The sequence below is a fragment of the Nycticebus coucang genome, chromosome X (genome assembly GCF_027406575.1).
Source record: "Nycticebus coucang isolate mNycCou1 chromosome X, mNycCou1.pri, whole genome shotgun sequence".
NCBI lineage: Eukaryota > Metazoa > Chordata > Mammalia > Primates > Lorisidae > Nycticebus > Nycticebus coucang.
The window spans coordinates 25,753,483-25,825,571 of NC_069804.1; the positions used below are offsets into that span (position 1 = coordinate 25,753,483).

The 72,089-nt window shown below is 38.5% G+C and overlaps 1 protein-coding gene across 1 annotated transcript; it reads right to left on the minus strand.

Moving 5' to 3' along the window:
• Window positions 1-27,270: 27,270 nt before the first annotated feature.
• Window positions 27,271-28,470, minus strand: LOC128576729 (melanoma-associated antigen B5-like). Its single transcript, XM_053578974.1, has one exon. It carries the CDS (start codon window positions 28,468-28,470, stop codon window positions 27,271-27,273), a length of 1,200 nt encoding a protein of 399 aa, XP_053434949.1.
• Window positions 28,471-72,089: the final 43,619 nt, after the last annotated feature.

Sequence of the window (72,089 nt, forward strand, 5' to 3'; positions counted from 1 at the left end):
GAAAATAAGAAAGTAGCTGTCATGGCCAGGTGAGGTCGCTTAGATCTGTAATCCTAGCATTCTGGGAGGCCAAGGCAGGTGGATTGGTTGAGCTCACAAGTTCGAGACCAGCCTGAGCAAGAGCAAGACCCTGTCTCTAGTAAAAATAAAAAAAACTGAGGCAAGAGGATCACTAGAGCCGAAGAGTTGGAGGTAGCTGTGAGCTATGATACCATAGCACTTTACCCAGGGTGACAGCTGAGACACTGTCTAAAAAAAAAAGAAAAAAAGAAAAGTAACTGGCTGGCAACTAGGAAGGAAAGATTTATTGTAGAGAAAAATAATGGTGAAAATCATGAGTGCTGGTTGTTTTTACATGGTATTCAGTTTGTGCCAGGGTCCCACCCTGGGAGCAGGGTCATTTAATCTGGTGGTGATCCACTAAAGAAAAGTAAAGTTAAAAGCAGTGAGAGGTAAAGAGACAGGACACACATTTTCATATGTGGGAAGCACAGGTGCCCACCACTAGCTTATGGGGTTCCAGCAAGTGGCTCTGAGTGTTTGTTACACTCAGCTTTTATTGAAGGCTATTATCTCATTTAGCCCAGAGAGTAAGCTGAGGAAGGGAATAAAAACATTAGCAGTTTCTCTGAATAAGCATGTCAGTCCTTATTCTATCAATAATTCTTAACTTTAAGTGTCTGAGCAGCCTTGAGAAATCTGAAACCCGAGCCTTGTGTGGGGGCAGCCTCCTGTCTCAGGTTACACACACATATTCCTTGGGGCAGGTGTCAGTCTCCTCTGAAGAATGGAGTGGAACAGAGGAATTTTCCTCTGATCAACAACCCAGAAATGTCTTCCTCTGTGATAACAGTACAAACTCTCCTGGCCATATTTCAGGGCTCGAGCTGTGTCCTTGATCTCTGCCCTGCCATAATCCAAATCCCCGCAATGGGTATTTGCTTTGACTGTTGACTGGGCAGGGGAAAGCCTGGTTGATGTTCCTCCCTAGGCCTAGCACACAGCCTGCTCTATGGCAATTACTTCTTCAGAGTGTTTACAGACCCAGCAGGGGTGTTTGCAAGCTGTATCCCTTACAGGCCAGGCTTCTAGTAAAAGCAGGAACTGCTCAGATAAGTAATTTAGCTGCTGGTTTAAAAGTAAACTAGATAAACAGTTTTTATTTTGCCTTGCTCAGCTTATTTCTCTGTTTTGCCCTTTTTCTGGAGGTGTTTTACCTTGCCAAGAAAGGAGTCTTCGGTCCCCATTCTGCCTGCATCTTTGTGAAAGATACTCACATATTAACTCACAAAACATTGTGTTGAATAATGGCTTAATAAAAAAATTAATTTACTTTGCACTATTCTTGTGAACATCAATGAGTTTAAAAAGTGCGTGTTTAGTCTCTAATAAATGTATATAAAATATATATGATATATATGACATATCTCATATGTATCATATATATGTAAAATCCATTGGTTCAGTTTCTCAGGAGAACTCTGATGAATACAGGTACTATATCATAGTTCACATATATATATAGTATTTTAATATCATAAAGTCAGTGCATATGTGTTTTATCAGTGCTGGAAATTTTTAAAGAATAAATGATGAGTCACAAATTTCTGCAAGAAGACGAAAATTGTTGATACTTTTATACTGTCCTATTTATATGTTTATTTGGTTATATACATGCACATGTACATATATATTTTTGTGTGTATATGCTATAGTTTTTCCATCTGAATTTTCTTTAAGTTTTTGACCTTTATTTCTGATCTTTTCCATTTTACAGGAAAGGTAGGTAACAAAACACCTGGGCATTCACCTGACCTGACCTCAATGGGGAAAATATCTAGGATCTCTGCACTACCCCCAGCGCCTCTCCACTGGGCATTGAGATTCATTCAGCCCTGTCATATCAGAGGACAGATTTGTCTTCCATGGAGTAGCTCCAAAGAAAAAGAAGTTATAGGGCCAGGCGCAGTGTCTCTCACCTATGTTCCTAGCATTCTGGGAGACCGAGGCAGATGGATTCCTTGAGCTGAGGAGTTTAGAGACCAGAGATGACCAGCCTGAGCAAAAGCAAGACCCTTCCCCTTTTTCTCTTCCTACCCTCCTCCCCGGTAGTACCAGCTACTCGGGAGACTGAGGCAAGAGGATCACTGGAGCTCAAGAGTTCGAAGTTGCTGTGAGGTGTGATGACACCACAGCACTCTTCCAGGGAGATGGAGTAAGACTTGTCACTGGTTGTGTAGGTATTAATTATTTTTTTTAAATAAAAAGATTCCCATGAGCTCTACTAGTTACACAGGCAAGCAGTGCTTGTTTTCAGAGCAAATGGTTTTTGAAAAAATAGAAAAGAAAGAAAGAAGAAAAGAAGGGAAGGAGGGAGGGAGGGAGGAAGGAAAGGAAGAGAAAGGAGAGGTGAGAGAGAGAAGAGAAGTGGGGAAGGTGGGGTGAGGAGAGGACAGGATCCACCCAAGTTTTTATTCTAATGTTTCAAATGTTGATTGTTTTACAGTTTGAAGAATAATAATTTAAGGTTTAAATTTGTATTATACTACTTACACTTCTGGAGAAGGTAAAGTAACAGGAAATATATTTAACCACCTATTTTAAACAATTAAAATGGCAAACAGACAAAAGTGGCAAAATATATATGGCAGCTGTTAATTTGCCAGCAACAAAACACAGTGATTCCTGAGAGTCTGAACTATCAAGCTGAGAACATAACTGCCCCTGTTTGCTGCCTTGAGCCTACGGCCCACTGAGGGGTAGCTTATGTAAACCTGGACAACTTCCCTTGTGGAGGACACTAACCTGAGGGTCAGAGGAGGACCAGGTGGCTAGAGTTCACAGGAAAAAGTACCTACAGCAAAGACATGCACAGACAGAGAATTGTGGCCTACATAGGGAACTTCCTGTTCCCACCAGAGTGTAAACAGTGTCATGACCAGAACATCAGAGGGAGAGAGGGAATGATAAACTCAAAAGGGCTTAATCTCTGGAGTGAGTTAAGATTAGTCCTCGATTTATGCTGTTCTGGTCACAAACAAAAAATCTTAAATGCAAGAATCGCAAGGATGATGGTGTTTTAAGAAACTTAACTGAATCACAGAACAAAGTTCAAAAATATGAACGTATTGAAATATAAGTATCCTGAACTTGTTGTGTGTACAAATGTGAATAAGGCTGAATTCACAATGTTTGGCATCCCATCAATTTTTTAACGTGTGCAAAGAAGCAGGAGAATAAGTCCAATAGGGAGGAAATTTTTGTATCCCATAGTATACTCAATTATTACTTGTCAATTAAAATAAATACATTTTTTAAAATCAGTGGATCAAAATTGATCTAGAGATGATATAGATGATAAAATAAGCTGACAATGCCATCAAAGTTATTGTAACTATGTCCCATATGTTCAAACATGAGAAAAAATAAAACGTTATGTAGAGACATGTAAGAAAAAGAAAAGTAAATGAACTTCAAGTGGTACAAACAATGTCCTAAATAAAAATATACACCAGTTTGGTCAAAGAGCAGATTAGATATGGCAAAAGAAAAGATTAGCAAACTCTCGTGTTGAAAAAAATTACAATATTTTTTTATAATACATCAATGTATGAAAAAGCCTAGAATCAGCCTTAAAACAATAGTCACCATATGCTGATTTTATCAACCATGGAGAATGCTTGCTAAATTTACTAGGAATTCACTAAAATGGGCAATTGTAATTTCTCTGCATGGTCAGAATTATTTTGCCATGAGAATATGCGCATCATCATATTTGTAATTAAACTATTTAAATGCACCTAACAGCAGAAATAGCAGCTGAGTATTAGATAAAGTAACTGCTTGCTGATGCAATAAACAAAATCTGAAATAGAAACAACATAACACAATAAAAGTTTATTTCTCAATGAAGGACAGCAGGGGCTCTCTGCCGTCAGGCGACGCACAGAACCAGGCTGCTTCCAACCCATGGTTCCATCATTTAAGCATGGAATCTCTGTTTACTCCAGAATAGAAGAAGAAAACATAAAGCTGGCAGACTGGCTCTCAAGTGCCTGTGTCTGGAAATGACAAATGTTGCTTCTACTCATACTTCAGAGGCGAGGGAACAGGAGAGCAAGACACCATGTGGACGAGAACTTGTAGTCTCTCCCATAAGCTGTTACATACTAGGTGCTCAATAAAAGAACAACTATTAGAATTTGCCATGAAGACAACTCCATCCATCCCTACTAGACTTTCTCAGAGGGCAAAATTTGCTTGAAATTCCCTGTTTCTTGACAGCCTACTGTGTAATAGGTGCTTTCTAACACAGGATCAATTTTCCAAATTTTCCAAAGGACTCTAAACTCTCAGCAGGAGATGGTACAACCTCACTGAGTATCACTTTTCTGCACTGATTTTGAAGTAAATTCTAGAGTCTCGATAGGATGAGAATGTGCTCCTTTCTGCTTGTGGATGATCAAAATCTTAACTTGTGAATTCTGCTAGTGAATGTGCAGGAGACTTTTACAGGTGCTGTTAGCCACAAGGAAAAGGGAAAGAATTTTCCTCTGGGGAAAGTACTGAAATGAGAGGCAGCAGAAGGTTGGTGAATTATTTGTATCTTTTCTGAAAAAGATAGAATGTTTGCTAAGAAGTTGTGTTTTTTTTTTTTTTTTTTTCTCCTGAGAAAGAGTGGAGAGGTGGAGTGGGGATTTGAAGACGTCAGCTTTAGCAAATGTTAATACACAAAAAAAGTTCATGTTTTTTTTTTTTTCATACCCAACTTATGAAGGTGGCTGTATTAGTCTGTTTTCTGTTAGTTGTAACTGCATACCTGATATTGGATAAGTTATAAAGAAACATCTTACAGTTATGGTGACTGAGAAGTCCCAAGCTGAGAGGCTGTATCTGCTGAGAGCCGTCTTACAGGTGGGAACTCTCTGAAGCCTGATGAGTTGCAGCAAGGCATCACATGCCAAGGGAGCCGAGCCTGCTGATGTGCTAGCTCAGACCTCTCTTTTTCTTATTACAATCCACCAGTTCCCCTCCTATGACAATCCATTAATTCACACATGTATGAATGGATGTACCCATTCATGAAGGCCAAGCCCTCTTGATGCAACCACTTCTTAAAGGCCCTACCTTCCAATACTGCCACACTGGGGATCAAATTTCAACATGAGTTTTGGACAGGGAAATATTCAAATGATAGCAGTGGCTTTGAACACTCACCACACAGGTAATCTTACCCATCAGTATATTTGTTCAGAGATATATCTGAAATAAGGCCTACCATGAAAATTCTACTGCCTATATCAGAATGATTCCAAAAACTTTCTGTACTTAACAGAATAATATCCCAAGAACCATTAGCTTATATGCCAAAGCAATCTACTCACTAGCACATTTGGAAAATACTTTGAGGAGGTAGTGGAGACACTCCGGTGGTCTATACTGCATGTTCAAATTGACTTTTTACACGGAAGTATCTAAGCCTAACTCTCTAAACTTCAAGAGTCTGTAGTTATCACAGAGGCTTCACATGAAGGAAGTGACCACCAGAGAGCTAGGATGCTCTGTGTCAGGGTAGGGAAGGTGAATTTTTCAGAAGAAAGGTCTTTTCACTGTCAGCATCGTACATCCTACATCCCTTCAGCAGAGAAGGCAATGAAGAGCTGGCCAGCAGGTCAGATTCCAGAGTTGGAAGGTGGTTACACTAGGAAAGACCCAGGGTAAGGGTTCTGTAATGGGAGAAAGTGCCAGAGCTAAGCAAAACCTGATCCCTGGACACAGTCAGCAGTCAACTATGTGGCCAGGGGCAGTAGGACCCCAGTCCTGTGAGGCCAAGAAAATAGAATGTGGTTATTCTCATGTTAACCTTCTTTAATTGGGAGTGCTTATAGTACTCTGGCTGTAAAGTCTCTCCTTTTATCATCTGAACTATATGTTGGAGTCGTGAGAAGTAAAGTGAATAAAGAGACACAAGGTCTGCCCCAGGCTGGGAGGAGTGGAACTGGAGGGACTTTACAGAATTCGGACCAGAGTCTAGTCCTGACTTTGTCACTTAGCAGCCATGTGACTGTGGGGAAATTGTATGTTCTTCATCTTCAAATGAGCTTCATAATGTCTGTTCTATAGAAATGTTGCAATAATATATGTAATATTTATAAAGTGCCTGAAACTGTGGTCTTTAAGAATGACATTTATTCTTTATTATTATAACCCCAGACAATGCTACCAACCACTTTGAGATTTTACTTATTATTTTTTTTTTGAATCCTTAAGATGTCAGATAATATGCAACATCGTTCCAAAAAAAAAAAATTAATGCTTAGCAAGTAAAACTGTGTTAACTTCCTCCATTTGAGAATACATCATCTATTTAGAGTGAGGGAGTCTCCCCCTACATGAATGTAAGTAGAGGTCCTAGAATTTGTACCAAGGACCAAAATCCACTCTCCCAGATGCCTTTCCATCTAAACCACCCCTATTTTCATTCATTTCATTAGCACTAAAAACAAAGCCCTCTCTATAGTTCAACAAAGTACACTAAAAATAATTAATTATTAAAATGTTCCCTCTTTTTAATGGCATGGTCTCTGGCATGGTCTCTGGCCTTCACAGCCCAGTTCAAAGAGTGTCAGTACAGTGTCTTCTGAATATGTTATCTCAAGGAAGTAACTATCACCCTTACTTTTCAGAAACACCTTGGAGATAATATTCAAGAAACACCTAGTTTGTATACTGTGTTCACCTGGGCTGGGACAGGGGCACGGGACACATTCCAGTCCTGTCCTAGGGGGAGATTCCTTCTGGATTGCTGAAAAGGTTCTGAGTCAAGTAAACATTTAAAAGAAAAATTACTAGGCAAGAAATCAGTAGTTGTCTTTGAAACTTCATACATATAAAGTTTGTATATATATGTTTATGTGTGTGTGTGTGTATCTCTGTATCTATCCTTATATATATATATATATATATATATATACACACACACATACACATACATACATATATACTCACATTATTATGTTGAAGGATGGGAGGAGAAATGTGTCAACAGTTTGTATTTGAAGCACGAGTGACTTCAGGTTATCTGATTTCCATCCAAGTTTTCAAAAATTTCAGTTGTCATTCTTGTGTGTGTGTGTGTGCGTGTGTGTATGCCTGTCCATAAAGGTCATGTACAATTTAAAATAGTTGGCTAAGGGTCCTTTCAATTCTGACCAACTTTGGGCTCCCTCAGAAGCAGTCTCTGAGACCAAAATATGAAATTGCTTATTTGGGAGGAAACACAGTGGAGTGAAGAAGAGCAAGCCCCCAGGAAGGCATTGGCATGCCTACTTTGCAAGTAAAGCTATCAGGGCCTGCCTGAACCTCCATGAGAGCTGCGCCACCTGGACCTTCATAATAACTGTGCCTTGGCTGAGATCAGCACCCACCTGGACCTTCGTAAGAATTGCACTGTGACTGTGATCAGCGCCAACCCAGACCTCCGTAAGAGCTGTGCTGTGACCCCTGACCCGGGACCTGTGCCTGCCTGGCTTCCACATGCCCTGACCAGGAACTGCGGGAGCCGCACAACCCCATGTCCTCCCTCCTGTACCCTCCCGGCCTCCACACCTGCCCACTTCCCTGGCCAGTGACTCTGGTAGCCACGTGCCCTTCAGAGCCCTCCCTGCCTCTCTGAGGAAGGCTTCTCCTGGCCAGAGACTGCTGGAGCCTTGGGCTCTCTTTGCCAAAATCACTGGTCACAAGTTACTCCCAGAAAAGTGTACACCACCACCACCCCCTGCCCTGTTGCTGGTTCTGGGTGTGTTACACTCTGGAGCTGCTTCCAGAACCAGAACTCCCTGGCTTGGGAAGCCCCAGAGGAACTATAAAGGGTCACTCCCTACAAAGATCCAGCAACAATAGAGTGATCCCACTGGGACTAATCTTGGAGAGACACCTACCCAACTCTGAGGATGGCCAGAGGCAATGGTGAAAAACAGTCAGGAGGTGAAATCAACAGAAAAACTCCATTAATATGAATAATTAGAGTAGATCAACTACCCCAAGGATCAATGGGCCAGACATAGCACAAGATCCCATGCACAAACAAATAGCTGAGATGTCAGAAATCGAATTCAGAATCCGGAAAGCAAATAAGATGGAATTAGAATTCCAAGCAGTAACACAAAAGATGTCTCAAGAATTCAATGAATTCAAAGACCAAATGTCCAAAGATTTTGACACATTGAGACAAGAAGTTGCAGCCCTCAAAGATCTGAGAAACACAGTAGAATCCCTCAGTAACAGAATGGAGCAAGCAGAAGAAAGGATTTCTGAAATTGAACACAAAGCTTTTGAATGCTCCAAAACTCTCAAAGAGGAAGAGAAATAGAGGGCAAAACCAGATCACTCTCTCAGAGAGCTCTGGGATAATTCGAAGAAAACCAATATTCGTCTTATAGGGATCCCTGAAAGCAATGAAGTGGCTTCACAAGGCACAGAGTCTCTTCTCCATGAGGGTATGAAGAAGAACTTTCCAGACATGCCAAGAGATTTTGAAATTCAGATAGCAGACAGTTTTAGAACTCCAGCATGAGTCAACCGAATAAGATATCCCCCAGACACATCATATCAAGGTCACTTAAGTTAATATGAAGGATAAAATTCTGAAAGCAGCCAGATGAAAGAAAACCATCACCTATAAGGGGAAGAATATTCGAATCACTGCAGATCTCTCTGCTGAAAACTTTCAAGCTAGAAGAGGATGGTCATCGACTTTTAATCTCCTAAAACAAGATAAGTTTCGACCCAGGATCCTGTACCAAGCTAAACTGAGTTTCATTTATGACGGAGAAATTAAATAGTTTAATGTGGTTCACAAGTTGAAGAAATTTGTTGTAACTAAACCAGCTCTCCAGGATATTCTCAGACCCATCCTCCATAAAGACCAGCGTAATTCTCCACCACAAAAGTAAACCCACCCAGAAAATTTTGATCGAATTCCAACTTCCACAGTTGCAAAAGGATTATAAATGTCCATCACACTCTCGAAAGGCTTATCAATATTCTCAATTAATGTGAATGGTTCAAATTGTCCTCTAAAGAGGCACAGGTTGGCGGACTGGATACAAAAACTCAAGCCAGATATCTGCTGCATACAAGAATCTCATCTTACATTAAAAGACAAATATAGACTCAAGATGAAGGGATGGTCATCTATACTCCAGGCAAATGGAAAGCAGAAAAAAGCAGGAGTTGCAATCAATCCTCTTTGCAGATGCAATAGGCTTTAACCAACCAAAATAAGGAAGGATAAGGATGGACACTTCAAATTTGTTAAAGGTAATACTCAGTATGATAAGATTTCAATTATTAATATTTATGCACCCAACCAGAATGCACCTCAATTTATAAGAGAAACTCTAACAGACATGAGCAACTTGATTTCCTCCAGTTCCATAGTAATTGGAGATTTTAACACCCCTTTAGCAGTGCTGGATAGATCATCCAAAAAGAAGCTAAGCAAAGAAATTTTAGATTTAAACTCAACCATTCAACATCTGGAATTAACAGACATCTACAGAACATTTCATCCCAACAATATTGAATACACATTCTTCTCATCAGCCCACGGAACACACTCCAAAACTGACCACATCCTAGGCCACAAATATAACCTCAGCAAATTTAAAAAAATAGAAATTATTCCTTGCATCTTCTCCGACCATCATGGAATAAAAGTTGAACTCAATAACAAGAGGAATCTGCATACCCATACAAAAACATGGAAGATAAACAACCTTATGCTGAAGGATAGATGGGTTATAGACGAGACTAAAAAGGAAATCACCAAGTTTTGGGAAAAAAACAACAATGAACACACCAATTATCAGAACCTCTGGGATACTGCGAAGGCAGTCCTAAGAGGGAAATTTTTAGCACTGCAAGCCTTCCTCAAGAGAACGGAAAGAGAGGAAGTTAATAACTTAATGGGACTCTCAAGCAACTGGAGAAGGAAGAACATTCCAACCCCAAACACAGCAGAGGAAAAGAAATAACCAAAATCAGAGTGGAATTAAATTAAATTGAAAGCAAAAGAATTATACAACAGATCAACAAATCCAAAAGTTGGTTTTTGAAAAGATCAATGAAATAGATAAACCTTTGGCCAACCTAACCAGAAAAAAAAATCAGTAAAATCTCTAATTTCATCAATCAGAAATGGTAAAGATGAAATAACCACTGACCCCTCAGAAATTCAAAAAAATCCCTTATGAATACTAAAGAAACTCTACTCTCAGAAATATGAAAATCTGAAAGAAATCAACCAATACCTGGAAGCACGCCACCTACCAAGACTTAGCCAGAACGAAGTGAAAATGTTGAACAGGCCTATATCAAGTTCTGAAATAGTATCAACTATACAAAATCTCCCTAAAAAGAAAAGCCCAGGACCAGATGGCTTTACGTCAGAATTCTACCAAACATTTAAAGAAGAACTAGTACCTATACTACTAAACCTCTTCCAAAATATAGAAAAAGAAGGAGTATTACCCAGCATATTCTATGAAGCAAACATCACCTTGATCCCCAAACCAGGGAAAGACCCAATAAGAAAAGAAAATTATAGACCAATATCACTAATGAATATAGATGCTAAAATACTCAATAAGATCCTAACAAACAGAATCCAACAACACATCAAAAAAATTATACATCCTGACCAAGTCGGATTTATCCCAGGATGTCAAGGCTGGTTCAATATACGTAAATCTATAAGTGGAATTCAACACATAAACAAACTTAAAAATAAAGACCATATGATTCTTTCAATTGATGCAGAAAAGCTGTTGATAATATCCAGCATCCCTTCATGATCAGAACACTTAAGAAAATTGGTATAGAAGGGACATTTCTTAAACTAATAGAGGCCATCTACAGTAAACCCACAGCCAATATCATTTTGAATGGAGTTAAATTGAAATCATTTTCACTTAGATCAGGAAGCAGGCAAGGTTGTCCATTGTCTCCATTGCTCTTTAACATTGTAATGGAAGTTTTAGCCATTGCAATTAGGGAAGAAAAGGTAATCAAGGGTATCCACATAAGGTCAGAAGAGATCAAACTTTCACTCATCGCAGATGATATGATCGTCTATCTGGAAAACACTAGGGATTCTACTATAAAACTTTTAGAAGTGATCAAGGAATACAGCAATGTCTCATGCTACAAAATCAACACCCATAAATCTGTAGCCTTTATATGCACCAACAATAACCAAGTCAAAAAAACAGTCAAGGACACTATTCCTTTCACATTAGTGCAAAGAAGATGAAATATTTGGGAGTATACCTAACAAAGGACGGGAAAGATCTCTACAAAGAGAACTATGAAACTTTAAGAAAAGAAATAGCTGAAGATGTTAACAAATGGAAAAACATGCCATGCTCATGGCTGGGAAGTATCAACATTGTTAAAAAGTCTATACTACCCAAAGCAATATATATTTTCAATGCAATTCCTATTAAACCTCCATTGTCATATTTTAAAGATCTTGAAAAAACAGTAGTTCATTTTATATGGACTCAGGAAAAAACTCAAATAGCCAAAACATTACTCAGAAATAAAAGCAAAGCAGGAGGAATCATGCTACCAGACCTGAGACTGAATTCGATAGTGATCAAAACAGCATGGCACAGTATTGGCACAAAAACAGAGAATTAGATGTCTGGAACAGAATAGAGAACCAAGAGATGAATCCAGCTACTTACCATTATTTGATCTTTGACGATCCAATTAAAAACATTCAGTGGGGAAAAAGATTCCCTATTTAACAAATGGTGCTGGGTGAACTGGCTGGTGATCTGTAAAAGTCTGGAACTGGACCCACACCTTTAACCATTAACTAAGATAGACTCTCACTGGATAAAAGATTTAAACTTAAGACATGAAACTATAAAAATACTTGCAGAAAGTGCAGGGAAAACTCTTGAAGGAATCGGCCTGGGTGAATATTTTATGAGGAGGACTCCGCTAGGCAATCGAAGCAGTATCAAAAATACACTACTGGGACCTGATCAAACTAAAAAGCTTCTGCACAGCCAAGAACACAGTAAGTAAAGCAAGCAGACAGCCCTCAGAATGGGAGAAAATATTTGCAGGTTATACCTCCAATAAAGGTCTAATAACCAGAATCCACAGAGAACTCAAACGTATTAGCAAGAAAAGAACACGAGATCCCATCTCAGGGCGGGACTTGAAGAGAAACTTCTCTAAAGAAGACAGATGCATGATCTACAAACACATGAAAAAAAGCTCATCATCCTTAATCATCAGAGAAATGCAAATCAAAACTACTTTGAGATATCACCTAACCTCAGTCACAGTAGCCCACATAACAAAATCCCCAAACCAGAGATGTTGGCGTGGATGTGGAGAAAAGGGCACACTTCTACACTGCTGGTGGGAATGCACACTAATATGTTCATTCTGGAAGGATGTTTGGAGAATACTTAGAGACCTAAAAGTAGACCTGCGATTCGATCCTTTAATACCTTTATGAGGTTTATACCAAGAGGACTAAAAATCACAATATGACAAAGACATCTGTACCAGAATGTTTATTGCAGGCCAATTCATAATTGCTAAGTCATTGAAGAAGCCCAAGTGCCCATCGACCCACGAATGGACTAGCAAATTGTGGTACATGCATACCATGGAATACTATGCAGCCTTAAAGAAAGATGGAGACTTTACCTCTTTCATGTTTACATGGATGGAGCTGGAACATATTCTTCTTAGCAAAGTATCTCAAGAATGAAAGAAAAAGTATCCAATGTACTCAGCCCTACTATGAAGCTAAATTATAGCTTTCACATAAAGGCTATAACCCAACTATAGCACAAGACTATGGGGAAAGGGCCAAGGTAGGGGAAGGGAGGGGGGAGGTTAGGGTGGAGGGAGGGTAATGGGTGGGGCCACAACTATGGTGCATCTTAAAATGGGTACAGGCGAAACTTACTAAAGTCAGAATACAAATGTTTACATACAATAACTAAGAAAATGCCATGAAGGCTACGTTGAACAGTTTGATGAGAATATTTCAGATTGTATATGAAACCAGCACATTGTACCTTTTGATTTCACTAATGTACACAGCTATGATTTCAAAATTAAAATAAAATAAAATAAAGGCAATTTATCTCATTTTGCACATAATTTTCATATGTTATGTATTTTCCTTTGTATGTTTATAGAATTATTGACTAGACATAAATAAAAAATTCAGTGTAAAAACATCTGAAAATAATTAAACAAATTGACTTTGACATTGATGGAGAAAGTATATTATATGTATGAATATAAATATGTATACATAAAAAATTATATGATTCAGCAGGGTTTAGACAGCCCTTACATAGAATGGCCATGATTATGTGCATTTAGGGTTTTTTCCTCTTGATAAAATATAAATAATACAAAATTTACTATTTTAACTATGTTCATGTACACAGTTCAGCGGCAGTAAATCATCGAAGAAATTATTGATTAATGGAGCTGAAACCATTAATTTTATGAATGGAAGAAAAGTTATATTTCTACCTCACATAATATACAAAACTAAATTTTACATGATTTAATGGCCCAAATGCAAAAAAAGAAAGTCTTTTACATTGTTAATGGGAAGAAATATATAATAGCTTATGACTTCAAAATACGACAGTATTTTCTAAACAAGATACAAAAAAGCACAAACTTTAAGTCAAAATGTAGATCAATTTGACTACCATACAAAAAAGAAAATTCTCTGTATCAAAGACACCACCAACTGGAAAACCAACAAAACGATAATCTAGGACAATGTGTTTGCTATATGACTAGTTGCAAAAGAGTACACTATAGTATTTTTCAATAACTGAAAATCAATGTGACAACCATTTGATAAAAAGTGTGTAGAAAATATTAAGAAATCACTGTTTTGGATGACTGGCATATGGGTCTTCATTAATTTATTCTCTGAACATTCCGTTCTTTCTTAGATAACTTCACAAGGAAATTTACCTAGGAGGTAGTCTAATGATAGTGATGGACAACGAGAAAGAAAATAAGAAGATAAATAAACAAATTACAAACATTTTTAGGAAAGAAAATATCTAACCAAATTAGGGAAATTTATATTAGAAAATGAACAAAAGAGAGATTGGAAGATAGGGGAGGGGAAGAAAGGAATAACGAAATACAATTCATGCTATTAATATCACACATTCAGTTGGATATTTTCTTAGGAGAATGAGATACAGTAAATAATTAATAAACTTTGAAAAGCATATAAATGTTTCAGATGTAAAAATAGAGATTTGTGAAGGAAGCACTTAACAATAAAACTTAAGGCTCAGCACCTGTGGCTCAAGCAGCTAAGGCGCTAGCCACATACACCTGAGCTGGCGGGTTCGAATCCAACCCGGTCTGCCAAACAACAATGACGGCTGCAACCGAAAAATAGCCGGTCGTTGTGGCTTGTGCCTGTAGTCCCAGCTACTTGTGAGGTGGAGGCAGGAGAATCACTTGAGCCCAGGAGTTGGAGTTTGCTGTGAGCTGTGATGCCACAGTACTCCACCCAGGTCTACCCAGGGGGACAGCTTGAGGCTCTGTCTCAAAATAAAATAAAATAAAAATAAATAAATAAATAAATAAAAATCTAAATTTCATCCTTTTTCCCCTCTATGGCCATGATACTGGGTGATAGAATTTACAGGCAATCAGGAATAAGAAAAGATTGGATCCTACTGGGATGCAAATCAAGAAAATAAGAAAATGATCTAGCCTTTCACCCTCATCCTTACACCTTTGGTTTGAATGTACATCGGGAGAACCAGGAGCAAAAGAGCATGATAATTTCCTCATACAGAAGAATAAATGTCAGAAAATAGACCTGAAAATTATGATAAAGAAGAGTTAGGAGGAACTCGTCATTACAGACATCAACGGGACATTATCTAAAGTCAATGATTTCAAGTCAATCTGGCATTTCTTATACAAAAGTAAATATCCAAAAGTATCCAGCCAGCTGAGTTGTGTCCCTTTTCATCGGAAGAAAAAAAAAGGGGAGATTTTCCAAAAGTGCCAAAGAGAAGATGTCGTTTTATGCTATTTGATTAGACCCAAGGTATAATATAGCCACTGGTAAAAGATTGCTATTATCAGTTTATACATGTATAATTTTCTACTGTGTTTAGGACAGACGTTTCTTCTTCCTGAGCTTGAGGACCTTCTCTATTTACTTAGCAACTGGGTATCTCTTAACAGGAATCGAGATAGGCATTCATTAGATAATGTTTTCACAGTGCTGACAAGACAGAGCAGAACAAGATAGAGAACATAGAAATCTACCCTGTTATTACTTAAGAAGATATGTAACACACTAGTAGTTAAATTAGGTGTTCAAAAACATGGATATTCACAACTAGTGGAGACATAATCTACAATACATCTGGAAGAAAATAAAAGTGTGCTTCCTTCTCACATCATAAATGAATATGGATTCCAGAGGGATGATAAATTTAAGTGTGAAAATAAAACAAACCTTAAAAAAATCTTGAATATCTCATCTGAAAAGCAGTAACAGAGAAAGTTTTCATCAATTTTAACCACGACTGAAAGCAAAAATCTTTTTATCTTTTTATCTTTTATTTTTTATCAAAAATCTTTTATCGAAAAGATAAAAATGTTTTTAAAAAATCAAGTGCATCAAAATATTTCATATGTCAAGGTGATTCACAAGTATTAGAACTAAAAAGAAAATGTAATGCAATTAACAACTGGTTAATTTCTATAAAATAGCAAATGCTACAACAAATTGAGCAGAAAAAGGCATGCAATCTAATGGAAAAATATAAAAATAGACATTTCACCAAGACGCAATTCCAAAAAGCCAACAGACATATGAAAAAATACTGAAATTCACCAATAGTCAGGAAAGTGCCAATTAAAGTAACAATGAAATTCCACTCTACCTATTAGCATGGTTAAAATTAAAAACATCAATACTCACTATTGTTGATGGTGGCTGAGGAAAGACGTACGCTCATAATTGGTAGTAAAACTGTGAGGTATTAAAGCCCTTTGAAAACAACTTGCTAGCATACATTAAAATGAAAAATACACATGCCCACTCCTCGAAATCCAACCCGTAGAAATAAAAGTATCTGAAGACAAAGGCATGCAAATGTTTATTGCTGCAACATTTTTATGGAAAAACAAAACAAAAACTAGAAACAAAGGAAACCTATGTCATTAGGAAAATATCAGGATTAAGTATGGCACATCCATACCATTAGTCATTATATTGCTATTTAAAAGAATGAATTAGCACTTAATTGAGTTGGGCGCATTTTTTTTTTTTCAGTTTTATTTTTTGCCAAGGCTGGGTTTGAACCTGCTTTGAGTCAAGGCGCTGCCCTGAGTTGTGCGCTTTTCATGAGGTATTATTGAGTGAGAAAATCATGTTGTAGGGCGGCGCCTGTGGCTCAGTGAGTAGGGCGCCGGCCCCATATGCCGAGGGTGGCGGGTTCAAACCCAGCCCCGGCCAAACTGCAACCAAAAAATAGCCGGGCGTTGTGGCGGGCGCCTGTAGTCCCAGCTACTCCGGAGGCCGAGGCAAGAGAATCGCTTAAGCCCAGGAGTTGGAGGTTGCTGTGAGCCCTGTGATGCCTCGGCACTCTACCCAAGGGCGGTACAGTGAGACTCTGTCTCTACAAAAAAAAAAAAAAAAAAGAAAATCATGTTGTAGGCACATGTGTACAGTGTGACACCATCTCTATAAGACCAAGAGTGACAAAAATAAATCATCCCTATATACATAGGTACGTTTATCTCTGTATATTGGACATGTAAGGATGTAGATTGCATGTAGATTGTCATTTTTTCTTTCTTCCTTCCTTCCGTCCTTCCTTTTTTCCCTCCTTCCTTCCTTACTTCCCTCCCTCCCTCCTTCCTTCCCTCCTTCCTTACTTCCTTTTTTCCCTCCTTCCTTCCTTCCTTCCTTCTCTCCCTCCCTCCCTCCCTCCTTCCTTCCTTCCTTTGTTCCTTTCTTCAGAGACAGAGTCTAACTTTGTCACCCTCGGTAGAGTGCTACAACATCACAGCTCACAGCAACCTCCAGCTCTTGGGCTTAGGCGATTCTCTTGCCTCAGCCTCCCAAGTAGCTGTGACCACAGGTGTCCACCACAACGCCCCACTGTTTTTTTGTTGCAGTTTGGCCGGGGCCGGGTTTGAATCCGCCACCTTCGGTATATGGGGCCACAGGCGCCACCCATATATTAGTCATTTTCAAGGCAGAGAAGTGGGTATGTACTGATTTGGAGGGAGGGAGAAGAATAAAAGTGGAGGAGAGCCAAGCAAAAGAGGAAATGTAACAAAGAGGCCTTTGCACTAAAAATAAAGCATCTATATCTATTTTAAGTACTTATTTAAAATCATACACCTACTTCCATATGATATCTATTTAATAAAATAAAAATACCAAATTACAGGGATATGTGAATATCAATAACAAAAAGCAAGTGAATTCTAAGCTCATTCTAGTTTGATCCTAGGTGCACAACCTCCAAATTGTCGATTTATGTATTCCAGTATTGAATGGCATATTTGGTTACGTAAAACCACTCACTGCCAAAAATGAACTTATCACTTAGCTATGTAAGAGTCATATTCAAACCTAGCTTAGGTTGGCATAGGTTTCCATTTTATAATGTTCTCTTTTGTCATACATGTCCTCAATGTTCCTTTTTGTGCTTCTGTCCTAAAAACCATCTTCTTTTCTGTGACTGATTCATTGATTCTACTGATTCTTTTTTCAATTCTACTATCTTAATTTTCATCACATACTGTTTTCTTGTCTTCTCTTCCCTGAGTTCATTTATTTTTGCCTTGGTTCTTCAGTCAAAAAGCCGAATTTTCTTAAACATTTATCACAAAATATTTGATCACATTTCATTTCTGATTACCGTAACATATTTCTTGCGGATGTTTTTCATAAGTTAATGAGTGGTGACATTCATGATTTTATATTCTAATAGTGTCTTTATGTAGCTACTGCATTAATTTTCTTTCAATGATAACTTTTTGAAAAATGTGTCTTTGAGCCAGGCGCTATGGCTCACACCTGTAATCTTAGCACTCTGGGAGGCTGAAGCAGGCACATAGCTTGATTTCATGAGTTTGAGACCAGCCTAAGCAAAAGTGAGACTCTGTCTCTACTAAAAATAGAAAAACTGAGGCAGGAGGATCGCTTGAGCCCAAGAGTTGGAGGTTGCTGTGAGCAGCTTGAGATTCTATCTCAAAAAAAAAAAAAAAAAAGAAAAGAAAAGAAAAAGAAAAATGTGACTTCCTTGAACTGCCTATTTGCAAAAGATTCCTGTATTTGGGAAAGTCAAGGCAGAGATGTTCTTCAGTGATCGAGTTTCACAACAGAACCAGCCTTAAAAAAAGATGGAGACTTTACCTCTTTTACGTTTACATGGATGGAGTTGGAACTTACCCTACTTAGTAAAGTATCTCAATAATGGAATAAAAAATGTCCAATGTACTCAATATTATTATGAAACCAATTTACAATCACTCACACTTTCATATGAAGAATAGATCACAACTATGGCCCAAGGTGAAGGAAGGATGGGGGGATGGGAGGGGAGGGGGAGGTCAGGTCGAGGGAGGGTGAATGGTGGGATCACACCTACGGTGCATAATGCAAGGAAGGGTACATGTTGGATCTATTAGTATAGAGCATAAATGTCTTAACACATCAATTAAGTAAATGAGAAGAGGTATGTATTAACCAGTGTGATGTAAGCATTCCTAATTCTATATGAAATCAGCCCATTGTGCCCCATAATGCATTAATATATACATGATCTATGTGTTTATGATTTAATAAAAAAATTATATATATATATATATATATATATCTATGAAAGGTTCTCTTTTCTTCCCGTTCCTACCAGTATTTCTCTGCACGATCTCATGGGTTCCATCGTATCTGTTACTCTAAGCAGACTGGATTGATTGTGTGGTGGTGGGGCAGGTATGACATGCACACGCGCATCAACCATGAGGCCTCCCGGCTCATAGACAGACAACACACACACCTATTGCTTTGTCCCTCCTCTCAAACACATATTTTCACACAAGGCTTTTAAAGTACCTAATATTGCTTTTCCACCTCAGAGTATGTTCCTCACGTTCGGGGAAGATGATCATGCTTAAGGATGTATAGTTTTGTTTGCACCTTCCTGTGTCACAGCAAAGTTATTAGTGCTGGGATCTATCCTTGAATTTCTCCTTTTCCTTTCCTCTCATTTCCAGTTTTAGCATGCCACAAAAATGTCTTGTAGTTGGCTTCTGAATTTTGTAGAAAATAGTCTGTTTTCCGTTGTTGTTTTTTTCTCCTGCTGGATGGTTTCCTGGAGGAGAATTGGAATGCTGCCTTTATCAATCATATTCATAGCTGAAATCAATGTTTATTTTTAATGTATTTGCTAATATCTTCTTGCATATTTTAGTTATTGCATAATAAAAAATTTAAAAGTAAGGCTGTGATAAAGAAATAATTATAACCCAATTAAAATATGAGGTTTTGTTCTCTTCATCCATGAAAAGATAGTACAAAGGAAAATAATATTTGATGATTGGCCACTCCATTACTCTGGATATGATAAGTTATCCCGTCACATCAAAATAACTTCAAGACTTTATTGTATAGCATTAAAAATGTTTATTTTTTATGACCAACTTTGCTTCAAAAAGTGTCTTATGGAACCAGGCCGATGGAGGACCTGCTATATTATAGCTCCACTAATGGGAACATGGCTCATTCATTGTTACCATGGGAGGGGAAAACGAACTGGAGATGGGCATGTGGTGTTTGACTGGGTTTGAAAGTGGCACATGTAACTTCTGCACTTTGGCCTGCATTCCTCTGACCACAACACAGTGTAGTGGAAGGCTGAGAAATATACATCCTCTGTGCTCAGGAACAGGAAAATGACCATAGTTTTAACAAATCCATAGCATGATCTCAGCCATAGCTATCTTGAGGGCAGTACCTTTGCTAAATTATCATATTCAGTCTTCATAAAAATAGTGTGATAGTGACTGTGTTCCATGGAAGAGAAAACTGAGACTCAGAGAAGTAGTTTAATTCACTTGAACTCCAACTCCACTTAAACCGCAGTATGGAGGTCATTACTTAATAAGCGCGCGTGCACACACACACACACACACACAAAGTAAATAAATAGGCCCGGGCGTGGTGACTCATGCTTGTAATCCCAGCACCTGGGAGGGCAAGCTGGGTGGATTGCCTGAGCTCACCAGTTCGAGACCAGCCTGAGCCAGAGCCAGAGCGAGACCTCATCTCTAAAATATAGGCAGGTCTTGTGGCGGGCGCCTGTAGTCCCAGGTACTCGGAAGGCTGAGGCAAGAGAATCGTTTGAGCCCAGGAGTTTGAGATTGCTGTGAGCTATGATGGCACAGCACTCTACCAAGAGTGACAAAGTGAGTCTCAAAAAAAAAAAAAAAAAGTAAATAAATAGGTAGTTTTGAAACACGGCATTACATACTTCATTGAGTGTATTAACTGTTAAATCAAATAAAAATACTTTTAAATAATCCTAAAATGACTATAATCCTCAAATAGAATAACAAATACAAATCTCTCATTAGCATTGCTACCCCAGATCTCAGCAGTAATATGAAGAGTTGTACATGTTAGTCATTCTTACATGCTGTTTTCATTTTAGTTGTCAAAACAATCTCGGAATTTTTATATTCATCATCATCATGACATTGTTTCCACTGCCAAAATGTGGACAAAGCAGTTTATGTGCCTTGTACCATTTGGATTTGAAGGTCTTAATTTAGTATTAATATTTTACATGTCGCAGATGTCCATTTAACTGAACAATTTAGAGAATAATTAGTAATTAAATACTCTTTCCTATGATGGTAATAAAGCTTGCAAAGCAGTGAAACAAAATGAGGTATCTTATATAATTTGTATTTTACAAAATTCACTTTAAATGAGTAAAATAAAGTAACATCCATCAACAGAATCCTCTGGGAATTTCATAACTTGATATCACAAACCAAAAAGTATAACTAATGTATATAGCCATACTTCTGCTCCACACAGAAAGATCGTCTAACATCAGTTTTTTAAGGCTGGGCACAGTGGCTCATGCCCGTAATCCTAGCACTCTGGGAGACCAAGGCAGATGGATTTCTTGAGCTCAAGAGCATGAATCCGGAACAAGAGTGAGACCCTGTCTCTACTAAAAATGGGCAAATTAGCCTGGCATTCTGCCATGTGCCTGTAGTCCCAGCTCCTCAGGAGGCTGAGGCAAGAAGATCATGTGAGCCCAGGAGTTTGAGATTACTGTGACCTATGACACTATACCCAGGGTGACAGAGTGAGACTGTGTCTCAAAGAACAAACAAGCAAACAAATCTTTTTTTTTTTTTTGAGACAGAGTCTCACTCTATCACCCTGGGCAGAGTGCAATGGCATCATAGTTCACAGCAACCTCACACTTTTGGGCTCAAGGGATCCTCTTGCCTCAGCCTCTTGAGTAGATGGGGCTACAGGCACCAGCCACAATGCTGGGCTATTTTTAGACAGGGTCTTGCTGTTGCTCTGGCTGGTCTCAATCTCGTGAGCTCAAGCAATCCACCCGCCTGGGCAAAAAAAAAAAAAAAAATCACTTTATTAACCTGAATACTGGCCTCATAGTCTAGAACTATAATTTTTAAAACCATTTTTTCTCAGTTTTGGCCTGGGTGTTTCTCATTACCCATAACTCCTGATTTTGTAGACTACAACGAGGTGAAGAGAGGACTTAAAGTGTAGACACTTTTTAGTACCTTAATGGTTTATGTTCACGTCTCACAGTCTATGGGTCTTTATTGTTATGAAAGTTTAAAGATGTTTATTTATTCTACATAGAAGATTTTTGTTCTATTATTTGGCTTGGAAAGATAACGTGATAAGCCATTTAAGTTGGTATTCTGTTTAAAAGGAATGACAGACATCTCATGCAAGTAAGAATAACCAGTTTCCAAGACAATGTGATTCAATACAATAATGCCAACTAAAATTCCTATCTTCAAACATTTGCTGAATATTCATATGTCCGATACTACTGAATCCTATAGATAGAGGCCTCTCCAAAAGAGGATTTCTAATATCCTTTGATTATTCAAGTATCACCATATTAAGGTGAATTATGGTGCAAGGTAATTTAATGGAATTCTAAATTCTGACATTTCTGCTATGTTCACAGTATACCAGAAAAGTCTACAAAGTAGAAGACCATAACTCATCCTTTCTTTTGTTATCTTAACCATTCAATGCTTTTTAACTTTCAGGCTAAATAATTAGACTAAAAATTTAACTCAATCACAGGCAAGTATAGTCATTTTATTTTACAAAAATAAATTTTGAATTTTATTTTTGGGATTATCTGACTTAATTTATCCACATCATATTCAATGCAATATTTTTATTTTGTAAAGAATAGTGTCCTATAGCATTTTAAATATTTTGTTAAGAAATGTACTTTTTCTTAGTATTCTTAGTTTTCTACATTAATTAAATTTCCTCCTGGTTACATAGAAGAACTTATGGCAGATAAAATGAAGTTCAAAAAATGAATGACTCTTGTAACAAAAGGAATAAATCCCTGTCTGCAGAAAGCAAAAATATTGAGTATTTTGAGGGTCAGAAGAATTTTAACCAGTATGAGCACACGAACGGCAGTCCAAGGAAGAAATTTTAGCTTCTGTTTTATGCATTGGTCCAAAGAAATTACTAGTTTCTCTAAAAGAAATTTTATACACCACTGGACCATATCATGAAACAGTCACATCTGATTTAAAAAAAAAATAATAATGTTACTGTAATGGGAGCTACACTAAGTGGTATGCTACTACTCTTAGGCTAAACTCTTAAATTTTCAAATATTGCTGGGTGGTGTCTGTGGCTCAGTGAGTAGGGTGCTGGCCCCATATACTGAGGGTGGGGGATTCGAACCCCGCCTCAGCCAAACTGCAACAAAAAATAGCTGGGCGTTGTGGCAGGTGCCTGTAGTCCCAGCTTCTTGGGAGGCTGAGGCAAGAGAATCGCCTAAGCCCGAGAGCTGGAGGTTGCTGTGAGCTGAGACATCATCATACTCTACAGAGGGCGACAGAGTGAGACTCTGTCTCTAAAAAATAAAAATCAAATATTGCTTTAAGAGCAATATTCTGTTCATGGAAAACATGTGGCTTAGACCCAAGGCAGTATTTTAACATTGTGGTTTAAGTTTCCGTTTTCACAAACCACTTTTAATGCAGTGAAAGCAATTGTACATGTGAATTTGGATAGGACTCCTGTTTGTAGTCACAATATGCATCCTTTGTAAGAAAGGACATTTCTATTTTATTATCTAGTGTCCATAGAGAAGCCTGATGCCATCACAGATTAGGTACTATTACTTTTGAAATCAATATTTTGAAATATTGTATTTTCTAACAATTATATATATAAGTGATATTGTGCATGGGTTATTTTACTCATATAAAGTATCCCTGGTTTCCTTATAGGTGTATCATACATTTCTAAGGAAAGCTAATGCTTTCACTGTTCTATAGGCTATGTAATTATGGATACAAGCTAAAATCTCAATGCCATTGTTAATTCTGTGTGAAAGTTTGCAAACCACTTAGAAATGCATTTATTGTGTCTATATGAAAAAAATTTTACCTCACTACTCTAGAAACATTAACCCTAATGGAGAAATAACTCACAGAAAATAATTTGTGATATTATGGGAAAAATACACTTAAAGCGTGCTACACGAATTAAAAACTATGGTTGAAGAAATTGTTTATTAAACATGTTTTTTCTTTTAAAGGTTTTAATTCAATGAGACCAGAAAGAATACTGACAAACTTAAAAACAGTCACAGAAGCCATCACTGTTGTTTAAAATCCTGTCGTGTATGTACATAGTGATAGTCAGCAACTATACAGGGCAACAGCTGGAGACACTTTCTCAAAAAAAAAAAAAAAATAGAAAAACTCCTCAGGCGTAGTGGCTCATGCCTGTAGTCCCAGCTACTCAGCAGGCTGTCCTAGTTCTCTGGGTGTGGGGCTCTTTATCTGCAAAATGAACCTCTTTTTGCAAGACTGTTGAAAAGAGTATGATAATATGTATGAAGAACTTAACCAACCTCTTTGAATGTAGTAAACATTCAGTAAATGAAAGTCACACCATAACCAGTGCTGATTACAACCACTGTTATCTTCCCTACTGGATTTTTAAAAAACTATTGATCAGTTTCTCCTACTTTTTACTTCTCACTGTCTCCTTTGTTTTAAACTAGACCTCCCATTTGATCCTGCAGTCCCATTACTGGGCATCTTCTAACAGAAGAAAAAGAATCGTTTTATCATAACGACATTTGCACTAGACTATCGCAGCTCGATTTACAATAGACAAACTGTGGGAACAACCTAAATGCCCACCAATCCGGGAATGGATTAACAAGCTGTGGTATACACCATGGAATACTATTCAGCCACTAAAAAAGATGGACACTTGACATCTTTTGTATTAACCTGGGTGGAGTCGAAACACATTCTTCTTAGTAAAGCATCACAAGAATGGAGAAGCAAGAATCCAATGTACTCAATGCTGATATGAGGACAATTGATGACCTAGCACATGGTGGGGGGTGGGGGAAGGGAAAGTGGCCAGAGGGAGTACACAGTGCGGAAGCTCTAGGGGGAACGTGTTGTAGTGGTGGAAGCAGTAAAAGCTGGAAAAAATATCAGCTCCTGGGCAGAATTAGTTCTCAAGTAAAATGGGTTTAGGAGCAGCAGGATTCTAGGAAAATAAAGCCCACAGACAATTCCCAGTGTTTTTATTTATTCTCCTATTTACCTTCCATTTATAGGCCTGCTTTTAGTATTTTAGTTACAAGTGTCTTTTTATTGCTTGAGATGTATTTTGGAACAGTGAGGAAAAGAGCGAATTAAGGAGACAGAAAGTTTAACTCAGGTGGGAGCAGAGGAAGAGCGTGGGCTCTAAATTCAGGCCAGGGCTCTAGTCCCAGGCCTGTTACTTACCAGTCTTATGAACTTAAGAAGATTCCAAGTTCATCATCTGCCAAGTGAATTTGGTAAACCCTTTCTTAAAAAACGGTTGGAATGTATGTATTAACATATAAACCACGTGGCAAAATGACCGGAAAATATTACCCAATATTTACAGAATGGCAATTATTAATATTATTATTTTGATCTCGGACGGCACCACCCACCGTGATTGGAATTTTTTTGAATTCAGGAGATGTTAGAGAATACGAATACTTCTTTTACAAAGAGCACCAAATCAGCCAAAAATTCTCCCTAGCAAGTAAAACGATGTAAATTTTCCTAGTGGGAACAACTGTTATTTAACTTGGGTGTAGGGCTGTCTTCCCCAGCTAGATGTAACTCCAGCTCCTAAAACTGATGTGAAGGCACAAGTCCTTCTGTGTCTCCCAGGTGCCCCTCCATCAAAATCATCTTTATTTACATTTTATTTTACCCACAACAAACAAAATCTAACCCTTGTTTAGAGTTTGCCAAATTACATTCAAAATCACACAACTAAAATGCTCTTTCAATGCAGTAGGATCTAGCCCGCTAATTTCAAGGTAGAAAATAAAATACCAATATAATGGTTTCTGTGCATCTTGCCTCAAGGGATTATCATCACCATTTCTCAGAAACTCCTCAGAGAACACGTGCATGAAATTCCAAACCGTGCCCACTTGCACTGGAATCAGTGCACAGATACCTTGACTTCCTGCCCAGGTGCAGCCTTGGTTCTTGCTTACCTGCAATGCCAAAGTCACTAGTGGGAGCAATTTTCTGTTTCAGACTGAACATTTATATGCCCGCTCCCATTGTATATGCTGAAATCCAAGCCCCAATGGGATGGAATCCGAAGGCAGGGCCTGTGAGAGGTAATTCGGCTTAGTTTATACTATGAGGGTGAGGGCCCCTGGTGGGATTAGTGTTCCTTCAGCAAGAGAGAAACTGGAGCACTTTCTCTCTCTCTCTGTCCTCCCCTCCTCCCTCCCTCTCACTTCCCTCCCTCCTCCCTCCCTCCCCCCCCGCCTCCGTTGCTCTCCCTCCCTCTCCCCTCTCCCTTTCCTCCCCCACCTCTCTCCTCCCTCCCTCTCCCTCCCTGTTTTTCCTCCCTCCTTCCCTCTCCCTCCCTCCCTCCCCCCCTTTCTCCTGCCTCCCTCGCTCTCCCTCCCTCTCCCTTCTCCCTTTCCTCCCCCACCTCTCTCCTCCCTCCCTCTCCCTTCTCCCTTTCCTCCTCCCTCTCCCTCCCTCCCTCTCTCTCCTCCCTCCTTCTCTCTTCTTCCATGTGAAAACACATAGAAAAAGTGAATTTCTGCAATCTAGGAAAGGTATCATCAAAAATAGCATCTGTTGGCACCTTGATATTAGACTTTCCAGCCTCAAAATCTATGAGAAATAAATTTACATTGTTTAGGCCAAGCCAGTCTATGGGATTTAGTTACAGCAGCCCAAACAGACTAACTCGCAGGGTTTTATTTCCCAATTCTGAACTCTGAAGCGTACCATCTGGGGCTTTGGCTGCTACTCATCACTTCTACAACCTCAATTAGTCCACCAGCTTAAATGAAAATTACATTCCACTAAGGACTCACTGTTTTCCAAAGTCTCGAACTGACTTACTCAGGAAGTTCCCATCTGACTGATCTCACTAGGAGCACCCTGATCCTCACTCATTTTTTTTTCCTTGACCTCTAGGTCATAGAGGTCAGCATCCTACTTGGATGACTGCAGCAGGTAAGCTCAAAAGTTATATGAGCTGAGCAGGGGCTAAGTCTTCTCGGGTATCTTCAGTACCAGCACAAAGCTTTTCAAAGACCAGATGCTCAAGTAATGCTTGGTGAATAAAAGAGCCAGTAAACCCAAGGTCTAAGTTATTAAGATTTACTTTTTCCTTGAACATACTAAGGAAAACAAAGTATAAATCAGTTAATTTTACTAAATGAAACACTAAATGGAAATAGGGAAAACAAGGAATGCTCTTCTAATATTTTCTGTCCATTATATTACCCCACGTATTTTACTGGGGATACTTTTCTATTTTCAAGAAAATTGCTATTATAACATTCTATTTTCTTTCTGTTCTATTTTCTTATCTGGATGATAACAAAGACGCCAGCATCAGTAAGACACTGCCAGGCGCCTTGCACGAGTTTTGGCAGTAGCCTTAGACTTAGCGACACCAATGGCTCGGGCTTTTTTTTCTTCACCTCTCCAAACCAAAGTAACTTCATCAGTAGCCTCAGGTGTGGTTTCATCAGCGGCTTGGTCTCTTTCTTCTTCATCTCGCAAGGCCTCTTCATAATGGGTTGGGAAGGCACTGGGGATGGTATCATTGACCTTCGCCAGAAATTGCAGGACTTTCATCTTGGTAGTTTCAGCAAGGGCTCTGGGACCCCACAGGAATTCATAGCGTGCGGGATCACTGTTGGGGACCTGGCGGTACTCCAGGTACTGCAGCCTCACCAAATCTTGAGTGATGAGCTTCCTTGGCTCTCCATAGATGAAGTGCTTCCTCCCAGCATATACTCGCATCATATTTAGGAATTTCCAGATGTCTTCCTCAGGAGCAGAATTGCCCTTCATGAAGATCACACCTAAGAGATTCATCAGGAGACCGGTCTTCGGTAAGCCCCTGCCGCCACGAATCCTTCCATTGTTTGGGAGTTGCAGCTTGCTGATGAGCTCATACGATTCCGGGTTTGACTCGACTTCCTTCACATCAACTGCAAAAATAATCTCAATGTGCTCAGAGGCTTTCTTGAGGATCTCATCAAACTGGTCTTTGTACTTCTGGTTGATAACCTTCAGCATGTCTTCCTTTGTAATGGCCTGCTTCATTTTGTACTTGTAGAGCAGGAATTGCTCCAACAACCCAATCTTCTTGATTAGAGAATCTCTACTGGAATTCTTAGTGCCAGATGAGGCTTCGGCTTTAATTTTCTTTTTCGCAAGCCGGACACTGCAAACTTCTTTAGATCTAGTGCTGATCATGCTTGCAGAAGTAGTAGCAATAGATGTGGCTTTCTTAGGCTTCTCAGAAGTGCTGCGGAACACAGTAATAGCCAAGGTCTTCTCGGCACCTTCAGGAGGAGATGCGGAGACGGAGGACTCGGCTGCTGCTGCTTTTGCTTGAGCAGACTCCTGACGGGCCTGAGAACACCTCTCCCGGGCGTGAACCCTACTCTTCTGACCTCGAGGCATGATGACTTTGCTTAGAGATAATAGGAGAAAGTATAAGCAGGACAGCTGGTGACGCGGGCACCTGGAGGAGGAAGAAGGAGATGGGGTGGCACCCTCAGCAGGGAGAGACCTCCTCATCTTTAACCAAGGCTGCCTCTGTAGTGTTTTGGGGTTTTTTTACAGACAGAGTCTCATCTTATCACCCTCGGTAGGGTGCCGTGATGTCACAGCTCACAGCAACCTCCAACTCCTGGGCTTAGGCCATTCTCTTGCCTCAGCCTCTGGAGTAGCTGGGACCACGGGTGCCCACCACAACACCCGGCTATTTTTTGTCACAGTTTTGGCCGGGGCCAGGTTTGGACCCGCCACCCTAGATATATGGGGCCGGTGCCCTACCCACTGAGCCACAGACACCACCAGCCACAGACACCACCACAGAGCACTTCTCTAGGAAATTACAGGGCTCTGGACCTCCCTATCAGTCTGTGCCAAGAATCCTCTGGAGGACATTAGAGCAAGTTTCAGTCTGCATCTTGCCAGCCCTGCCTGGAGTCTATTGGGGTGAAGGCAGGGGCTGTCCTGGTAATGTCTGGAGGACATTAGAGCAAGTTTCAGTCTGCATCTTGCCAGCCCTGCCTGGAGTCTATTGGGGTGAAGGCAGGGGCTGTCCTGGTAATGGGGCCCCCCTCTTTGAGGTCTAAGAGTCCTCGTCATGTCAACTGTTGTCATGTCCTAGGTCCCCCCTTCTGATACTCTGAAGTCAACCCTTCACAGCAAAGCCAGCACCTCCCTGAGATCCCCAAGGAGAAAGTGAAGGAATTTCTCTGTCCCCCACCCCTGACAGGGGGCAGCTGACTACGTGGGGCAGGGGGCACTCTGTCATGAGCTGCTTGGGTCTTCAGTTCTCATTCAGGAAACTCGCTTTATTTCCCCATAGTATCTAGTTACACCTCCCTTTTGCCAAATGGTGGCTGCAACCTCACACCAAAAATTTAATCTCCCTTAGATTTTATATAAAGAAGCGAGGGAAAGCCCCAGCATGGCAGTCCTGATTTGGTCCTTCAAGTGCTGAATACAAGGGTGAGGCTCAGATTCTTTGTTATCTCTTCAAATCGTGGATGGCCCCCTCAACCCTTGCTTTGACCCTTGGCATGGCCTGGGACTTCTCTCTTCCTGCCAGGGTCTCTTGAGAGCACCCTAGGAGGCTCTGAGGACCACTTTAACTGCCTATGATCACCCCAGGCTAAGAATAGAGGATGGATCTACAGCAGGGTCATTGTGAGGCCTTATACATTAGGGTTTTCACCTCAATTCACAGAAATACTTGGAAATCCTGCTACGACAACCTTAGGCCATTCGCTTTAGACAAAATCGTTCACCACCAACAACCTTCTCCCTTACCGTAGCAGAAAATGAGCGCAAGTCACATCACCAGTGCCCAGGCAGTCCAGGATTTCAGGAGGGTGGGGGTCCCTCAGTCCTCACATAGGGTTTCCACTTTTACTCCCGGCTGCCCCTGGAAAACTTTCCTTTCCTGATCTGAGGACACTTCTCTCAAAAAAAGGTCCTCCCATTTCTGCCACCCTCCTTGCAGAAGTCAGCTCAGTAGCCCTGCCGAGAGCTTTGCGCCACTCTTCTGAGATCAGTGAGATCAGTGGTCACCTTAGAAATCACCCTGGATTCCACTTTCGATTCCCCAAAGGGCACAGTACTCCTTTTTGCTGAACGGACTCCCCTCCCCCAACCAGGCCGAAGCCCTCTGCTCCCCGATATCACCAAATCCGAACTGTGAGCTCATATTCATCTAATCTCCGTATTTGGGTCCTCGGGAGGCTCGCCAGGAAGCTTTGTGGGACTTCCCACCTAAGTTTCCTCCCCTGGATTATTAATAGGGTTCCCTTCTCTCTCCGCCACCGAACGGGGTGGGGAGGAGCCAGGGAAGAGGCGCCCGCTTTTATCAAAGCCGTCACCTTTCTGAGAGCTTAAGGCAGAAATGGGCACATATCTCAGCCTGCCTAGTCTGCTCAAGGCCTCCTGAGACGGAGAAGTGGGGAGCAGGGCCGAGGAGCGTGGGGGGGGGGTGGCGTTATTGGGGCGGGGACCTGGGGCACTCATTGGAGGCTGTGGTTCTCTTGTTGTCTCCCAAGATTCTGACCTTGACTCCTGCTTGAGCCTGGGACTCCTTGCTTGAGTTTCCTGAGGCCACCGGCCTTAGGCAAAGTCTCGAACCCTCTTCGGACGCAGCCTCGGAAGAAAGTGAGCACCACGCGGCAATGAAAAGCCTCCGCAGGCTTGCAGCAGGTGCAATATCTCTGGCGCCTCCTCTGTTCTGGAGTACTCTGCTCCCTCAGTTTTCCAAGAAGAGTCTTCATTTGACTCCTTTAAATTAGCCTTAGGTTCTTTTATCAAGATTACTTTACAACCAGGTCCTCATCCTTGCTTTCTGCCTCTTTAAGGAAAAGCTTTCTGAGAATTGCCACATATCTGTAAACTCCTTTTTTTTTTTAATCATCATGATTATTATTTTTTATTTCAGTTTAATGTGATGGTACAAACAATCAGGTCAAAATACTTGAATTTGTTAGGTAGAGTCCCTCTTGTATTTATGTCCTGGACTCAAAGGATGTGCCAAACACCCATATACCGTGCCCATTCAGTGGGAGCAGCTCCCCTCTTCCTCCCCCACTTCCCTTACCTCATTGACTTCCTCCCTTCCTCTTCTCTTCCCCTCTCCTCCCTCCTCCTCTTTCCCCCAACTTGAATTGATTTGAGTTTTTCTCTTATGTGGGCATACATTAGATCATTTACTGGCTTCATATTAGTATTGAGCACATTGGGTAATTGCTTTTCCATTCTTCGGATACTTTACTAAGAAGAATGTTCTTCAACTTCATCCAAGTTAATACAAAAGATGTGAAGTCACCATCTTTTTTAAAGCTGAGTAGTATTTCACGGTATGCAGATAGCACAATTTGTTAATTCATACCTGAGTTGATGGGCATTTAGGTTGTTTCCACGTCTTGGTAATTATAAATTGAGCTGCAGTAAGCAATCTAATGCAAGTGTCATTATGATAAAATGATTTTTTTTTTTCCTGAGTAGGTGCCTATTAATGGGATTGCAGGGTCAAATGGGAGATCTAATTTGAGGTCTCTGAGGACTCTCCATACTTCTTTTCTTAGAGGAAGACAGACAGATGGCTAACAAAAATGAAAAAATGCTCATAATCCCTAATCATCAGAAAAATGCGAATCAAAACCACCCTGAACTATCACCTAACCCCAGTCAGATTAAAGTCCCAAAGCTGCAGATGCTGGTGCAGATGCAGAGAGAGGGGAACACTTTTACACTGTTGGTGGGACTGCAAACTAATGCAAACTCTTGAGTAGTCTCCTTACTTCAAATCATGCATAGAATAGATCTGAATTCTCAGAGCGATGTGAGATGCGGAAGCTGAAGAATGAGGCAGAAATCCTGGGAGAGGAGGTGGCTATCACAGAAAACAAACATTGATCTATTCCTTTTCTTTATCATTCAGACTTAATCTTTTATGTTAACTTCTGAAAGTTGTATGTACTAAAGGAAATGAACTGAGCTAGATAATTTGATGAGATCTTTTGAGACTAACTGACACTGCATATAGAGAGTTATGTTAATGAATATTATCTTCTTCTTTTCATTATTCAAACCTCTCATTTATTTTGGAATTCTTACTACTCTGGATATGTATTCCAAAATAGTACTTTTGACACAAAATCTCTCTCTCTTTCTCTCTTCTTTTGTAGTTACTTGAGATACATGTTGAGGTAGTGAGAAGAAAAATTAATAAAGATACTTCAAACAGTGTGTGCCACCTTGGAAGAATTCAGATCAGGGGTCTAGTCTAGCTCTATCACTACTTTATAAGTATGAGAATATTGTAAGTTCTTCATCTGCTATTGAGTTTGGTAAAGCCTGTTATAGATTGAATGTTTATGTTCCTTCAAAATTTATTTTTTGAAATCCCAATTCCCAATGGCATGGTATTAGGAGGTGAGACCTTTGAGGGATTATTAGGTTTAGATGAAGTCATGAGGAGAGGGCCTCTATGAATTGATATCCAGAAAGCTGGCACTCCTTCTCTCTCTACCGTGTGAAGATAGGAAGGTAGCTGTCCGCATCACCGGCAATCTTGACCTTGGACTTCTAGCCGCCTCCAGAACTGTGAGAAAATAAACTTCTGTTGTTTAAAAAAACTTCTGTTTTTTTTTTTTTATGATAGTGCTAACGAACTAATACATGCCTTTATTTCTGCATTATTTGCAACTAATTCATAAAAGCATATTTTAACGGCCTTCTATTTACTTAATTGCTGAGAGAGGAATTGCCCCACTACGGCTAAGTGATATCCAGACTCACAACACTGTACAGATGAGACGAACAGCAGTTTATTAAGCACATATATACTCAACTTGTTGTTACCCAAAAGGGCAATAAGTGATGCTGCTCGTATACTCAAAGCCCGAGTTAGAAGGACACCACATGCCACAGCCACACAGGGCCACACAGGGATTGCACTTAGGAATAGAGGGAATAAGCAAGGTCTGCGGGAAATAGGATTTGTGAATCAAGAGAGATGTGACCTCTAGTTCCCAAAGGAAGATGTGAATGGCTTGAGTTTGGGGGAAACTGGCAAGTCAGTCAATATGTTGCAACTTTTAAATGAAGCTGTTAGGGGTGGGGTGGTTAGGTGAGTCTATCAAACTGAAGGCTGGTTTCTAGTGAATAGAAACTCAACACTTAAGGATAAGCACAATCTGTGCCTGGTCCCCTTCATAATGATGGCTGTTTGACCAGGAGACCTTACCTGCAAGTGCAGAGTACAGAGAATTTCCAGTTAGGCCCTCTTGGCTTCATGAAAATCAAGGTAAGAAAAAGAAATCAAGGTAGCTAGCACATAATGTTAGTCCTTACATTACAGTGAAGTTTTCCATTCCAGAGTTTTATCTCTTGACTTAAGACATCATCTGAGGGTCTGGCCTTTTCTCACCAGTCCCACAGTCTCACTCAGCTCCCAATACAGCTTAATTTGAAAGCTGCACCGCATAGACCGACTAGCAGTTTCCCCAAAACTCAAACTTCTTTGCCTTGCAAAATTTATATTTTTCTGCTCTCTGCTACAATACCCCTGTTTGTGCATTTTTTCCTACTTTCTTGTAAGTTACAGAAGGTGTCTCAACATTTACCTTATGTAGCTCCTGGCTTTGAAAATGCTATGGGCAGAATTTGAGTCTACCTGAGCATCTTCAGTACCAGTAAACTTCCCCCAAAACAGATACTAAATAGATGTTTGGGGACTAAGACATAGTGAGCAAGAGATCTAACTTATTTCAATTTAACTTTCCTGACATGTTTAATAACCTAAACATATTGAGGTATACATCATTTAATTTTCCAGAACAAAAGACTAAAAGGAATGAGGAAAATCAGGATTGACCATGCTTTATTTTTTCTTTCATTCCATTCCCCCATCTGTGGAATTCGTTCACACTTCCAAGAAAGTCCCTACTGTGAGGTTGTATTTTCTTATCTGGATGATGAAAAACACTCAGACTTCAATATGAGTGGGAGAAACTGCTAGACTTAGCGATTAGACAAGCCCGGCCCCTATGGTAGTAGTGGGCCCAGCTGCAGCTCTGGCTTGAGCTCTCTCTTCCTCATCTTGCAAAGCTTCTTCATATCGTGATGAAAATGCACTGGGAACAGCATCATGGATCTTGGCCAGAAATCCCAGGGCCTCCATCTTGCTAGTTTCAGCACAGGCTCTGGGACCCCACAGGAATTCATAGCGTGCGGGATCACTGTTGGGGATCTGACGGTACTCCAGGTACTGCAGCCTCACCAAATCTTGAGTGATGAGCTTCCTTGGCTCTCCATAGATGAAGTGCTTCCTCCCAGCGTATACATGCATCTTATTTAGGAAATCCCAAATGTCTTCCTCAGAAACACAGCTTCCCTTTATGAAGATTACACCCAGGAGAGTCATTACAAGACCAGTCTTGGGTAACCCTCTGCCAGCATAAATCCTCCCGTTGTTGGGGAGTTTCAGCTTGCTGACAAGTTCATAGCAGTTACCGTCTGAGTCAACTTCCTTCAGATCAACTGCAAAGGTGGCCTCAATGCGGTCAGAAGCTCTCCTGAGGATCTCAGAAAACTGATCACGGTATTTATTATCGATAACCTTCAGCATGTCTCCCTTTGTAATGGGCTGTTGCATTTTGTACTTATAGAGCAGGAACTTTTCCAACAAACGTGCCTTCATAGTTAAAGTGTCACTGCACAAGTTCTCAGTGGAGGATGAGATGATGTGGGAGCATAGATATTCATCATCTTGGCTGTCATTACCTTCATGAGATCTTGTGCCAAAAATGTCTGGAGTAGTAATGGTGGTGGATGGTAACCTCCAAGGCTCCTGGGAAGTGCCAGTTGGCCCAGCAGCAAATGAGCCTTGGGGAATATCCCCACAAACAGAAGAGGAAGTGGAGGGGGCCTCTTCTTCTGTTGTTGTTCTAATCTGAGCTCCCCTGCGACACTGAGAGCCATCTTGGGCCTGGTGGCTGTCCTCACAGCTGCACAGTTTCCTCTTCTGTCCCCGAGGCATGATGACTCTGGTAACGGAGAGCAGGTTGAAGTATGGGGTAGGAAAACAGGTGATAAGGGCCCGCTGGATTAGGGAGGTTGAAAGGATGTGTGCACTTTCAACATGGAAATTCCATCACAGTTACAAGGAATTCTACATTTGCAGTTTTCTGTGAGGGAAATGCTCTAGAAATCCACGGGGCTCCTGTTTTCCTGATGAGTGGTCCCCTTGGGAAACCTGTGGAGGAAGTGAGATTGAGCCTTAAATTGTAGCCTGTCAGCCCTGCCTCAAACATACTAGGGTGACAACAGGGGCTCACATTCTTGAGTTCAGGGTTCCTCTTCTTTCATATCCAAGACTATCATGTTAACTAATGGTAGGTCATGGGAACTATTTTTTCTGCTGTTCTGAAGTTAACATTACAAACCTCCCTGGGAACTATAAAAATGAAGGTAAGGGTGTCCACAGTTTATCATTGCTATCCACATGCATACAGTGCTGACTTCTCAGGGGGGGATGTTCCATTCTAGCCTCCTTGGAGTCCTCAGGCCTCAATCAAGGTCTTTACTTTGGCACAGAGGACCTGGGACCCTTACTCCCTTCATTTGAATGGTGGCTGCACCTTCAGACTAAAGATCTCACCTTTCATAGGCCTGATGTGAAGAAGTGGTGGATGGCTTTAGCTTGACAGCCCTGCTCTTGGTATTCTTGGCTGAAACCAGAGTGGGGCCAGATTCTTTTTTATCCCTTTATTTAATGGTGGATGTGTCCCTCGGTACTTGCTTTGACCCTTGGCATGTCCTGGAACTCCTCCCTCCCTTTCCTTGAGGCCCAACCCCTAATACTAAGGACAAAACCACGTCGAAACACACCCCTTAAGAGGGTATGAAGGACTTCTCATGACCTTACCTGTCCTTAATCTGCCAAGGCTGAATGCAAGGAATGAAATCTGATGCTCTTACCCCCGTCCTCCCGTTGTTGGGGATATATGGGGTGTGATGTTCTCCTACTTCTCAGTTTACTCACTGTGGCATTTAGAAGTCTGGAAATCTTCCCACTGCTGACTTTAGGTCATAACCCTTATACCAAGTCCCTCCCCCTTTGTGACACATAATGTGTCACATTATGTCAACAATGCCCAAGTATCCCAGGGCTACCAGTAAGGGTGGAGATCTGTGTGGTCCTCTCTGCTCTGAGAGTGAAGGGTTCTCTGTGTCTCTACTCAAAACCCTTACCTTGATTCCAGACAGGGCCAGGGACTCCTTCTTTTCTTTTACTGACTTGAGAACCCTCCCCCCAGACGGACGCCCTCACATCTCTTAGATCCTTCTTATAGAAGTCAGCCTTAAAACTCTGCCCAAGGCCTCCCAGAGTTGACGGCAAGGGCAAGCTCTGTGCCATTTCTTTGTCTTAGATTCTGTGGTCCCCTCAGTCATCACTCATTGTTTTGCATTTGATTCCTAGCAGGGAATGAAATACCTCTGCCTATTATCCTAAGTCTCAAAGCCTTGGACTATGGTTCCCATTCCCTGAGGCCCCAGAAGGAAATCAGGAAATGCTAGATGAGGCTACTCCTGATTTTACATTCTCAGAGATGACTTTAAAATTCTGACTCCTTGGGGATCTCTGTGATCATGGTAAGAGTGTGCCCCTAGTCCTTACTCAGGTCAGACGGACCCTGGGTTCCCCCTTACTTTCAATATCAGATGACTTATGTTAACCAAGTTCTCATGCCCTGTAGATACTGAACAGTAAGTGAAGGGATAGGCTGACAGCTTTGCTTCAGCCTTCCAGTTCTGGAAGCAGAAACAGGCTGATCTCTCTGTGACTCCATTTATTACGGGGTGTTTTGCTCTTCCCTTCTCATTCATTAGAGTCTTCATCTTGGTTTCTACGCTTCCTATGAGGCTTCCATGGAAATACCACACCACGGTAAATTCTTGCAAAGAATAGGCTGTATCCTAAGAGTGATGTAAGCTGAAGCAGAAAACAGAAAGCCCAGGACAAGTGTGCTTTCAGGAAAACAAACAAAAAAAAAATCCTGATGTACTATACTGTGTCATCACTAGCCAGAGTTTGCCTCTTATGTAAATTCTGTTCAAATATACCTACTCTCTACAGGGAAGAGGCAGCACCAAATGATTTTGTGAGCCCCTGATCTTTTGAATTTTCCCACACCTTGTAGATAATTGTCAACAAACATATCTTTCTTTATTCACATCTCACATTTGTTTTGGTATTTTTATTGTCTGTTCCTTGGGCTATGTATTCCAAAACAGTATCTTGGGTACCTCCGAACCCAAGTCTTGCCTTTTATTATCTGAAATATATTTTGTAGTGAGAAGAGAATAAATAAACGAATCAAAGTTGCCTCAGGCTAGGGAACAGTGTGGGCACTACAAAAATTCAAAAGCAGTGTCTAATCTGGGTGTGTCACTTTCCAACCTTGTAAATTTGAGAAATTTACACGCCTTTTATCTGTAAAGTCAGTTTGCCTATCATGTAGGACTTGTAGGACTTAGGCGTGTGTGTTTGTGATGTATATCAATTGCCCAGCGCAGTGTTTGGCAAAGATTGGGTCTTTAATGAAAGGTAGTAATTAAAGTATTTTGACCCAAAATGGTAAAAATCTTCTCTCACAGAATTTTATTTCCAGAAAATGTTAGAGAATACTTTAGAAAACATAGAAGTCCACATGAGCTAAAATGCTGCCATACCTCCAAAATTGAGGCCAAAGTTCCTCAATAGCACACCTCTTTTTTAATTTGGGTGTGGGGTTATCTTCTTCTGGTAAAGGTAACTAAATGTTCCTGGTTTGTGTCAGGACAAACCACCGGACTCTCAGGAGCCCCTCCATGGAGATCACCACCATTTACATTAATTTTATCACTGGCAAAAATATAGCCCTCTCCTAGGAGTTTGACATGCTTAAAATGACCTTGTATGGAGCAGACCCTGGCTCTCCGTCTAAGCCATGACAACAGTTCATTCACTCCTTGGTATCTCATCTCAAGGGAGAAACACCCACATTCCTCAGTAAGGCTTGGCATGTCTTACACCAAAACTTCTAGTTTGTGGACTGGGACACAGGACTCTTTACAAGGCTACCTCTCTGGAGATTTCTTTGTTGTACACAGACAACTACAGAGTAAATTTTAAGACTAGTTTCCCATTTCAGTCTTAGTATTTAATACTGAGAGGTACTGACTGAGGGCCTGGTCCCTGCTGAGCATATTTTATACTGAGAGGTACTGACTCACAGCCTGGCCCCTGCTGACCAATCAAATATTGTCATTCAACCCAACACGCAACCTCACATGAATGAACTCCCCTTGAGGAACTTGCAGTTTTCTGAGATTTCAAAATGTCTTAATCATGTAATTTACACCTGATTTCTTTAGTCTGCAATCTCCTCTATTTCATTCATTCTTTCTACATGTCCTTTATATTTTAGGGGATATCTTAACCATCTTCCCGACATAACAACTACTACTAGATACTAAATTCTATGGACGGCAGTTGCAACCACCTTTTCTTACCATTCCTTCCAAAGTGCAGGTACTCAATGTTTTCAAAAGATAACAATAACAAAAAGAGTCAGCAAGAAGTCTAATTTATTATGCTTTATTTTCTCATATACTTTGAACCACCTGACCAGATTCAGATTCACAGAAGTTAGTTTTCCACAAAAAGTCAAAAAGAGCAGAAAAGACTAGAATAAACCATTTTACTTTTTGTTTCACCATTGTTTGATCTCAACTATTTTCCAGTGGAGTTCTTTAACATTTCCATGAAAATACCCATTACAATGTCATATTACCTTATGCTATAATAAAAGAAAGTACTGACGGTATTTCATTTAAATGTAACAAAAGTCTGTCTTAAACCAGAAAAATAGCAATGCATCATCTATAACATTAACACACTTAGATTGTGAACAAAATAAATCTTCCGTTAAAGGGAACAACATATGAAAACTAACAAAGAAAGAAAAAGATACAGCCACAGTTTACTCATGTGTGACAGGAAAAAAACAGATGAACATCTTGTTCCCTCAAGCCCGACTTCTCTACACTACTTAGAAGGTTACTGCTCTCTGCAGATACAGAGTGGAAAATCTCACTGGATATGGGAGGATCTGAGGGGCGTGGTCCTAGACCCTGCCCCCGGCCCCAGAAACAGGGCCAAGCCAGTGAGCAAGTCTGCCTACTCCTCTCTCCTCCTCATCTCTCACAGCCTCATTATACGGATTAGGGAAGGCAGTAGGGACAGTATCATTAATTTTAGCCAGAACTTCCAAGACTTTCATCTTGGTGGTTTCAGCATAAGCTCTGGGACCCCACAGGAATTCATAAGTTGGGGGATCACTATTGGGCACCTGACGGTATTCTAGGTAGTTTTGCTCCACCATATCTTTGGTGATGAGCTTGCGGGGCTCCCCATAGATTGAGTGCCTCCTCCCCGCATGCACCCCCAACATATTCAGGAATTCCCAGATCTGCTCCTCAGTGGCACGGTTGCCTTTAACAAAGATCACCCCCAGCAGGGTCAACAGAAGAACAGACTTTGGTAACCCATTAACACCACTCGCACCCTCCTCCGCAGAGAAGCTCAGCTTGCTGACAAGACTGTAGGCCACATTAACAGGGTCAACTACCTTCAACTCCAGGCCAAAGACCACCTCCATGCGCTCAGAGGCTCTCCTCAGGATCTCAGGGAAGTGGTCTTTGTACCTTTCATTGATAACCTTCAACATATCGGTCTTCAGGATGGGCTCTTCCTTCTTGTACTTCTCCAGCAGGAACTGCACCAGCAGGCCCGCCTTCTTGGTCAGAGGATCTCTGGCTGGACTCAGAGCGAAGGCTGATGCCTGGGAGCTGCTTGCTGCTGCCTCATCTTGACTCTGGGCCTCTTCATCAGCAACAGCTCCTTCAGGACAGCTAGCCCCGGGAGCTTCCTCAGACCCCTGGGACATACAGTCATCCAGGGAGCCTGGGGTATCGCCTGAAAAAATAGAAATGCAGTGGAAGGCAGGTGGGAAAGGAGGGAACTCCTCTTCCTTCTCTGCAATGGCGCGAGGAAGGCTGACAGTCTGCTTTGGAACACGTGTCTGCTGGCGATTCTCACCTGCAAAAAGAGAAGAGCAAGGAAAGGCAGGGAGTAAAGGAGGGAACTCCTCTTCCTTCTCTGCAGTTGCCTGAGGAAGGCTGACAGCCTGGTTTTGAGCACGTGTCTGCTGGCGTTTCTCCCGAGCACGGCGCTTACTCTTCTGACCACGAGGCATGATGGTGTGATCAGGGACTGCAGGCTGCAGTGTGGACCAAAAGGCTGGCAAGGCAGCACCTGGGGTGGGGGGAATGACATCATGTGACCCTTTCAGCAGGCAGAGACCGCCTTGGCTTTAACCAGGGCCCCACTGCAGGTTTCAGTGAGAGCACTAGCACTGCTCTAGGGTCCCACAGGGCTCCTGTTCTCCTGCTTAGTCTTTCTCCTTGGACCTCTGTGGAGAAAGTTAAATTGAGTCTTACCAGTGCATGGCAGCCTTGTTTGGGGCTCAGTAGGGTGACAGCAAGGGGTTCCAAGGGGCTTAGAAGGGGGAGGCATCATACCAATTATTGGCAAGACTGGGAGCCCCAATTCCCTCTGTTGTCCTCATGTTGACACCCCAAACTTCTATGGTACTAATGAGGAAGAAAAGAAGTACCACCTGAGCTGCCACTACAGGTGCCCCACCTCGGTCTCCCAGGTCTGACAACAGAAAAGGCATTTCCCCATTCTTGTTAAGGGTGGGTGGTCCCTACAATGACCACACTGGTTACCCTGACTCTTGATCTGGAAATTGTCCTCTGCTGACCAGCGGCCAGCCCCTTAAAACAAGTCACCGGTAACCGCCCCTCCCAAGGCCTGCGAGGCCTTCAGGCTTCTACAAGACGCAGTTTTGTGCGGCCCGTCCTGGGGCACCGAATCCCCTCATCCTTCAGCAGGGTCTTCCCCTTAACTCCCGAGGGCCTGGGAAATTTCCCTCTGCCGACCCTCCCACACACACGGCGAGAGAAGCCTCCATCTTTAGGCCCGCGGGGCCTTCAGGCTTCTACAAGACGCGGCCCCTGTCCTGGGGCACCGAGTCCCCTCATCCCTCAGAAGGGTCCTCCCCTTAACTCCCTAGGGCCTGGGAAATTTCCCTCTGCTGGCCTGAGGCCACCTGCTTCAGACCGAGACTTGGGTTTCCCGAGACGCTGTGGAGAAGGAAAATGGCGCTGGGCCTAATGGCCACTCCCGGGGAGTCTAGACCCAAGAGCAGGGTTGGGTCGGGGCAGGGCTATAAGTGGCCTCGCTTTTCAGGGGCAGGGGGCTTACGGTTTTCGGAGGATTGTTCTACCTCAAGAAATCCACCACGAGACTGAGAAAATCAACAATGCCTCCCTCGGTTGACCGTGGGGGCACCTCCGGGGGCAACGCAGGCTGCACCTCAGAGGAAGGCCTAACGGCCAGTAGCCTGGAGGAGGAAGTGACGACTGACTACTTCCTGCTCCGCCCACTTCCCCCCTCCCCTTTAGCAGCAGGGGAGGGGCTGTCTCTGGGCTCCTGTGTCTGGGGGAGGGCCGGTTCCCAGAGAACTCATAATGTGCTTCCTTCGGCTCTAGGTAGGTTCCGGGAATTCTCACTCTGCTGAGCTGAGTCAGCAGGCCTCAAGCCAAGGAGGACCTTGTTTATCTGAAAGAATACAGTAGGAAGTAAAGCGGAGCCCAAGCCCAGCGGACATGCTCGGGACCTGCCGAACTGGCTAAGTGTGCGGCTCTGTGGGCCCCTTCTTCTGCAATGGATGGTGCCATCAGTCAACTTTCAGGGTGGTGTCTAGTTTTGCATTTTTGTTTTTCATGGGTTTCCTCTCTTTTGGCTGTCATTACTGCTATGAAGAGTATATTACCCATTACATTTTCTAATCAGTTTTGTATTTTGTGTGACTAGACACCTAACTTGCTCATAGTGATCTTTTGTACAATAGTTTCCTGAATTTATTCATACATTTAAATATTTTCTGCACCAATTATTTTGTTTTGTTTTTCAATAAAGAAATCATATTGTTACCATTATTATTTCTTTCCATCATTCAAAACCTTTTATTTACTTTGGTACTTTTATTGTTGTTGTGGACTAGCTGTGTATTTTCATCTTGTTTTCAACAATAGAATTGTTGCGTACAGCTATATATTCTCCTTTACTCTATTAAGGATGCCTGTAATGATTCACATTTATTATGTTCATTATATATTTTACCAAATGTAAATTCTCCCCTAATAGAATTTTGATAAAAGTATTGTCATGGACTGGTACTGAGAGATTTTTTATAGCTGCACATGATCACAGTTTTCATCTTTTTGTTGAGTAGTGATTTCCACTTGATATTATTTTGAAATGTGACATCTTTGCATTCCTTGGACACAGCCTATTTGTGCATTACTTTATTGCTTTAATAAATGGCCTATGAATTTATTTAAGATATCTTGTTTTTATGTGAGTCAGCTTGTCTCAAGTGTTATTTTATTAAGGGTATCCTCATCTGGTTTATGTGTCAAGGAAACTAGCCTGTTTAAGTGAATAATTCCCTATCTTGGTATATGGGATGGAGGATTTTACATGCAATGGTGATTAGTTTTTTCTTCATCATTTGGTGTAACAGGCCTCCAAATCTGGCTGGTCCTAGAAGCCTGGGTTTCGGATATAGTTCAGTTTGGTATTGTGCAAGTGAAGATTTTTATTTCTTTGTGAACCTTTTTAGTCATTTAGATTTTGCTGGAAATTGCTCCATTTTACTTAGCTTTTCATATTTAAAGGAATGATATTTATAATAAAATCCTTTTTTATCACAGAAATTCTCAAATATATACAATACAGGGAACAGAATAGTGAACTCATTACCTGACCTCTACCATTAACAATCCTCAAATTTTATAAATAGAATCCTTTTTAGATTAATGTTTATTCATTTGTTTATTGGCAAGTGTACTCCAGAGGTCATGCAGCACTTTCACTTAGAAATAAATAATATCTGTTTTCTCTTCTCTGGTGATGTCCAAAGCCATTAATTTTATCCATTAATCCATTAGGGGCTCCATGATGATAATTTTCTGATTCTAAAATTCCTTTTAGTTTATACCATGAAATTCTTTAGATAAAATCCTTTCCCTTTTTACAATTTGTCATCTTAAAATATTAGTAATACTTAGCTATAGTGTTCCTTTATAGGTGTTCATCTCTCTTGTTCCTAAGTTTTATATAATTTTATTTATATATTTATCTTTCGGTTTCTTTATTTTGTAATTGATGACACTCATATAAATTTTTATTTAAATACTTTCAAAGAACTGGCTTTTATTAGTTGTTTCTACTATTTTCTAATTCATCACTTTTGCATTTATGTTAATTATTTACAATGTTTTTTGTGTTTAATAAGCTGTTCATTCAACAGTTTCTTGAATTGTTTGGATGTTTTAAACATTTTTTTCCTATAAGTGTATTTAATGCAACAAATATTTCTTTGATTATTGCATGGGCGGTTTTAGCAATTGTGCTAATAGAGCTTTATATACAGTGCTCAAATTTTTTACTAGGTGAATGTATGTCTTTTAATGCTGCATAATATTTTGAATATGTACATATATGTGTATATTTTGTGGTTGTATATTTATGCATACACAAAACTAGGAAATATAAAAATTATTGAGGACAGAAATAGAGAATTATTTAATGCAGGTTTTCCTGAGGTGTTTTGCTCTGTTATGTTTTACTTATTCATGTAGCAGACGCTTGAACAAATTTACCTGCTAGTGACAGAATGACTTTTTGTTTTAAGGAGTGAAAATGTTTCACATGAGAAAATCAATACAAATAATTGGTCAACTGCAAATATATTTATGAATTTTCCAGGAAAATAGAAACTGCTTGAAAAATATAACTGATGTGGGGGGGATTTTTTTAATTGATAGGCTATTTTTTAGAGCAGTTACATGGGCAGAAAGTACAAAGAGTTCCCATACATATATCTTCTTGTCCCTTCTCACAATTTCTCATCATTAAATCTTACATTAGGGTGGTATATTTGTTGAGATTGATGAGCCACAATTCACAATCGCCAAGGTGTGGAGAGAACACAAGTGCCCATCAACCCATGAATGGATTCATAAACTGTGGTATATGTATACTGTCGAGTACTATTCAGACATAAAGAAGATGGAGGCTTTACATCTTCTGTATTTACCTGGATGGAATTGAAACACATTCTTCTTAGTAACGTAACACAAGAATGGAAAAGGAAGTATCCAGTATATTCAATACTACTATGACGTCAGCTGTTGAATTGACTTCATAGTAGTACACACCCACATAAGAGAAAAACTCAGTTTAATTCAAGTTGGAGGTAGGGGGAGAAGGGAAGAGGGAGGCGGGAAGGGGATTGGTGTGCTCCCAACTAATGGGCACAATATAAGGGTATATAGCACTCTTCCCATGTGTGGGACACAACTACAACAGGGACCTTAGCTAACAAACACAACCATTGTAACCTAATCATTTGTACCCTCCTATTAATCTGAAACTAAACAAAGACTGATAAGCCAATATTAACACATTATCATTAACTACAGTCAATAGTTTATATTAGAGTTCACTCTTTGTTATATATTCTATGGGTTTTTTAAAATTCATGACATATATCCACCATAATAATATCATGCAGCCCAACGTTACTATGCTAAAAAATTGCTCTGTGCCCCACTCATTCCTCCCTTCATGCCCTAGATTGCTCATTTTTTAAGTGTCTACATAATTTTGCCTTTTGGGAATGTCATATAGTTAGAATCATATATAGCTTTTTCAGATCGTCGACTTTCACTTTGCAATATGCATTTAGGGTTGCTCCATGTTTTTTCATAGTTTAATTGCTCATTTCTTTTTGTTTCTAAATAATATTACTTTGTTCAGTGGCGTCTGTGGCTCAAGGAGCAGGGTGCCGACCCTCTGTGGCTTCTGTAGTCTCTGCTGGAGTTCAGAAATGTTTGTGTGAGTATGAGCAAGACAATAACTGTGGAACTGAAGTTCCCCAGGGAAGGCAAGGGCACAAAGTAGATGGTAGAAGCAATATGGCACCTGCCATCTTGGCTTGAGTCTATGCTGATGGGAAATGACCCTGGTCCTTTTGCCTGAAGAAGCTCCCAGTTCACTGGAGGCAGTAGTTTGGGGGTTCCTGAGGATAGAAAGGCTCTCCAGCAGCTTGGGAGCCTATTGATTGCCAGAGATGTGAAGGAAGGAGAAAGAAACCACTCCAGCTACTCTTTTTTCTGGACTTCAACCTCTCCAAGCTTGATCACTAGTGATATCTTGCTGCTTCTTATTTTGCTCTGCAATTTTCTCCCATGAAATCTCAGGTGAGTTCTGGCACTTTTCCTTCATAATTACAGCTGATCTATGATTTTTTTTTTTCCTTTTTCATCTCCTTCTTTCTGAGATAATCTGGCAGCATGGGTCTTGTCAGTCATCTTCTCCTTGGAAGTTACATTAAAGAGGGCTTCTTAAAGCAGCCACTTCAGTCCTCTTTGGGAACCCGGGGGAGTCTTCTTGCTTCTTTCCTAACAAATAAAGAATTATCTGTTTCACACAGGCCCAGAGTAAACTGCATTTCCTTAACGTGCCACTTGATGGCTTCCAGGGGTGTGGCCATCATTTTACTTACTATCTCTGTGAGATCAATTGTTTTAATTTTTAATTACCACATATGAATGAGAAGGTGCAAAATTTGTCTTTCAGTGCTTGGCTAGTTGTTGTAGTTTTGAATGTGCTGGTTTGTATGAATACAAAATGTTGATTGAACTTTAATAAAGTAGTAACCATTTCACTTTGTTATGAATGTATCTATTCATTACTGACTTTAAAAATATATATTTAAAATATGTATATGGATTTATATACAAATATGTATTAAAAAAATGTATTGATATACAGTACTCACTCTGTGCCAGAGACTGTTCTAGGCATTTTGCTAATTTACTCATCACGGCAACTCTATGGTACCAGATATTGTATATTGCATAAGACAGAAAATTTTTACACAGACTTTCATGAGATCACTTTACAAGCCCTGTGTCTGTGGGTTGACTTTAAGACAGAAATGTATGAATTAATGCCCATGGAAGTTATTCTTTTCTCTGATGATTATACTGAATAATTGGTATTGTCAGGTATTTATTTGCTACTAAGCATCATTATTACTTTCTCTCACTTTCTCTTTAATACCTTACACAGAGGAAATGAATAATAGCTTCTTGTACATCTACAGTGGGAACACTGGAGCTGCCACTCTACCTAATGATTGGATAATTCTTTGGTGTCTCTTATACCCTTCTCTTTGGTACTGTAAGTATACTAATGGCAATAATAAATACTTCCCTACTGAACTTTTGTCTTCAGACTAGAGTTATGACTGGAAGTAAAAGTAAGGTTGAAAAAATAAACAGATTCTATTCTTTCCTTCCTTTGTACCTAAAGTCTTCAGAAAAGGTGAAGAGATTTTTGTTTTTTTTTTTGTTTACATTTGGCTTATAGGGAAACTATTTCAACTTTAATATAACATTTCGTAAGTATAGATTTATATTTTTTGTGTGTGTCTATGTGTATAGATAATAGAAATATGAATCTGAGCTTGGCGCCTGTGGCTCAAGCAGCTAAGGCACCAAGCCACATATACCTGAGCTGGTGGGTTCGAATCCAGCCCAGGCCCGACAAACAAAATGACAGTTGCAACCAAAAAATAGCCGGGTGTTGTGGTGGGCGCCTGTAGTCTCAGCTACTTGGGAGGTTGAGACAGGAGAATTGCTTGAGCCCAGGAGTTGGAGGTTGCTGTGAGCTGTGATGCCAAGGCAGGCACTCTACCCAGGGTGACAGCTTGAGGCTCTGTCTACAAAAAAAAAAAAAAAAAAAGAAAGAAAGAAAATAAAAGAAAAGAAATATGAATCTGGAATCAAATTACTAAGATCTGTTCACCTCCAGGTAGGGAAAATGCTAAAATAATTGCATATCTGTCCCTGTTTAATTTTATTTTGCTTTTTTTTTCAATTTTTGGCCAGGGCTGGGTTTGAACCCACCATCTCCAGCATATTGGGCCCGTGCCCTACCCCTTTGAGCCACAGGAGCCACCCTTGCTATTTTTCTTAGTATCTTCAAAAACAGAGTAGATTAAACATTGCCATGCTGAAAGCCAAAAAATGTTCTTGTTTCCTTTGGATATTTATTAAAGGAGAATATCATGGAGCAGAGAGATGGAAAGAGGGAGGGGGGTGTGGGGCCACAGTGTCTGACACCCCTCCTGCAGGCAAGACACTAGTATTAGAGGGACTTTACCCAGCAAATACAAGTAGTGTAACCTGGATCTTTGTACCCTCAATTATTTCCCAACAATAAAAAACAAATTAAAAATTCAGAAAAACATACCAGGCATGGTGGCTTACACCTATAATCCTAGCACTTTGAGAGGCTGAGGCAGGTGGATTGCCTGAGCTCAGGAGTTTGAGATCAGCCTGAGCCAGAGTGAGACCTTGTCTCCAAAAAAAATAGCCAGGAATTGTGGGGTATACCTGTAGTCCCAGCTACTTGGGCAGCTGAGGCAAGAGGATTGCTTGAGCCCAAGAGTTTGAGTTTGCTGTGAGCTGTGATGCCACAGCACTCTACCGAGGGCAAAAAAGTGAGACTCTGTCTAAAAAAAAGAGACATACCAAAAAAAAAAAAAAATAAAGGAGGAACCAAAGAAGTTTTTATTTATAAACTACCCAGTCTGTAGTAGTCTGTTAGAGGAACAGAAATGAACTAAAAAAATACAGTTACCACTCAGTATCTGTGGAGAATTGGTTTCAAGACCTCCCAAAGACACCAAAATCTTCAGACACTATGTCTCTGATCGAAAACGGTGTAATATTTTTCATTTAAACATGTGCATCCTCTGTATTCCTTTTATTCTTTTTAGAAACAGGATCTTACTCTGTCGCCCAGGCTAGAGTGCATTGGTGCAATCATAGCTCACTGCAGCCTTGAGCTCCTGGGCTCAAGTGATCCTTGTGCATCAGCCTCCCCAGTAGCCAAGATTACAAGTGTATATCTCCACAGCCAGCTAACTCACAGTGGGGTCTTGCTATGTTGTCCTGGTTGGTCTTAAATTCCTGGCCTCAAGCTTTCCTCTCACCTATACCTCCCAAAGTACTGGGATTACAGGTATGAGCCACTATGTCCAGCCCCTCCTGTGTACTTTAAATCATCTGTAAATTACTTATACTTAATACAATGTGAATTCTATGTAGATAGTTGTTACACTGTATTGTTTAGGGAATAATGACAAGAAAAAGTCTATACATGTTGTGTACATACACAATTTTTTGTTTTAAGTTTTCAATTCCTGGTCTTTTGAATCCATGGATGTGGAACCCACAGATTTGAAAGATCAACTGAAAATGCTAGCATTGATCACGTGAAAGAATACTACTAGCTGCTATAGAACATGGGCATTTCACAAATGTTGTTTATAATACTCTGTAAAACATTCTTTTTTTTGAGACAGAGTCTCATTCTGTTGCCCTGGGTAAAGAGCCATGGCATCATCATAGCTCACAGCAACCTCAAACTCTCTCTTTTTCTTTTTTTTTAGAGACAAGAGTCTCACTATGTCGCCCTCAGTAAAGTGCTGTAGCATCACAGCTCACAGCAACCTCCAACTCCTGGGCTTAAGGGATTCTCTTGCCTCAGCCTTCCAAGTAGCTGGGACTACAGGCGCCCACCATAACACCCGGATATTTTTTTGTTGCAGTTTGGCCAGGCCAGGTTTGAACCTGCCACCCTCAGTATAGGGGGTAGGTGCCCTACTCACTGAGCCACAGATGCCACCCCAACCTCAAACTCTTGGCCTAAGGCAATCCTCCTGCCTCAGCCTCCCCAGTAATTGAGACTACAGGCACCTGCCATAACACCTGGCTATTTTTTCTATTTTTTTTTTTTTTGAGACAGAGTGAAAAAAAAAATAGGAGAATAACATCACATTTTTGTTATTGTTGTTGCTTGGTCTCATGTGTTTTTATTTTAAGTAATGACTTATTTTTTTATTATTGCTTCTTTAAGTCTCTATTGTTAAAAGTGAAATGTCATTCATTATAATGTTTGGCATTTTTGTCATATACCAATGAGGCCTGTATCCATAAATAACACGAATAGTCCAACAGATCATATTTAAGAGTGATGTGAAAAGATATTTTTATCTAGGACACTTTCAAATATTCAATAGGAATCATCTTTGTCTTAAACATTTTATAGAAGTTATTACTTACTTCTAATTGATGAGATTTCATTAATCTGCACATGAAAGTGGGCAACCACAAATTCTGATTAGTGTTTGTACTTTTGTTGCCTTTTCTTTTCTTGATTTTGCAACCTGAAGACTATTCATAAACTACATTTGTTCACAGCATGCACTACGTGTTTTGGCTTTATTCTCAGTCATCTCCTTCTCAGTTTAAGTGTCTGCTTTCTTGTTATTGTCAGCTAGTTGTGGTCTCTGCACTTGGTTTTGTTTGACATACTTCAACTTTTACTTTCTAAATCTGAAGTGTGAACAGCTCTGTCTATTCTTTTATATTCTCCTAAAAACAAACGGTAAAATTATTATATTTAAAATAAAAGGGAAAAATCTGCTCTTTATTGATAAACACATAAAGCTACCAAATGGCTTCATCAGTGTCTTAAATATTCTAGGTGGATGAGTTATGTTTGGAGCATGAACATCAATTATATCTCCTGTTGTGAAACTGTTAGAGATGACCACTTCTCATCAGCATTGATCTGTTCATGTTAGATTCTCAAAAGCCTCTGATTTCATGATTAACACCTACTTTAGGTTCTAGAAGAAATCTCAGTAACATAATAGTTCCCCTACACAGGAATATTATATAGTTTTAACAGAAAGTATGAACATTTATTTTTTTGGGAAAAAGTTAGCAACAATTTTAATGTTCTTACTGTATTTCAAATATCCCACTAAGTTAGATCATTTTGTTGACAAAGAAAGTGTCTAATTTTCATATATCACAAATATTAAAATAATTCCTTAAAATTATGATTGTTTAAGGCAATAACTTAATATATTTCATTCTAGCTCTCTATATTACCCATAATTACTTTAAAATTATCCTTTTTTGACTGAATTTTAATTTTAAAATGCACATATAATTATTCTACTTTCAGGATTAAAACCATTCTATTATGAATTGGTTGATAAAATGGAACAGAATTAAATAAACATAGAATTGAAAGGGGAGTGGTGAGACAAAAAATAATAATCTAGAGCAGCGGTTCTCAACCTGTGGGTTGTGACCCCTTTGTAACAATAAAAATACATAGCGGTATTAGAAAGGTTGAGAACTAATGATCTAGAGGAATAAAAACACAATAGTAAAAATATTCACGTGTCAGGCAATAAATCCACTGATGTGGAAGTTAGAAGAAAAGTACCAAAAGAAAACAATGAGGGATAGGTTGAAATAGGTATCAATGGATAAAAGATGGTGAAAATTCACTATACAAATATCTAAGGTTTGTGATGGAAACAAACAAACAAACAAAAAAACAACAGAAAAACTGAAGTGAAGGAAGATCTATATGGCAGGAAGAGAAACCCTCTCCAAGAGGGCAAAAACTCTAACTTTGCAGAGTAAACTGAGAAGACAAATTTTACTAAAGAGATACAATGAAATACAGTCAACAAAATATCTGAAAATAAAGATTGAGGGAAATTCCCCATGCTCCAGGACAAAATAAATAAATAATAAGAACACAATGCACTTTTACAAACAGCATAATTAAACCTTGGTAGAATGCAGATTTCTTCCCACAAAGCACACATTGAATCGGGAAGAAAATGAAAAGACTTTTACAAATAACCCATTTAATAATGATCAGTACCCAATTACGTATGACTTTCTATCATTTTATAAATTTAATAAGATGGCATGAAACAGCATCATGGACACTAAGTTTGTTTAAATTACAAAATCAACAAGTGACAGAGCCATGAATCAAAGCAAAGCTTTTATATACCTTCCTCTTGTCAATTCTGCCTTACTATCTTCGATTTAAGACCATATGATGATGACAAAAAATGTCTCTACATATATCAAAATATGTACATTGTATGTATATATGTGTATAACAATACTATATGTATGGTTGCATAGAATAATATGTATGGATTAAAGTCTATGTAGGCTATGCATAGGTATGTAAATGTATATGTGTGCATATGTGGATACATGTATACGTGTACACTTTCTTTATTCATATGTGTGCTTATGAAGGCAGAATGAAAAAGCCACACACAGTATAAAAGATATTTGTGAATAATATGTAAACAAGTATGGCTGTATTATGCACATAATCACACAAATATATTAAATGATAATATGAATTAGTGATGCTCTCCAGATGTTTATATTATAGGACAATTTAAAAATTTGATTTTGAAGCCGGGTGCCTGTAGCACAGTGGTTGTGGTGCCAGCCACGTATACCGAGGCTGGCGGGTTCAAAACTGGACCGGGCCTGCTAGACAACAGGGACAACTGCAACAAAAAATAGCCAGGCATTGTGGTGGGCACCTGTAGTCCCAGCTACTTGGGAGGCTGAGGCAAGAGAATCACCTAAGCCCAAGAGCTGGAGGTTGCTGTGAGCTGTGACTCCACAGCACTCTACTCAGGGCGACATAGTGAGACTCTGTCTCAAAAAAAAAAAAAAAAGAAAGAAATATATATATATATGTACTACTTATAAAATTGTTACAAATTATTAAATATAAACAAAGAAACCAAAGACCATCAAATAAGCATAATAATTTAATTAACAATTGGAAGTTTTAAAATTGTTGTTTAAACAATTAGAGTAAAACCACTTTCACTGGCCTTCATAGCTATAAAATGAATAAGAATGAACTACTTGTTAAATCTGAATAATATTACCCATTTCTGGCCTTAGAGAATTACCCACCCTACCAAAACAATGGTATAAAATTGCCACACAGAGCAAGATAAATTATGTCAATAGTGCATAGTTTTCTTAGGTTAAATGGCTGTTTCATCTGATTAGAACAAAGTTTCTCTGAGTATCAGAAATCTTAAATTTTTTCTTGGTTTGACTCAGATAGGGAAAGTTGCTAAAAACACCCTTCATATTTGAGGAGTATTAACTGAAAACCTATTAGCCACTCTTGTATCAAACAGGCATGCGTTATGCACTGATTTTGATCTGACCAAAAGGCACCTGCACATGAGGGTTTATCAGACCCCAATTCACAATTGAAAATATTTGCAATCAACTTATGTGCCCTTCAATTCATGAGTGGGAAATAAAATGTGGTATATATACCGTGTGGTACTGCATAGCCATAAAAAGAAATGAAATAATGTCATTTGCAGCAGCAATATCGGGGGAACTGGAGATCACTATCTTAAATGCAGTATCTCAGGAATGGACTACCAAACACTTAAGTTCGCACTAATAAGTGGTATCTAATACATGTGTACGCATGTGCAAAAAGTGACATAAAGGACATAAGAAATCAAAGAGGGGTGAGGATCGGAGTGTGGATGTGGTATAAAAACTTACCTGTTGGTAACTACTCTGGTGATGGACACGCCAAAAACCTAGAATTAAGCATTTTATAAGATATGCGTGTAATAAAACCTTTAGTAATCTCTTTTAAAAAATAGAAAGAAATGTGTGCCTTCTGTAGCTGATACTGAAACACCTTCTAGCTGACACTATCCTATGAATAGTAAAACTTGGAAATGGGTCATCTGAAACTGTGAACTGGCATAATATTACCTTCCACTGTCCATTCTCTAAGTAATAAAATGTTGCCTTCCACTATGAAAAAAATGTAGAATGAAACATTTTTAAAAGTTTAGTAATGTTGGGTAAAGATTGGTATGTGAAGAAGAAAAAATGATCTCATACTCGTCTGATTGGAGAGTGATTTTGAAAACCACTTTGGTGAGCAATTAACACATTAACATGAAAAAGCACACGTATGACCCAGTCATGTGACTTCTCAGTATTTACACTAGAGAGCCATATATACCCTGGTAGGAATGCAGAAAAATGTTTTTTTAATCAGTTTATTTATTTTTTTCATTGACACTTGATAAATGGAATAAAAGCTAAATAGAAGATACCACAGTATACCATAGAATACTCTGCAGCAATTAATAAGTTTGTGGTTGATACATGTGTACTGGTTTGTAAATATACTCATGGTGACTTGTTGAGTAATAAAAAAGCAAGGGCAGAAGATGTGTACACATTATATTTTAAAACACCATACAATTTATCTTAAAGACATATAAAGCTGTAAATCCAGGAAAGACGTCTAGCTTATACACATCAGCCTGAGAAAGGGAAGGGACTTAGCGAGTGATGTTCAAGGAAGACTTTAGCTTTATCTTTGAACTGTTTGTTTTAAATGAGAATATATTCAGCTAGGTCACACATAATATGCGTAATTGCAACTTAACAAAATTTAATGGATTTTTTTCACACTTGCTTGTGGTTTTAACTTGCATTTCCCCGATGATTAGTGACATAAGTCACCTTTTAACCTACCTGTTACTCATTTGTATCTCTTCTTTGAAAAAAAAAACTATTCAAATTTCCCATTCTTTAATTGGTTTACGTGGTTTTTTGCTTTTGAATTGTGTGAGTTCCTTATGTATTTTGTATCGTAAGCCCTTATAAGATATACCCATATATTAAAAAATGGATAAATAATAGTGCCTGGGGAAATAACTCTTGGACCCTAGATTTCTGGCAGTAGAATTATTGTGCAAAGACATCTGTAAAGACCAATTTTTCTATTTCCTCTTGCTGAAGGAGTATCTTTGTTATCACTGATTTTTTTTCAAGAAACAGAAAATATCTCTCAACATTCATTCAAGCAGGTATACACAAGATTATTTTGGTATGTAAATACAAAAAACAGAGTAAACTTCTAGTACTGAAGAACAGTGATATAGGAATTTTGTAGCTTTTGAATTTAAAAGGAATATATCAGTATAGAAAGTATCCTTGGAAGATGTGTATCTAGTTAGGAATGCAAAGGACAGAGAAATTTAACTCAAACATACTTTCCATCTAATCTTGCTTTATATAGTCACTTCACTTCTATTGAATTTATTTATCTTGACTGAATAAATGCCAAACTTATAGCAGGTCTGTCGTCTCCTTCCACCAGTCGACAAACCATCTGAAATTCTTCAGTTAAAGGGATGGGATTTTTGCCAAAATTCTTCAGCATTATTCTTAGACTTTAGGAGGAATATCCAGAACTGAAAAGAGAAGCCGAGAACTTTATGAGACTGAAGTAGAAAGTATAGCTCCCATTTCAAGATCTTTAGGTTGTTAAAGGAGGTTTATTTGGTAAGGAAATTGTCTCAATAAGATTTGTCTTCTCTTCCCCTATATATGACTGGTTAGGCCTTCTGGACAATGATAAACAAAGGAGCCAAAGTCAAGGGAGTCCAAGCAGCAGTGTCTGGATTCCTTTATTACTGTTGCCAAAACTACTGTGCATCAGACAATGTTTCCCAAATTTTAGCATGGAAAGAATCTCCTGGATGGTTGGATAGAATGCAGAAGCCCAAAATTTTGCATTTCGAACACATTCCCAAGTGTTGCTGGTACTGAAACAACACTTTGAAAACCTTTTATGTAGGATCTCCCTAAGGAATTTGAAACCCATCATGTTTCCAGCTACACCTCAGATGTATCTGATGTCTTCATCTTACCATTCTACCCAGCTGTATAACGCCAGCCTCGGAGTCAATACCTTTCTAAATGGGTAAGTGTTGAGGTTTCAGATATGGAGAAGAAAAGCCTAGAGCTGAGATATATTTCACTCTCACTGACTCTTGTTTCCCCTGAGAAAACTAGTAAGCAAGGCAGGAAACCTCCTGAGATCAAAAACCAAGTTTAATTATTGCTTTCATTGTGATCAATTTTATTTTGATATGTAGATTATTTTTTGCCTTTTCCACCTTCCCATATTCAATAGAGCTTTGATGATGGAGCTCTGCATTGGTGCCAATTCAATTAGTTTTAAGAATAAATAAATGGCATTGAGGGGACTGGATTTCAGACATAAATTTCTTCTTGAATCAGGTGTCTCAAAAGTAGAAAATTAAAATATTGTTTAAGGCAGGAAACATTAGGAAGGTATATATAAAACTTTTTTCATATGAGTCTCTTTTCAAAAGGTGGAAGTAAATATGCAGGTACGATAATGTAAGATTCTGGGGTGAGGCGACATTTATTCTTCAGCATTATAATGTATAGTTACCAAGTTCACTAGTTCCAAACAGTCTTAAAATAAATCAACCAAAGTGTCAAATACCTGATTTCTTTATTTTAGATATAGCTTTGTGTAAATATGACATATTGAGTCACAGCCAACGGATACAACGAGGAGGGGTATAGTTGATAATGAACTTGAAGTCCTCAAGACTGGAAAATGTGATTGGTTTGCCTTTCCCTTGGGGTGTTTTAAAGTCTCAGTCTGGAGAAATGGCTTCTGAACTGAGGCTACATGAAACTAGATGTGCTCCCCATTGCCTCTTTCTTTATAAAGGTTAGAGAAACGTGGTAGAGGATAAAAGGGACCTGAGGCAGGGATGGGAATAATAAACCAGCAGCTTTTAGGAAAGGGTAAATCTATTCTATTGGAAAACAGCAAGAACCACATGCGAAGAAAAAGACTGGCCTTTTCTTGGAAGTCAGTGCAGTAGACCAGGAAAAGGGGCCATGTGTGCTGCCCCGTAATGCCCCTTCATCCCTGGTTGTAGCCAAATGTAGCTGGGAAGATTAGGGGTGCCTTTGTCTTCAAACACACAGGGTTTGACTATAATGATAAAAAAAAAAAGACTAGACCTGGAGTTTACAACAGCAGAAAATAGAAAGTACTAAAATTACAAGTAACTGAATAAATTAGACACATGGTTTACAATGAAAATAGGACACATCAAAGCTAGTAGATGAAAGTCAAGAATTGGATTAACTAACTTTCTTATTAGAACAAGGTAAAAAGAGTCAGTTATGATTTCATAAAAAAAATGTTAAGAAAAAAAGAATCTTAGAAATAGTAAAGGAGAAATGGTCTCTTGAGAAACTGTGATTTTTCTACTCTGGCAAAGTAATCAAAACTGATCTAAAAGGCACAGGAAAAAATGAGCTAATGGATAACCATGGAGGATTAAAAGTTAACCAAATAATGATCTCTTTTGGCAAGGAAAAATTGCACTGACAAGTTAAGCAGGCAAGAATGATCTTGTTCAATACTTAAATTTGGTCAAGATCATTGCATTAAAGAGAGACATTAAATTCAACTTCCATAAAACAAAGAGTAGAGAGTTTTTAAGCTTCAGAGTGAGTTTGTGGTAAACTTTAGGAGGCTATTAGAGGGATCTTGGTGGTTATAATTAGTCCATCTGTGTTTGCTAATTGACTCTAACCAAAGTTAGGTTTCTGTTACCCTGTCACAGAGATTGGAAGATAATGGTGCTCTTTTCTTGATTAGTACACCTCCAAGTGATAATTCCCAGGTCCTAAGGAAGGAAGTACTGGGTTGAAAAAGAGGCTGGGAGAATATATGTATCTCCAAAAGGAAGAGAAATAATTTGCAATTGCAAATCTTCTAAAGTAAACACTAAGAGTAGGTTGATTGGGGGCTATAGCCAGTAAGAAAATTGCCTAAGTCAAATTAAGGGAATCCCAACCAAAGTGAAAATACTGAAATGACAGATAAATAATTCTAAATATGGACTGTAAGGAAGCTCAATGAGATCAAAGAGAAAATGGAAAACCAACTCAAAGAAACATGAAAAATAATTCAGGAAATGAGTGAAAATTTATTAAAGAGATGGATATATTTTTTTAAAAAAAACTTTTGGAAACGAAGAATTCATTTAGGGAAATACAAAACACAGTGAAAAGTTTTAAGAATAGAGTAGACCAAGCAGAAGAAAAAAACTTCAGAGCTTGAAGGCAATTCTTTTAAATTAACCCAACCAGGCAAAAGTAAAGAACAAAGAAATAAGAGGAACAAAGGGTACCAGTACTGTGGAATTATGTAAAATGGCCAAATTTAAGAATCAGAGGCATCAAAAGTGTGAAGAAGAAAAAGCAAAAGGCACAGAAAGCCTATTTGCGGGAAAAATCAAGGAAAATTTCCCTTGTCTTGCTAGAGATTTAGCCACCCAGATGCAAGAAATTCAGTGAAACCAGGAAGATTCATCCCATGAAGGGATCACTAAGACATATAGTCATCAGATTGGCCAAATTCAAAGTGAAAGAGGAAATCCTATGAGTTTTGAGGTGAAAACATCAAGTAACTTACAAAGAACAATCCATCAGACTAACGACAGATAATTCAACAAAAATAACTTGGAAACTAAGAAGGGGAAAGAGTGAGAGGAGGATGAGGTATAAAAATTTGTTGGCGTGGATGTGGAGAAAAGGGAACACTTTTGCACTGCTGGTGGGATTGCAAATTAATACTTTCCTTTTGGAAAGATATATGGAGAACACTTAGAGATCTAAAAATAGACCTGCCATTCAATCCTGTAATTCCTCTACTGGGCATATACCCAGAAGACCAAAAATCGAATCATAATAAAGATATTTGTACCAGAATGTTTATTGCAGCTCTATTCACAATTGCTAAGTCATGGAATAAGCCCAAATGCCCATCAATCCATGAATGGATCAATAAATTGTGGTATATGTACACCATGGAATACTATGCAGCCTTAAAGAAAGATGGAGACCTTACCTCTTTCATGTTTATATGGATGGAGCTGGAGCATATTCTTCTTAGTAAAGTGTCTCAAGAATGGAAAAAAAAGGACCCAATGTACTCACCCTTATTATGAAACTAATCTAGGACCTTCACATGAAAGCTATAACCCAGTTACAACCTAAGAATAGGGAGAAGGGGTAAAGGAAGGTGGGGAGGTAGGTGGAGGGAGGGGGATTGATGGGATTACACCTGCGGTGCATCTTACAAGGGTATATGTGAATCCTAGTAAATGTGGAATGTAAAGGTCTTCGCAAAATAACTAAGAAAATGCCTCGAAAGCTATGTTAACTAGTGTGATGAAAATGTGTCAAACGGTCTATGAACCAAGTGTATGGTGCTCCATGATCATACTAATGTACACAGCTGATTTAATAAAAAAAAATAAAATAAAATAAATTTGCCTATTGGAAAAAAATTAAAAAAAAAGAAAAAAGAAAATTTGCCTATTGGGTACAAAGTACACTGTTCTGGTGATGGACACACTAAATGCCCTGACTTTAGCATTATGCTAACACAATTCATTCATGTAATAAAAACACTTGTACTTCCTAATATTTTGAAATAAAAATTATTAAAGAAAACCAAACAATGCAGCTGTTGATTGAGTCCTTTATCCAAGCAGTTTCATCAAAAGTTGTTACTCAATATTTGAGGTTATATTGCATGCTTTTACTATTGTTTATGAAGGGTTTTTTTAAATGTTATGAGTTAATTTAATTTTATTTTTTATACATATACGTGTGTTTATTTGGTTTCCACTTTTTGCTTTTACAAAATTAAAAAGGCTTAACATTTAATAACAATGTTTAAGATAAGGACTGGAAATAAAACCAAAAGTTTTGTCTTATGGTTTTATTCTTCCTGTAATGATATATTCTGCTTATCCCTGAAGAAAAATATTTTCATAAACACCATCTTACCATATGCTGCTACTATACTTTCTTTTTGTTAATTATTGCCCACATACACTTTGAAGAGTATTTTCTTTCCAACCATTCTATACTTTTTATTTTAGGTGTTTATCTTACAAAACAATATATTATTGGATTTTGCCACTCACAGATGTTCTGTTTTTTAAATGGAAAGTTAAAGTTATTTATACTAATTTTAATTCGTGTTGTTTTAGGGCTCATTTATTTCATCATGATTCATTTTGCATTTGTTTATTTCTTTTTCTCCTCATTCTGCTTTCCATGGAATGGACTAAATTTTCTTCTAGCTTCAAGATTATACTTCTTACTTTTGTTCTTACGGTGGTTACTCATAACCTAAGCTGCATTACCATTATTGCATTCTTAAACTTACTATTATCTTTATTTTCCCTATAATAAGGCAAATAATTTAGCATTTGGTCTCTCCATATGCCTAATCCCTATCGCTTCACATTGGTGTAGAATTGGATTTAGGTCACAATTACTATAAATATTATTTCCTCTTTCTTTTTGTTTGTCTTAGTTATTTTTACTAAGAAGTCAATAAACTTTATGAAAGTATTTCATCACATTTATTTCCTCTCTACATTTGTTTTATTTCTTACTTGATACTTTAGGCAATATTGTTTTCACTTTTGGTCTCTATTAATATAGATAATTTAATGAAGATAGTTGATTTAACAGCTGTCACTGGAGACAAAAAAGTAGAAAAAGAAAACTAAAATGATACAGTGATAGTAACCACAGGAAGGAACTTGGGCTGGAGAAGGGAAAGGAAAAATCTGGAAATATCAAACCTTGGAACCTTGCATTGGAAACAAGGTATTATACATAAAAACCAATTGTATATCTATGTACCAATAACAAACACATAAAAATTTAAAATATCATTCATAATAGCATAAATATAAAACATCTTGAAATTACTCTAATACAATGTACATAAGAATTTAAAAAAAATTAATGGTGCATGAGTAAGGAATATCAAGTTAGCGGATTGCTATTTTATTTTTTTTCTCCTCAATTTTTTATTTTTTTATTAAATATTGTAAAAATGTCAATTCTCTTCAAATTGATTTAGAAATTCAATAGAATCTCAAACAAAATCCTAGAGCGATATTGTTAGAGTTGATAAGGTGATTCTAACACTTAGAGGGAAATTCAAAAGACCTAGAATAGCCACAGAAGAAAAAAGATTAGAGGAGTGAAACTACCAGATCTTAAGGCTTGTTTTAAATTTGTAGTCATGCAGATGAAGTGATTTTGGTGCAAGAGTACATATTTAATAGAATTACATATAGAAAAAAGATATATATATATACACACAAACACTACTATTTGATATATGACAAAGGTGATATGATTTGGAATTGTTCATCTTGTTGATAAGTTAAATGAATTTGATGGCATATGAACAAATAATAAATAGTGACCTTCAGCTTATTCCATAAACAAAAAAAGTGAATTCCAGATGGATTTCAGATGGATTTTACCCATTAAATAAGGATTAAAAAAAAACTTTTAGAAGAAAACATAGAAAAAATTGGTTTACTTAGATTAGGTAAGTATTTTTTAAACATGACATGAAAATCTTTAACAAGAGAAGACATATTTGATAAATTGACCTTCATTAAAATTGAGAATTTCTGTTTATAAAAAACAAACCAAAACAATAATCACTGTTGAAAAAGTTGACAGGCAAATGACAGACCAGGAGAAGATGTTTGTAGTACACATATCAGACAAAAGATTTATATGTGTCATTTATATTTAAAACTCTACAAATGAATAAGGAAAAAGATTAATGACACTATAGAAAAATGGGCAAAACAGTTAGACAGCCAATTCTAAGAAAATTGATTTGGAATTGTGACCTTTTCTATTGTGTTCTATTTTCAAAGAAACCCATAACCACAATGATGAATGTATAATTATACAAAATAATAATGAATATAAATGGAATATACAACATGGTAAAAAGTGCACAGTGAAGTTTCTATATATCTTTTGCATTCAGTTAATACCAAGAATACAATTTGTAGTGGTTACAGTAGATTGAGATTACACCTTTTTCTGAATGTCCCAAGCTCTTCAAAAGAAAAGTCAAAAAACTCTTATCAAAATCTTGGGAAAATATTTGCAATTTTTTGAGGGATAAAGTGCTAACATTGCTACTATTTTAAGGTCTACTAATAAAATTGTGAGACTAAAAACCCAATAGCCTAATATAAGTATGAGAAAATATGAAAATACAATGAAATATTAACCCAAATATGTCTTTAAACATATTAAACGGTGTGCTTGCTGAACTAAGCAGCTATGAAAAAGAATGGGAAAGATCTCTCTACCTTGAAACCCAGAGATAGTAGGATAGATTAAGTGATGAGAGCACAATTCAGAATTGTGCAGAGTAGCACAAAGAGAAGGAAATTCGTTTCTCTCTCTCTCTCTGTTTCTGCAAAACAAGAAGAGATAAGCATGGGAATGAAATTTCTGTGACTGCAACTTGAATATGATTTTGAATATAGAACCACACATAAGAAGTATTTTCCACAGTTACAAATATTAATTCATAACATTCAAAGAATTCTAAAACCTTAAAGCAAAGTGAGACTTATACACTAACCATCAAGGGCTGGTGGGACAGACACAGGAAAAAAAAAAGTGATTTGAAAACAGAATTTTGACATCCACTCTTAATGGGGGTACGTTCTAATGACAAAAAAAATTGTAATGTAATTTTAAACTTCCTTTATTATTCTTGCTGTTAGCAAAAGATACTGATATTGCTATTTTGAAATGATTACAGATATGTTACAGAAGAAAGCAGGGATGTAATTATGGTAATATCATTAGAAACCAAAAATTTCAGCGTAAGAGTAAAGAGTAAAACTTACAATTTGTTACTCCCTAAAAAATACATGTTTCCTAAATTTGTTTATTGATGAAGTCTAGGAAAAATGATAGTGACCACTGGGGCCTTGGGTGTGTGATCCAAAAACCATTTCCCATTAAACAGGATCATGCATCCTTAGAGAATCTTGATTATGGGTACAGGGAAAGGAGTATTTGAGGTGGTTCTAGAATAACTTAGGCCAGAAAACACGAAAGATTTTAAACATTAAGGTGATGATGAAAAATGATGCATGATTTGATTTGAAGGGGCTCACACAGGTATAAGTTAGAACATATTGATAATTAAACAGAATAACTATAAATATTTGAAATACATTAAAATCCATGAATGCATAATCTTATTCAAAAATTTCTTATTACTCCCCATTGGGCACCAACTAATTTCTCTCAAAAAAATAAATATATAGTGAGGGTGGCACCTGTGACTCAAAGGAGTAGGGCGCTGGCCTCATATACCAGAGGTGACAGGTTCAAACACGGCCCTGGCCAAAAACTGCAAAAAAAAAAAAAAAAAAAAAAAAACAGTGAGATAGAATCAGACATTTTTTCCCTGAATTTCCTGTATAAACTGTATTTAAAGGCTACCAGAGAGTTGATGGGAAAAGTTTTCTTTATAAAATAAATCTAGTTAATAAAAGCAGAAGGAAATATGACATGTGAATATCACCATTTTGCAATCTTTAATGAGGTAATGAACCTAGGCAACTGTCATCAATATATAGTACAGTCTTTAGTTATTTTAGGTAAAAGCATGATGGGAAAATTTATAATGAGGGCATCAGGCTGACATCATATGAACTTACTGATCAACATTAGCTATACTCAAATTTTACAAGTGGAGGTTATGTGTCTCAGGATGTGATACAAAACAAAGTGAATGTCACTGGAATGAAGATTGGCTTTCACCTAAAAGTAAAATATGAGTAAAATCAAGCTTCTGTATTTAACTACAAGTTTATTGAAAACATGGAAGAAAGAGAAACAAGGTAAAAGACAACTTGAAAAATCAATCTGCCAAATTCGGATTGTGAGACATTCCACAAGACAAATGAAATGGTTCTTCCTACCAATAAATGTCATAAATAATGAGGGGAGATTTTTACTGTATAAATTAGACTTAAGAAATAAAACAACCCTACCCAACAATAAAAAAAAAAAGAAATAAAACAACCAAATGCAACATATGCACATTTTTGGATATCGATTTGAAACTGTCTACAGCATCAAGACAACTTTGAAAGCTTTGGTGAAATTTGAGACCATTGACGAAATATCGACTGAGTATTATATGATATTAAGTTGCTATTATCAAAATTAATAAGTGTGGTAATAGCATTTTGGTTGTTATGTTAAAATGCTTTTATCATTTATCAATGCATAATAAAGTTTTTATTCATTGAAATGACAGCGAATCTGAGATTTTCTTTAAAATACTTGGGCAACCATGAATAGACTAGCAAATTGTGGTACATGTATACCATGGAATACTATGCAGCCTTAAAGAAAGATGGAGACTTGACCTCTTTCATGTTTACATGGATGAAGCTGGAACATATTCTTCTTAGCAAAGTATCTCAGGAATGGAAGAAAAAGTATCCAATGTACTCAGCCCTACTTTGAAGCTAAATTATAGCTTTCACATGAAGACTATAACCCAACTATAGCACAAGACTATGGGGAAAGGGCCAAGGAAGGGGAAGGGAGGGGGAGGTTTTGGTGGAGGGAGGGTAATGGGTGGGGCCACATCTATGGTGCATCTTAGAATGGGTACAGGCGATTGCACTAATGTACACAGCTATGATTTAACAATAAAAAAAATAAAATGAAATACTTGGGCAAAACAAAGAATGGTATGTGGAGTGACAAATACATCAAACAATGATATTAATTGTTAATTGTTGAAAGTGGATGATTGGTACATGGAATTTCATCCATGATAGGTTTCTATTTTTTTGTATGGACGATAGTTTCCATAGAAATGTTTATTAAAAAAAATAAAAGACAGCCTGAGGAGGCAAGTGCTACTGTGTATGGCTCAAACCACTCAACCCTCTGAGGAGTAGGAGTTCAGCCTCATTTTGAGACTTTCACATTAAAACGTTTCCTTCTGTTCAAAAAAAAAAAGAGCAGAAGAATGTTCTTTGGCAAGAATGTCAAAGCTTGAGGCAGATCATGCTCTTCCAAATCGCAGCTCTGCTGCTTTCCCACATTGTTATCTTTGTCAAAGGAAAATGATTTACAGGACTTAAACAGAGGTCAACACTCACTTTATTTACCTGATGTACTTAAGGGAGCATCTGCAGAGCAGGTAACTACTCAATGGAAACACTGACAAGATTTTATAGGTACAGAGCCAGGCACGATGGGTCATGCCTATAATCCTAGCACTCTGGGAGGCCAAGGCAGGAGGATGGCTTGAGGTCAGGCATTTGAGACTAGCCTGAGCAAGAGCAATACCCCATGTCTAAAAAAAGAAAAAAAGAAAAGAAAGAAAAGAAAAGAAAATAAAGGAAAAGAAAAGCCAGTTGTTGTGGCAGGTTCCTGTAATCCCAGCTACTCAGGAGGCTGAGACAAGAGGATCGCTTGAGACCGAGTTTGAGGTTGCTGTGAGCTATGACACCACAGCACTCTACCTGGGGTGACATAGTGAGACTCTGTCATAAAATGTAAAATGGAATGGAATGAAATAAAATAAAACAAAACAAAACAAAACACAATACAATACAATAAAATAGATTGTTTTAGGTACAATGTAGGGGTATATGGCACATCTTCTGGGTGGAGGACTCAACTATAACTCAGACTTTACAAACGCGAAGTAGCTTAATCATATGTAACCTTATGTTAATCCAAAATTTAAAATATATATAGAATAGGAGGAAGTTGAATGCATGCTCTAGATGTTTTGGCTTAGGCAGAAGTTTTTCATTTTAATGCAACTCCTTGGGTCAGGATTGTTCCTAGTTTTATCCATCTTTGAGGTCCCATAGCCATAAGAATAGTATTTTTCAAGAACTATTTTTTCAATCTTGTGCTTTATTGGCTAATCAAATTTCACAAATAGAAAGTAAAATAAGAAAGAAAAGCGAGCAAAGGAAAAAGGCAAGAGGAAAACTTCAGATCCTCTATCATGTTTGTTTTAACCCTTTCACATTTGGCACAACTACTTATCTTTTTTTTTTTAGAACATAAATGATGTCTTTTATTATTTTTTACATTTTTCTTGCTTCTCCATTCTTGTTTTTTTTTTTATTAAATCATAGCTGTGTACATTAATGCAATACTTATCTTTATTGTGCACAGTTTTCTCATTTGTGAAATGGGGATAAATAATAGTACTTAATTTCCAGGGTAATTGTGAATATGGAATGAGTTAATATAGAGCAAATAAGCATTTGGCATGCTCCTTACCTGCGTGCTTGGCATAGAGTAAGCACTCCAAAAAATGTTAGGCTTCAAACGGGCATTGCTGGAATTTCATTTTAATATCACATTAATCACAGTAGCTCAATAATCTTTATGGATGTGTACATGACAGATTCTCTCTTCTTCCAAGTATGGCCATTCTCCTGGTTTTGGTAGGTTTCAAGTTGTTTTTTGTTGTTTGTGTTTGGAAGGCATAAGGCAATTGCCTAAATTGTGAAAATAAAAATATAACAGATTTTCTAAAAACGAGTCTGTAAAACACCAGTGTTTGGCAGTTAAATAAAACATGAGTTAAAGTCTTCATTTTGTTCATGCAGTTAAACTTATTGGATAAGTATGGACAAAGTAAATACAGCAGCCTCAACATCCAGAATATAACAGGGCTTAGAGAATCCTCAGTGAGGGAAGTTTGCAATCTTAGTCATTCACAGGAAAAACACTCAGTAATTAATAGTTAAATTGTATTCAGTGTTCCTTGTTTATCGGGTGCTGAACTAAGTGAATTACACACTAATGTCTCATTACCTGTGGTTCACTTTCTGCGGATTAAGTTACCAGAGGTCAAATTTGGTCTGAAAATATTAAACGAAAAAATTCCAGAAATAAACAATTCATAAGTTTTAAATTGCACACCATTCTAAGTAATGTGATGAAATCTCTCACCATCCTGTTCCATCTAGCCCTGGACATGAATCATCCTTTTGTCCAGCCTATCCATCCTTTATAATATGTCTGTACAAATAGAAAAAAAATAGTATCTGCAATATAGGGTTCACTACTATTCAAGGTTTCAGGCATCCACTGAGGGTCTTGGAACATTTCCTGCAAGAATAAGGGGACCCTACTGTACACATCTTCTTGTTTAATCCACAAAATAATTTTACATAATAGCTTCTGGTTTGGTTCCCTATTTTCCATATGAATCTGTTGTTAACTCAAAGCAATTCAGTAACTAGAATAATGTATTTTATATCGCACCAGTAATTAAACACAGGTGGTTAGATTCTATGGTCTACATGCCTAACAATTATATCATAACCACCTCTGATTCAAATATGCATCTCCAGTACATTGTTTTCAAAGACAGTAAGACTTCCTCTGAAGCTATTTTGTAAACCTGTTACAGGGCATTGCACATTATACACTTACTATTTTAAGAGTTTCTTTGGAGACAGAGATTTTCAGGAATGAAAATTCCATTATCCAGGGTGGACAGTGCATAATGGTGTTATTTCAGTCTTACTCAAAACTGTAAAATTCTGCAAAATAAGATAAAAATTAAATCATGGGGGCACATGAGCCATTTGTGTAGAATACTTAGCGGAACAATGAAAAGTACTTATACAAGACCTTGACTGGTTTTCCAACAAATTCATTCTTTTCTAAAAGCAAGCTGTCTACATATACTGCCTCCCTTGTGGTAAAGTATGTGCATGGGAATGATTTCTAGCTAAAGACCTATAAGCAGAAATTAAGTATAGTACTTCCAGGACAGGCCCATTGAAACACTCTTTTGCTTCCATCCAACTGGTAGCAGATGAGCCTAATAATTTAGGAAGCAATATCTTGAATTATAGAAGGAACTTTGATCCCTAAATCAACATTTGAATAACAGCAGACATATGTTTTGAATATATGTGTAAGATGAACTTCTACTGCATCAAGACTACATTAAATAAGATTTAGGGATTTATCAATTATAGTAGGTAATGTCACCTGAACAAGAACAGAAATTTGAAGCAGGGTGCTTGGCAGGGCGCAGTGGCTCAGACCTGTAATCCTAGCACTCTGGGAGGCTGAGGCAGGTGGATTGCTTGAACTCACGAGTTCAAGACCAGCCTGAGCAAAAGCAAGACCCCGTCTTTACTAAAAATAGAAAAACTGAGTCAAGAGGATCACTTGAGCTCAAGAGTTGGAGGTTGCTGTCAGCTATGACACCACGGCACTCTACCCAGGGTGACAGCTTGAGACTCTGTCTCAAAAAAAATTTTTTTTTGAAAGAGGGTGCTACTTTAACAAAACCTTACAGTATATGGACCGACTTTATTATTCAACAGTGGTTGGGCATTAAAATCAATATTGCAATGAGATCCATCTGGCGAAGTGGAAAAAAACATTTGGTAAAAATGCCACCTGCAATAATTTGAATGGCGGTGATAATGATGGGTTTGACATTTACATTATGCTTTTTGAAGGTATTATTAGAAGATAAGATCAGAAAATAATTGGTAGGTATACAAGGAGAAATGTTTAGCAAGTACACAAAGTTCAAAAATTTAAGACCTTCAAAATCTGTTTCTAGCAGGATTATTTTAAGGGCCAAAGACTATGAGGTAAGAATTTAGAAGGCATTCACTGAAAGGACCAGTATGATTTTCCAGTTCAACAACATCACTCAGGTTTGCAGCCAAGATTAGGTTATTTAGCATGCTCACTTACTTTCTCAGAGGAAGCCAAGTGAGCCTACCTTAAGTTGAGAGAGACATGGTCATTACTATGTCATTAATTTTTTAACACCTGGATCTCAAAACACACACAAATAAAAGTCCATGATTTGTAGTATTTATAGTATTTGCCAGTATCCTACAAGCCAATTTCGAGCTCCCTCTGTGAGGGTAAGTGGCTCCCAAAATTCCTGAATTTACCAATCACTTTTGGAAAGCCAGTACTGACTAGCTACAGCACACTACACGTATAGAATGAAAGAATACATCATATACTAGCTATCCTGAAATTGACTTTGATGTGGTTAAAGACTATGGAACTATCTGGAATCAAATAGAAAATAAGCCCATTAGGTCTCTCTCATAATTATATAACCAAAATATCATGACTCTTAATTTGCATGAGCAAGAACCAGGTTATAAAAACTACACAGTGCCTAATTTCCAAAGCCCATTTTGGGTGGAGAATAAGAAAAGAGGATGAATCTTGCAGAAGGGAGAGCTGGGAGCCTCATCTACTATAAAACAAGGAATTTACTCCCCCAAACAAATAATTAGCTTTAATTAAGGAATTCTCCTTATTACAAGGTGGGGTGGAGAGTGGTTCGGAATACCTTCCTTTCAGGTTTATATCAGTTCTGTGTGCCAGAACTACTGGACTGCTTCAATGTTTTTTTCTCTTCTAAATGGTAATAATTTTATAGTTATCTTGTTCCAATACCGTCATTGTATACTGTATGAAAGGAGAGAATTATATTAGTTTTCTATTGCTGTTTTAAAAATTATAACAAATTTGTTTACCAAAGACAATATACATGTAGTACGTTACTATTTGGAGAGCAGAAGTCCAATATGAGTAATCACAGGTACAAAATCAAATTATCTGCAAGGCTGCTTTCCTTGCTGGATACTCTAGGTGAGAATTTATTTGCTTGCCATTTTCTAGCTTCTAGAAATTGTCTAAATTCCTTGGGTCATAGTCCTTTCCTCCATTTTCAAGTGTAGCAGTGGCTGGTTGAGTCTTTACATCACATCACCCTGACATCCTTTTATCACTACATCTCCTCTGATTCAGATTAGTCTCTTGACTCTCTCTCTTCCACTTTTAAAGACCGTCATGATTACATTGGGTCGCTCATATAATCCATGATATTTTTTTTTATCTTGAAGTCAGCTTATTAGAAAACTTAATTCCATTTGCAACTTTAGTAATCCTTTGCCACAAGACTGAACATATTCACTGGTTCTGGGACTTACAACGTGAATATCTCCAGAGGAAAGATGGGGGCAGGATATTATTCTGCCTACCACGCTAATAAACTTCTCTTAGTTCATACATCTTCAAATGAAGAGGAACTGCACACAGGCTGGATAATTGTTACCCCACATCTGCTGGAGATACTAGACTTTGATTTTGATGTGATGACTGATGTGTTGTTAGGTGTTCCTTTTAGGGAGCATTCTCTGCACAACACATGTGATGACCAGGGAGTGGGTGGTCAGAGTTTGACTATCGGCCCATGAAACCCAGTTTTTCATCTTGGGTACACAGATAGAATATATTTCACAAACTCCCTCGCAATTAGTTGTGTCTATATGACTGAGTTCTTAAAAAATGGTAGGTGAGTGGCGGTGAAGTGTGCTACTTCCAGTTCTAGTTCTTAAGGAACTCCATTAATTATCCTTTACACACCTTTTCCCCCAGGCAAAGGAACACAGGGACTTGGAGGACATTTTTGAAAATGGCAATGCCGTAAATTAGAAAGTGCATGGGTCCCTAAATATTAGCTAAACAAGAAATGCCCATGGGTTTGAACATCTATTCTGAACATTATGTGAGTGATGAACAATCTTTTATAAGATTACATTTTGAAGTTTATCTGTTTTAGCTACTAGAGATACCTTGACTTATATGGTTACAAAATAACATTAAGTGGAGAGTTATAATCAAAATTTTACATTCTTTTATTTCATAATGAGAAGTACTGTAACTGATCATGGAAGCAGTAGCTTATAAACACTTATTTTTGGATTCATTGACCTTTTCTTATATTAATTGCCTCATCCATAAAATGGATACCTGCCTTATTTGTTTACCGCAACTACTAACTAGAAAGAAATGTAAAACATTTAGCCTAATGTTATATTCATGAGAAAAATTTTCTTAAACATCTATTGTGATTAAAATTATAAATACATGCACAAATTAAATACTAGCTATTTTTTTTTTAATTTTTTATTGTTTGGGATTCCTTGAGGTTACAAAGAATTAGGTTACACTGATTTCATTTCTTAAATAAAGTCCCTCTTATAATTGTGTCTTGCCCGCAAGAGGTGTGCCATACACTGTGACTCCCCTATCCCCCGCCCTCCTCCCCTCTCCCCACTCCCTCATTCCCCTACCCCTCCTGTATTAGCTCATCTACTGCCTTCATATTAGAATAGAGTACATTGGATTCTTGCTTCTCCATTCTTGTGATGCTTGACTAAGAAGAATGTGTTCCACCTCCATTCAGGTTAATATAAAAGATTTAAAGTCTCCATTTTTTTAATGGCTGAATAGTATTCCATGGTATACATATACCACAGCTTGTTAATCCATTCCTGGGTTGGTGGATATTTAGGTTGTTTCCACATTTGAGGGATCATCAATCAAGCTGCAATGAACAGTCTAGTGCATATGTCCTTATGATAAAAAATGTTCTTTCTTTCTTCTGAGTAGATGCCTAGTAGTGGGATTGCGGGGTCAAATGGGAAGTCTAATTTGGGTCTTGAGGATTCTCCATACTTCCTTCCAAAAATGTTGTATTAGTTTGCAGCCCCAGCAGCAGTGTGGAACTCCACTCTCCACATCCACACCAGCATCTGCAGCTTTGAGACTTTGTGATGTGGGCCATTCTCACTGGGGTTAGGTGATAGCTCAGGGTGGTTTTGATTTGCATTTCTCTGATGATTAGGAATGATGAGCATTTTTCCATATGTTTGTTAGCCATTCGTGGGTCTTCTTCAGTGAAGGTTCTATTAGCTATTTTTGAATATATAAAGGCACATAAGAAAGGAATCAGTTTAGTTTGTTCACTAGATGTAATCACTTTATTAAAATAATAATAAGGCTTAAACTCTGGTAGGGTATGAAACAAGTGGCAATTTTCTTTCCTATGTGCCATTATTGTTCTGTTTCCTATTCTCACTGGAAAATACCTTACTTAGAAATTTAGGATTAGGGCGGCACCTGTGGCTCAGTCGGTAAGGCGCTGGCCCCATATACCGAGGGTGGTGGGTTCAAACTCGGCCCCGGCCAAACTGCAACCAAAAAATAGCTGGGCGTTGTGGCGGGCGCCTGTAGTCCCAGCTACTCGGGAGGCTGAGGCAGGAGAATGGCTTAAGCCCAGGAGTTGGAGGTTGCTGTGAGCTGTGTGAGGCCACGGCACTCTACCCAGGGCCATAAAGTGAGACTCTGTCTCTACAAAAAAAAAAAAAGAAATTTAGGATTAGGATTACTGTAAGCACATTGCATTCACAGATGAATTATACCATATATATGAATTATACCATATATATACCATATATATACACCTCAGCTCACTGTCTCAATATATAAAGCAACCAAGCAATTAATCTATCCAATAGGTACTCATTCAGTATTAGCCAAGCTTTTCTCCAGAAATTTTAATAAGCAATTTCCTTCTCATTAGTCTCATTTATAGTGTAACTTCTTTTCTTTCAAAAATATTTTTCTGTATGTCACTATAAATGAATAGACAAGTGAAGTATATAAAATATACTAACCTTTGAATGTTTACTACAACTTCTTGAGTTCTAGCAAGTTACATTTTAATTTAAATATGGACATTGTTATTTTCTCATTTTAAATATTTCCAAATGTACTTAAAATATGCTTCCTTCCAGTTATATAAAGGTTATGTATACTTTATATTCATATATTATGAATAAATCACTTTTTGCATATATAGCTGAAGTGGTATTTAGAAATTTTACTTAATCTAGCCCCTTTAGACAGAACTTCGAGAGTTTGGAATTTCCATTATTGGGAAATAAGGAAGAAAGAAGGAAAATTAAAATGTCAATCAACAGGTTTGTTTGAGCTACATGATGCCAGAAAATGATTGAGCTGATTTTATTCTTTGAATTGACAATATGGAGTTTTTACTATTGACTGAAACTAGCAGATGTTTTGGCATAATGTAGAGACAATTAAAGCATCCTGAACAGATGAAACTCCGATCGTATTTTCAAAGACATATGAAAAGGATTTGACAACTTCATTTGGAAATAAATTATAATATTTAACGACTGTCACTCTCTGGAAAGACTTCTATTCTAAGTCCTGCACCCTTTACTTGAAAATCTGATTTCGTTCTTATTCTGTTTCTAACAGAATTTCAGAACATGTATTTTAGTCCTCAGGTAAAATCCTTTTGCATTGAATTTCTCATGGACCATTGTTTCCTTTAGGCACACAACAGGATGTTA

Coding starts and splice junctions, on each gene's coding strand:
- LOC128576729 (XM_053578974.1), bottom strand. CDS start 28,470: ATGAGGAGGTCTCTCCCTGCTGAGGGTGCCACCCCATCTCCTTCTTCC.